At 33.6% G+C, this 72,089-nt stretch overlaps 2 protein-coding genes across 6 annotated transcripts; one reads left to right on the plus strand and one right to left on the minus strand.

The window, feature by feature from the left end:
• Positions 1-26,617: 26,617 nt before the first annotated feature.
• Positions 26,618-56,820, minus strand: LOC129311690 (uncharacterized). Of its 5 annotated transcripts, XM_054954108.1 has the most exons (22): positions 56,037-56,820; positions 55,891-55,953; positions 52,812-52,869; positions 50,540-50,808; positions 37,834-40,866; positions 37,056-37,601; positions 35,974-36,585; positions 35,294-35,882; positions 35,109-35,203; positions 34,781-34,870; positions 34,532-34,600; positions 34,056-34,142; positions 33,773-33,853; positions 33,574-33,657; positions 33,172-33,306; positions 33,050-33,100; positions 32,797-32,934; positions 32,180-32,314; positions 28,326-28,469; positions 28,183-28,239; positions 27,967-28,083; positions 26,618-27,722 (listed from the first exon to the last, which is right to left on the minus strand). In XM_054954108.1, exons 5-22 carry the CDS (start codon positions 40,864-40,866, stop codon positions 26,895-26,897), a joined length of 6,891 nt encoding a protein of 2,296 aa, XP_054810083.1. In that variant the 5' UTR covers positions 50,540-50,808; positions 52,812-52,869; positions 55,891-55,953; positions 56,037-56,820; the 3' UTR covers positions 26,618-26,894. The 5 variants fall into 5 exon arrangements, with proteins under 5 accessions (XP_054810083.1, XP_054810090.1, XP_054810098.1 ...); XM_054954115.1 differs by lacking the exon at positions 55,891-55,953 and having other exon boundaries at positions 50,540-50,615; XM_054954123.1 differs by lacking the exons at positions 50,540-50,808; positions 55,891-55,953.
• LOC129311724 (uncharacterized) lies at positions 45,317-49,527 on the plus strand. Its single transcript, XM_054954149.1, has 4 exons — positions 45,317-45,515; positions 45,648-45,729; positions 49,110-49,294; positions 49,404-49,527. Exons 1-4 carry the CDS (start codon positions 45,429-45,431, stop codon positions 49,494-49,496), a joined length of 447 nt encoding a protein of 148 aa, XP_054810124.1. The 5' UTR covers positions 45,317-45,428; the 3' UTR covers positions 49,497-49,527.
• Positions 56,821-72,089: the final 15,269 nt, after the last annotated feature.

The raw sequence follows: 72,089 nt of genomic DNA on the forward strand, positions 1-72,089 counted from the left end.
CAACCGCGATCCCTTCTTCATCCCTGAACAAAATTTTGAGGAAATGATCCAGGCTCTCGAGGCTTTGGCAAAGGCGGTCTTCATATCCGAGTTGGCGCTTCTGCGAGCTCAAGTCTCGATGTGTTATGGCATTGTCAGCTAATGCCGCAAAGAACTCTCCCTTCTGTTTGAAAATTTGAAGAACAATTGGGCAATGAAGGATGAATATTTGGCCGTCATGACTTGGACGACTGCTGCTACTGACCGGGTCTAGGAGATGGCCCCCTGTGTTGATAATCTTTGGGCATTATAGGCTAAGGTGGCAGATTTAAGGCGCTAGCTTGCAGCGGCTGAAGCAGAGTTGGTGAAGGCTGAGGCTGAGGACGATCCCGCAAAACCCGAGCTGGAAGTAGTTACCAAAGTTTTGGATGAGACCCGGACCGTCATGAATGCTAAGCTTCAAGCTATGCTTGAGTTCGAAATGGTCCTCACACGTCACCAGACCCTTTTTGCAGATCTAGACTCATAACGACGGCCAATACTTCTTTAAATATTTGCCGTTTATAGCCTGTTTGTGTGGAATTTTGTCTACGCTGGCTAACATGTACGTATTTCCTCTAAGTACTTCATCTACCTTGAACGGTCCTTCCTAATTAGGTGAAAACTTACCAAGTGTCCGGTCTTTAGAACCAGGTGGTAACACAAGTTTTCATACGATCTCGTTCGCCTGAAAATGTTTTCGTCTTATCCTCTTATCGTATATTCTTGAAACTTCTTTCTTTTGGGCTATCATATGATCGAGTGCTTGTAAGTAAATTTCATCTAATTGGATTAACTCGTTCATCATGGCTTCATTATAGTCGTCAGACGGTCTTTCTAGGCTACTCACAATGCGTAGCGAGGGAACTGCTATTTCCATAGGCAAAATAGCCTCATGCCTATATGTTAACACATACGGGCTTGTGCCTGTAGCTTCTCTTTTAGATGTCCAGTATGTCCATAGTGTCTCGGCTAGTCGTTCGAACCATTTTCGAGGATTCTCTTTAATTGTTTTCTTTAAAATTTCGAGGATGATATGATTGGAAGCTTTAGCCTGCCCATTTGCTTGAGAGTAATATGGTGAGTGTTGCACCCGAAAAAATGTGACGTGGACGGCGCACGAGCGAAGATCTCAGCCTTTGCAGCGAGAACTGGCTGAACAGGAGTCGCCACCAAGATTTTGAGGTAAATCTCGAGAAACCGATTAATGGAGGATAAGTTTGGTCTACAAAATCAGAGAATAGGTTCGGGAGTTGATTGAGCGTGGGGAAGGTGTTAAGCACCCCACAACACCCATTCATGAGAACAGTTACCTGAAGTTTGTTGTACAATATTAATATGGTTTTAAAATTATTTTAATTATCCCTTTTATATTATGTGTTTCAAAAACGATAAAAATTAAGTGAGAAATTTTTTTTATTTACGAGGGAAGACTTGACTCAGAATTCGACTCTAAAGCCTACGTACCTTGTGATGGGGATCAAAGTCTACGTAGTTCGGGCTTGAAAATTACTGGTGAAAATATTTTTTTTGAAGAGAAATTAACTAGAAATAATTCACCATTTTGCAAATAAAACGATTTTTGAAATTTTAATATGTGTGTTTTAAATTGCAAAAAGTAATTTAATTGTAATTATTTTCTCAATTTTTCAATTTTTTAAATAAAGAATGAAAAGAGTTTAATATTATTTTTCTTTTATATTTTATGATTGGAAATGTAACTACTATACCTGCAGAGCTTTATTGGTTCATACGGTAATGCAATTGTTCTAAATATCTGTGAAGATTTTGAAATCTCACACGATAAAAGAATTTAGCAATTTAATTTATTTATATTTTTAAGTGTTAGTAATTTTTGTTTAAGTATGTATATATATGATTTATAGGCTCTTAATCATTATACCTGCAAAGCCTTATTGACTTATACGATTATATGATTATTCTAAATATCTGTAGAGATTTAGAATCTCACACAATAAAGGAATTTAATTTATTTAAATACATCCTTAATTTGATTAATTTAATATATATATATATAAATTATCCTTAATTTGATTAATTTAATATATATATATATATATATGTTAAAAACTTAATCGTTATATCTGCAGAGTCTTATTGACTCATACGATAATACGATTATCTTAAAAAGTCTACGGAGATTCAAAAATCTCACATGACTAAAAGATATAATCAATAAATATTATTACCATTTAAATACATTAATTTGGTTAACTAATTTTCTAAATTATGTATTATATGATTATTTATAAAAAATTATTTATTTATTATAAAAATTGAGAATCACTGTATCTGTAAAGATTTATTATCCCACACGATGATGTGATTAATTTAAGTCTCTACGAAGATTCTTGAAATCTCACATGGGACTTAAATAAATTATTGATTTTGATTATAAAAGAGAGTTAATATTAATGATGGGCTTTTGAAACTCATATTAACATATAATTTTTACTCTCATATTGTGAAACCTTATTGATTTACAAGATACGAGATTATCCTGAATATTTGCAGAGATTCAAAGTCTCACACGATAGAAGGATTAAATAATATTTACTTTAAATATATTTTAATGCATAATTATATGACGCATATTTTTGAATATAAAAATCTTAATCGTTATACCTGCGAAGCCTTATTGACTCACACGGTAGTACAATTATCTTAAAGGTCTACGGAGTTTCAAAAACCTCACATGACCAAAAGATCTAATTAAAAAATGTGATTATAATTCAAATTTATTAATTTAATTAATTAAAATCATAAAAAACATTTATTATTTTATTTACAAAATTTGCTTATTTGTTTACCCTACAAATTGTGAATCACGATATCTGTGAGGATTTATTATCCTACACAATAATGTGAGTAATTTAAGTCTCTATGAAAATTCTTAAAATCTCACATGAGGCTTAAATATTTATTATAAAATTGATTCTCGTACCTGTGAAATCTTATTAATTTACACAGTATGAGATCATTTTAAATTTAAATGCTTGCAGAGACTCTTGAAATCTCACACTACAAATAAACCATAAACGCGCGCGCGTGCGCACACATCTTTTTCTTTTTATATATTAGCATAATGCTCAGATATGGCTTTCGAAAGGAAATAATGATAGTCGTGGTAATAGCATCCAACAATTAAAATTAACAAGATCTACATACCATCTCCACCATTAATTACCTAATTTATTTCCCATGAAAATTAAAGTGAAGTTGATCTCTTAAAATTATTTGTGAATAAACAATAGTCCCATATTAAACATATACATACTCTTAATTTTTTCAAAATAGTATGATCATTTGAATGAATAAAGTAGGCATATGAAATTTTAAAAGAAGTACAAAATTTTAAGCAAGAAAGAGCGTACTTAAGTCGTCGGGACCGAGATAAAGACACCGTAAAGGTTAAATCCCACTGCAAACCACGTCATAGGCACCACTGCTCTTCTAATTCATATTATTCATCTTCCATGTCTGACTGCTCCAGAAGTGAAAGTTCACCCGACAGTGAGCATAATTCATCTCATTATTCAAAAAGGCATAAGAAGAATAACAGACCAAAGAAGAATAAGGAAAAATATCGAAGTAAAAGCCATAGGCATAAGAGGAAGAAACATAAAGTGAAAGAGAAGCAGCAAGATGAGAGATGCAGCTGTCCTGTGCAGCTTGCCAAGTTTTTGGGGCGAGATAAAGATGATGGTGTCCGGCACAGTACTTTCTGTCAACTTATCTTCCTTCATTTTTTCAAGTTTCAGAAGAATCTTCTTACCAGATACAACACTCCTTCTCTGTCTTATCCTCCCCCAGAAATTCCTCGTCTCGATGCTCTGCTTCTCATGCTCCAGTTTCTTTTCTTCTCTGTTTGGTTTTCTGCTCCGTTTTTCTCATTCAGTTTAAGTTTCTTTTCTTTCGTCCCCCGTGCTCTTGTGCTTTCTATTCTTTTTTTTGCTTCCTTCGGTCTCTCTCTTCTCCCTCTCCTTCAAGCTCTGTTTTTCAGTTTCCTTCTCATCTCTCCTTCTCTGTTTCTCTCTTTCTCTCCGGATGCTCTCTTCTCTCTATTTTTTTCTGCATTCCCCTCTCTCCTTCGTGCTTTATTTTTCTCCATTTTCTTCTCATCTCCCATTCCTCCAGTTTTCCTCCTCTCTTCTCTTCCTCGGTTTTCCTCTCAACTCTCTCCTTCCTCCAGTTTTTTCTTCTCTTTCTCTGTGCCTCTCGTCTCCAGTGTTCCTTTTCCTCTCCGTCTTCTCCTCCAGACTCTGTGTGAGAGATCCCTTTATTGTTGAAGCTTGGGCTCTTCCCCTTGCCGTGCATGTCTTCTCTATTTCTTTCTCCTTTTCTCTGTTTCTGAACCCCAGTTTCTTCTACTTGCGTGTGTGTCTAGCATTTGCTTTTCTTTGCTTCTTCGTACGTGCATGCGTTTCTTTTTCTGCATACATCTCTGACTCCTTTTCTTTGCGTGTGTGTGCGCTGTGTTTCTCCACTTTTCTCTGCATGACTGAGCATTTTTAACATTTGATCTTTCTTGCGTCTGCTTTTGGTATTCTTCTGCATTTCCTTTTTAGCTGTGTGGCCGTGTTTGTACGGTTGTCCCTTTTTTTCTGTGTTGAAAGTGTGTGTACATGAATCGCACAAGGCTTATGATAAGCCTTTTTTGGCTTTTAATTTTTTTAAAATTAAATTCACACACACACACACACATGTATGTATTTTGTTTTAAATGAAAAGAGATTTAATGAGAGAAATTTAACTCTCAAAAGTTAACTCCCAATATTTTTGAATGATTGGGATAATTTAGAGAGACATTTTAAAAGATTTAAATAATATTTTTTTGATTTTGTTAAAATTTAATCCTAAAAAGGATTAAATTTTATTTTTGTATTTTAATGAACTAAAAGAAATAAAATCCTAACCAAAAAAAGGTTATCTAAAATAAAATTAAGCCCTATCAATTAAATTAAAAATTTTTGTTTTGAAAATATAATCCTAAAAAGGATTAAATTTTATTTTTATATTTTTATATTTTTTTGGTTATTTATTATTATTTTTATTAAATTTAAAAAAATATCCGGACAACATACAGTGTTCACAGTGAGGATGTCAATAACTTAATCCCACTTTCCTCAATAAAGGCCTTGAATTCACTTTCGATGAACATTGTCCTCTGGTTTGTTGTAATTGTTTGAGGAATCTCAAAATGAAACACGATTTGCTCCCATATGAAGTTAAGAACATCGCCCTCTTCTACTTTCTTTATAGGAATAGCCTCAACCCACTTAGTGAAATAATCTGTGGCCATCAAGATGAATGAGTGGCCCTTGGACGAGGCCGGATAGATTTTCCCTATTATACCTATGGCCCATCCTTGGAAAGGCCATAGTTTGATAATGGGATGCATATCTAATGCTGGCACTTGTTGTGTTGGCCCGTGAATCTGACACTTCTTGCACCTCCTAGCATACTTGATGCAATCTTTTATCATTAAAGGCCAATAGTATCCATGCCTACGCACTAACTATTGCATCTTTGGCCCCAATTGATGAGCCCCATAAACTCCTTCATGTACCTATCTTAAAACCTCCATATAATCAATGAAGGCTAAACACTTAAGTAATAACCTATTGGGCCTTTCTTATATAATTCATCTCCAATTAAAATAAAGTATTGAGCACGTATCCTTGTTCTGTAAGGGTAATGTTGACTGGGATTTTGAAGATAACTCTTAAAATTATCTCTCCAATCCCGAGCTAACCCTTGCGAGACCATACTGCACTGTACTATCAAACCACGCTGAATGACTGAGGGATGTTCTTTTCGCTTTACCACAATTACTTTTCTGGTGAGCTCGGGTGACGACCTTAGCCCTAATGCTATTTAAGCCAATTCATTAGCTTCCCAGTTTTGAGCTCGAGGAACGTGAATCAACATTACTATTTTGAACTCCTTTAGAATTTGAGAAGCCCCGGCATAATACATCACTAAAGCTGGGCTCGTACAATTATACTCACCAGTTAATTGTTTGATGACTAACTGAGAATCCCCCTCTATGACCACATCACGGGCCTTCATTTCTTGAAGAATCTCAAGCCCTGTGAGTAGTGCTTCATATTCCGCCTGGTTGTTTGTACACTCAAAATTTAATTGAAGAGACAGTATAGTTTTTATCCCCGTAGGAGAGGTTATCACTATGTCAACCTCAGACACCTGTTCAGTGCTAGATCCGTTGAACTTGAGCACCCAAGGCCCCGAATCTACTGAGAACACTGGTAATTCCTGTTTATCTTCAGGGAGCCCGGCTGAGGGATGATTAGCCAGGAAGTTTGCTAATGCTTGGCCCTTTACTGATTTTTAAGATAAAAATACTAAAGAAAATTTTGCTAAGGCCAAACTCCATTTTCCTATACGGCCCATCATGATTGGTTGATTAAGCATGTATTTAATCAGATCAGAATGATAAACGACATACACAACTGCATTTATTATATAATGCCTTAATTTAATACAAGTATAATATAGTGCCAAACACGCTATTTCCACAGCTGAGTATCTGGTCTCAGTGGGAGTTAAACACCTACTTAAATAATAGACCGTCTGCTTACGTCCCCCATCAACATTTTAGGCTAACATACAACCTATGGATGTGGCGGTAGAAGCTAAATACAACAGAAATGGGGTATTCTCCCTCGGGGCTACTAAGATCGAAGGTTTTATCAAGTGTTCTTTAATCTGGTCAAAGGCCGCCTGATGATGTCTGGTCTTGGTGAATTCCTTGGCATCTTTAAGTTTTAAAAGTTTAAAAAACTCCTTTGTCTTCCCTGCAAGGTTCGGGATAAAACGCCTGAGATAATTGACTTGCCCTAGGAATCTTTGAAGTTTTTTCTTGTTGCTCGGCGCCTTTGCCTCCAAGATGGCTCGTGTTTTGTTTTGGTCTACTTCAATCCCCCTTCTGTGGACCAGGAATCCAAGGAAGTTACCTGCAGTTACATCGAAAGCACACTTTAGTAGATTTAACTTAAGGCCGACTTCCCTCATTCGGAGGAAACTCATCCTCAAATGTTCAATATGATCATGTGCCTTCTTAGATTTTATCATTATGTCATCTATGTATACTTCTAGGTACTTTCCTATCATATGTGAAAGATGGCATTCATAGTCCGCTGATAGGTGGCCCCGGTATTTTTTAATCCGAAAGGCATACCTACCCATTTGAAAGTTCTAATGGAGCCCGAACACCTGAAAGTGGTCTTGTGAATGTCTTCTTTTGTGATAAATATTTGATTGTATCCAGAGAAGCAATCCATAAATGACAATAAAGCATTTCTGGCCCCAGCATCTATTAACCTGTCTGCAATAGGCATTGCATATACTTCTTTCTATGCAAACTCACAGTTTCCCGTTCTTCTTAATTACTGGGACTATGTTAGAGAGCCACTGAGCATACTTGCAGGCCCATATGAATTGGCCCGTAAGAGGCGTTTGATCTCCTCCTTTACTAATAGCTCTACCTCTACTAACATTCTTCAGGCAGGCTGTTGGTGTGGTCTATAGTTTGGCTTTATAGGAAGCCTATGTTCGACCAGCTGCCTAACCAACCCTGGCATTTCATCATAGTCCCATGCAAAGCAATCCTTGAATTCTACTAGTGTTAGCTTGATGGCATCCTTCTGTTCTTTATCTAGTAATGAGCTAATGAATGTGATCCTCAATTCTTCTGGGGATTCAAAGTTTACTTCTTCTAGTGGATCCTGGACCTCTAAGGCTATATCTTCAAATTTTAGAGGTGCAGGGTCTAGCTTGTGCAATTGTGCTATCTTTTGAGTCTCATCTTTATATACAACTCCGATCCCAAAGACCTCAGGTTTGTAGTCTTCTAGTTTCTCTTATAGATTGTGCAACCATAACTTTTAGATGGCCACGGTTACTACGGTCTTTCCTTCATTTACTTTAGTCATTGACCAGTTTTATGATGGGCTCGTACCTCTGTGAGATTAGAGGCACTATAGCGTCTAGTGCTGTTTTGCATGAAAGGATTCCTTGAGCCTTTCGGAATATGAACGGGCCTACATCAGCATCGTAATACCTCACATCCACGAAATCAATAGCTGCTGTGAATGGCTTGTCTTCAGCCCAGACCACTTTTACCTCCTCTCCTTTCCACATCAGGAGCATTTGATGTAGTGAAGAGGGTACACATTCATTGGCATGAATCCAATCTCATCCCAGGAGAGCTTGGTATTAGGCTGTGGTGCTAATCACAAAAAAGGCCGTTAGTGATGACTTGGTCCTGACATCCACCTGTAATAGTAGTACGTTGAGGACCTTAGATGTGGTCCTAGTGAACCCTACCACTGATACCTCAGTTGGCATTAGGTCATGCTCTTCTCGCCCTACCTTGATTATCATACGGGTTGACAGACCACCGAGCCATTATCAATGAGGACTTTAGTCATAGGTCTCCCATCGAAATGTGCCCTGATATATAAGGGCTTTAAGTGTTGAGTCATCTTCATGCTAGGTTTCTCTAGGACAGCCCGCTTTGGTTTCCCTTCTATTGCTTGTAAAGTAATTTGGCAGACAGGTTCTACAATCTTTTCTTTCTGTGTCTGTATGCTTATAGGCTCATACTCCTCCTCTTCACTTAGCTGCATTAGGCAATATTGATACAGGCCCGTCTGTGTTGGCCCTGAGGAGTTCTAGTCCTGTTGGTCCTGAGTATTACCAGTGGTGGACTAGAATTAAGAAGGTAGTGTTAACGAGACCATGCAGCAGAGGTTGATCGGTATCTCCCCAACATGAATGGTTCCTTTTTTTATTTTCGACCTTGCTTCCTTCATCCTGATCTTTAGTGGACTTTTTTTTGAACTTGTTAGCCTCCTGTTGAATATCAGGGCTATCCTGCACCTTAGTTTTTTGCTATTTAAGGCACCTCTGTGTAGCCCATTTTCGCTGAAGATATCGCTTTTGGGTTCTGGTTAAGGCAGCTAGGAAATTTTGTGCCTCACAACTCTCTATTTCAGAAGTAGCATATTGCTAGGCTACGTAACGAACATGCTTGATCCCTGAGTAGCTTTTGGTTTTGAAGGAAGCTCTGTGCCATTTTTTGATAGCGTTGACAGTAGTAACGGTAAATCATCGGGGCCTACATCCCAACCTATTGGTATCCCCACGAATGGTTCACCTGACCCAGGGGGTACTAAGTACTTTATGAAGAAGTCGAATTTGCCAGATGGTTCACCTAAACGGTCCCAAACCACCTTATATCCATCTGGTTCTATCATCACTAATCTTCTCGGGCCAATATCTCATCCTGAGGGTTATTTACTATTTTCCTTCCTTTTCTGCTGATTGTCTCCATTCTGGGTTTCCCCCAAACGGTCCCAAACTACTTTGGAGCCATCCTAGCTTTTCATGTTCTGTCCCTCCGGGCCTATATCGTATTTAAAGGAGTTGTTCTTACTGGACTAGCCCATAGGCTTCCCCAGGTAGTCCCATACTGTCTTAGTGTCTCTTTGAGTTACTTCACCCCTGTTCTAAACGTTCCAAGGTCTCCCATCCTTCTGTTTACCATCACCCTTCCTGAGCTGTCATTTGCTAAAGGTTATCTCTACTATGTTAACCATAGCAAATGGGGGAAACGGGTCATCGTCTATTACTATGGAGTCTTCCTTAGGGAATTTTAGAACTCCCTTGTTGATCTGGTCCTGGACGACATTCTTGAATCCCCAGCATGCTTTGGTACTGTGACTTCACGAGTAATGATACTTACAGTATTCCTTCCCTCTCTATTCTTCCTTCTAGGGAATCTTATGATCCATGGGTAGGGAGATGAAGTTTTTCTTGAGGAGGAAATTGAAAATTTTCTCTATTTTTATGGTATTGAAGGTGTACTGGACTGCATTTGGTTGTTTGGGCAATTCTCTGGCCTTCTTAACTAGAGCCGGACATGTGTAGTTACCAGCATTCTTCAGTTCGGCCACGGCTACGTCCAGGTCCCTAAAATAAGTCTCGGCTATAATCCGTCGGTGATGATCCTCTTCCTTAAGTAACTCATTATAACCCCACACTTTAGCCACAAGTTTATAGAAATCTCAAAACTCCATCCCCTAAAATTTCTTTTAGAGCTCTATATCCAATCCTGCCTAAGCCAACTTGACAAATTTAGTTTCTAGAAGTGACACGTGGCACCTACTCCTCAGACGTTTGAACCTTACCAAGTATTGGTCCACTGTCTCATTAGCCCATTATGTGAGCTTGCAGAGTTCTGCTATGCTGACTTCTGGCTCTGCTTTATAGAATTGGATGTGGAATTTCTGCTCTATCTCTATCTAGCTAATGATTGAGTTATGAGGTAGTGATGTATATCATGCAAACGCTAGGCCCGTGAGCATATTTGGAAACAACCTCAGCTTTAAGTTAGCGAAGTTCTCATAATTAGCAATTTCGCCACACTGGATTGTGAATCTCCCAATGTGCTCCAGGGTTGATTGTGTACTGTCTCCTGAGAACAATGTGAAGTTAGGAATTCTGTACCCTTGAGGGTATAGGTTGTCCCTGTCTATATACTCTAGATAAGGCTTTGAAAAGGCGGGGTAGCTGATTGGCCTTAGCCCTGGTCCGTATATATCTTGAATGGCATTCTGTAAAGCCTCTATATTCACCAGTTAGTTCTGAGGCTCAACCGCACGTTCTGGGATCATTGCCGTGCCCTCCGTGCCACTCGTGCTAGGATCCTGTAGATAATATGAGGGGTTAATCAACGGATGAGTGTGCGCAAATACTTGGTGGTTAGGGATGTCTCTTATAAGTGTACGACCCTGATGTCCAACACTTATGTTGACTCCAGCTTATTGCCCCCCGAGCGGCCCTATGTTCGAGCTTGCTTCCTGATGGGTGGTTTTCAATGATACGGCTATACTCTTCATGCCTTTATATAGAACCTGCATCATGATTTGCTGTCGTTCTTTCTCCTTGCATTCTGATGTTTCCAGGGAAATTGCAAAGAACCTCTGGTTCTCTTCTAGCTGCTTATCCATCCGGTCTTGAATTCCCCACAGCACTTCTGCCATAGGTCTGTTGGATATGATCAGTGGGTTGAGTTGGCCACCTCCTCACTTGGAGCCAGGGTTCGTGCTACTGCTATTTGTTGTCACTAACACTACGTGCTCACGATAATCAGCTGCTCCAGCATCATGCGATAAGTGTTCTGATCCTGCGTGTGTAGAGATCCCTTCTGGTCCGTGAGAACCAGCATCTATTTCATTAGTCCTTTTATCTTTCCACATCCTTGCCATCTTTGTTACATAGGTCCCACCAAGTGTGCCACAAATTGTTCGTGGTTGAATAACAAATACCAGACGTGGCAGAGACGCTGGGTCTCAAATAGATAACGAAAGGGTTCCAAGTTCCTTTACCACAGTTCGCTTGGATGTAAAAAGATAGTAGGCTTTAGTAGAACAAGTATGTAATTTTATTGAAGTGTTTGAAAGTTACAGACAAAAAACTAAAGAACTGAAAGGGCTAGTAAATGTAAATTATGTAAGTCTTGATCAAGTGTTGACTGTCCTCTCTGTTTTTTCTGCTTCCTATTTATAGTGTCTGATAGTAGAAGCCTTTCCTTTGGGACTTAGCATGTTCTACCGAAGATTCAGGGATCTCGCAAAACTTATGGCATGGTCTCTCCATCAGCCCGTTTCACTAAACTACTTGGGCGTAGATTTCGGCATCTCTTAAGATCGTGTCTTCATGCCAACGATATGATATTTGAAGTTGATGGTTTGGCATATTTATGTGTTGTGGACTTCATTGAGCTTCGGGGCCAGCCTCTTTTGTTTATATTGAGCCTGACGTTTTAATTACTCAGCCCAACTAGTCTTGTGACCTATTTGAGCGACGTTTCATATTTAGCCCAAACAATATGTTCATATAAATGTTTTTACCTGAAATAATTTAAGCAAATATGAATAGTAAAATAACATTATTATATATATCCAGAATTTCCTCATTTTAATGGATTAAAATGTAAAATGACTCATGCAGGTCTCAAACCTGTGACCTACGCATTATTAGCATGGTGCTCTTACCAACTAAGCTAATGGGCCATATTGTTTTATGTTGATTTCTTTTAATCCTTTTTATTAGCTTCCTTACATCTTTCTTCTATTCCTTAATATTTCATCTCTTTTCCACATCAATATGAAGTCTACTTTGAAGTATATGTTCAGAGACTTTTCATGGTGCTCTCTTCATTAAGCTTTTGCAAGGTTTGTGGATAGTCTGCAGTTTCATCCTTCCAAACTTCTCCTTGATAAATTAGAACTAGAGTTTTAAAGGATTAGTCTCTATGATTTAGTTTTATGATAGTTTCAGTTTTTTTGTTGTATTTTCAATCTCCGTTTGATTTGGAGTTTATGATTCAAGCAGGACTTTAGGTTTTTTAAAGCTGTTTGCTAGTTTTACAATAATGGACACCACTTACTTTGCTCCAACAAGTTAAGTTTAGTGTTTTAATCAAGACCCAAGATGACCTAGATAGTTAGACTGGTTTAACCATTACTCAAATATAAAAAGTGGGGCTCTATTTAGCTCATCAACCTGTTTTGATGATTGGCTCTTTTAGGATAATTTTAAACCAGTTGATAAGCTTGATAGACATGAAATTAACTTGAAAAATGGAATAATTGGACCATTTTTTCTTTTTACTTTAGTTTTAGTAATAAAATTTTTATTCAATTTATGAAGATGAATATCAACTTTCTTCAGAATTGCTGTAGTAAAATTTTGACTATATAATTTTCTTATTAGCATTAAATTAATTAAATTGTTAGAAAATTGAAAAATCATTGGCTAAGACAATAAATAAGGTAAATAAAAATATACACATGAAAAAAGTGTAGAAATTAAAATGTAATATGTTATGAATGAATAACTCTAAACAGGGAATAAGACATTATTGGTATTTTTAGTGTTTTATGTGTTAGTATGTGTTAGTGTGTCTATGTATATGCATATATATTTTTATTTAATTGTTATGCCATTGGTTTGATTGCCAATTTAACCAATTGAATATTCATGAGAATCATGACTTGTTGATATTTTTAGTTTGTCATCTGGTCCGACTTTTAAACATTAGTTAAGATATCTATTGCTTTGATTGGGGTGCATGTTTTAGGATTTTCTTCGGATTTATATATATACTTTTGCAATTGCTAAGTTCATTGGTGATTCTTTAGGATTTTTCATTCAATTTGATGACTAACAGTCCTTTGAATCTTTTGGATGAGGCAAAAAATTAGGATAAAAATATCATTTGATTCATTGATCCTAAAAAAGGAAATTAGCAAAGTTTTTTAAGGTTATAAGTTTGTGACAATGGCCAATAACCAATACCAATTTGAAAAATCTTTCCCTTATATATTTATCCACTTCTACTACTGACAATAAGAGTTATAAGCTCTTTTTTGGAAACCTAAGGTTATACCATTAGTCAATATTAGTTCATATCCACAATCACATCTATGTCCCTTAACGATAAAACAATCTGGTTACATTCATCCTTTAGCTTGAGACATGCCTTAATAGTTTTCACAAACATATTGGCCAGAGTGGATACATTCTAAACCTAAGGTATGACTCACACAAGCAAACTTAAATATTGAACATAAATCTTAGATACTAACGAGCATGTAGCACCCAAATTCAAAACCTACTATGCCCCAATCGAGTCATTTGATTATACCTAAAAGCATACTCATGAAGCCAACAGTTTCCTATGAGAACGCAAAAACATGTCTAAACTTGTTTTGTCTTCAATCACTATCCTTGTTGTTTTGCTTAATTACAATAAACCAAAACGCTTATAACTGATTTTTTTTAGTATTTTCACACCATAGCTGATGATTCTCTATATTTTTATATATTTTGAAGATTTTTATTGATCTTTTGAGAGTCATCTAGTTATTTTTATTTATTTGTCTTGTATTTAGTGTTTATTTTGGTATTAAGTAGCTTGTCTTATAAATATTATGTTTTGATTTTGTTTTAGAGTTTTTTTTGTTAATTTAAGTCATTTTAGATTTTGGGAAACTTTAAAAGAGCTTGGAAGAGTTGAAGAAGGAAAATATAATGAATTTAATAAAGAGATTGAATTGTTATGATTTCCCATTATAGCAGCTGCTAAAATGGGTCAGTATTATAAGACAAATTCTGAACCAGAAACAAAGCCCGCTACAACAGGCGCTGTAGTGAATTTTGCACCAGAAATGCATAGCATCAGTTTTTCTGTCTAATAAAAGAGGGAAGCTAGGGTTTTTTGAAGAAGGCTTCATTTTTTATGTTCTCTAAAGGTCCAAAGGCATTTTGGAGAGCTTGGGACAATTTTGGAGCTTCAGAGCAAGATAACTCATCACCGTTCACATTTCCATTAAGTTTTTCTTCACTTTTCTCCTTCTTTCTCCTCTGTATCTAATTTGGTCACATTATTTTGCTGTTTTGACATTGTATTTAGCTAATTTAGCTATGCGTGGCTGAACCTTGATGCTCTAGAGTCATATGAGCTCATTTGCTCTAGTTGTATCTTGATTTATCGATTACTTTATGATTAATGGATGCTTTATGTTTTAATTCTAGTTTTATTTATATTGCTTAATTATTGGCCACCATTAAGTGATAATTTGGAGGAATGGAATGAACTTGGGAAAGGAATTTCTATTTAGACTATTAAAATTGAATGCTTAGGATTAACTATAATTAATTTGCTTCTAGGATAGAAATGTACCTAAAGGATCTAAGTAGTTAAAAGGGATTTGAACTTAATGCTCTTAATATAATTTTCTTGATATAATTTTGGCAAGAAATTATTGGGTTAGAATTAAGTAGGATTTTGGGTAATCGGAAGATATTCAAGATTAATTATAGTGTCCTAACCCTTAAAACTGAAATTAAAATCAATTTAATTGGTAAGTTGAATGCAATGGAGCAAATAATGGATTAAAACTCTAGGGTGCTTTTCTAATCATTTCTTAACTTTAGAGTGCTTTAAAATCTTAGTTGCTCATTTTAAAATTATCTTTTATTCTTAATTTGAATCATTCATTACTTTAATTTGCTTGCTTAACATGAATGAAATTGAGAATTTAATGCCTATTTGTCAATTAACTTAATTCCCTATGGGATTGACCTTAATTTGTCATTACCTATAATTATGACTTGTACACTTATGGTGTCCTTTTAGTTTTTATATGCATCAGTAGCTAATTGGCTTTTTAGGAATCATAAATGTTAATGCTAATGGTTTCAATTCTACTATCTACTTATGGTAAGAGGTCAGCTCTTTGGCCTAGGCTAGCCTTTCCAAGAAAGATCCTTCCTCTTTCTATAGCCTCTTGAGCTATCAAAATCCTACTGGTTCCTCTTGTCAATTCTCACAACAAAACCCATAACAGAAGGGAGCTTATAGCAAGAATTTCTCCTTTTTTCTCTCTTTAACTCTCTCTTTCTCTAGCTACAATCTAAAACTTCTTACACATTTTATCAAACATCTTATATTCTTAATAGGACCAATAACTGCTTCTATTATGGTCATACTTTCTCTAGTAAGCGCTCAACTTTCCATCTAGGATCATAATGCTTTTGTAGATAAGTAGAGTACCTAAACAACTCCTTAAAAATGAGTTATAAACTCTCCCTCATTGAGGTTCCCTTGACAAAAAGCATACAACTCAAATTCATTCTTTGCCCTCAATGTAGAAGGAAAACAATATCTAAACAATTTCTCCCATAAATCCTCCCAAGCAAGTATAGACCAACTTTGGGATCCCCAGTCTCACAATACTTCTTAGCCCCTTTTTTTATTAAGACTATAATAATGTGCACTATCTAACTATTGGTACACCCAAACATTTAAAATATGGTCTCTGAACAGTCAATTGACCTTTTTTTTTTACCATAAATGGTTTGAAGATTACCATCAAACTTAGGTTAAATTTGTTAAATTTATCCTATAATTTTATAATGGAAGGTGAGAATGAAAGTAAATCATTATCTTCTCTTCCCTCCTAAAGGATACATGATATATAATAAGCTTGCATAAATTTCAAGACAACAATAGTATTAGAGAAACATAAGGATTTAATAATGTATATTATCAATAGAGCTAAATGAATGTATAACAACTTAAGAAGTGACCGAGCCTCAAAATATGAGGCTTTAGTACTGGTTGTAGTGAACAATAAATACCAGGTATACCAGAGACATTGAGTCTCAATTGATAACAAAAGGCTCCCAAGCTCTCTTATCAGAGTTCACTTAGATGTAAAAGATATATAAGGCTTTAGTAGAATAAATGTTTAATTTTTATTGAAATACGAGAAGTTACAAGTCTAAATCAAAAGTAAAACTAACTGATAAAACTAAAGGCTAAAAGGTGTAAAAATGCAAATCTTTGATTGAGTGTTGATTGCTTTCTTTTGTGTCTTTATCTTCTATTTATAGTATCAGAGTGGTGGTAGCTTCTTCCTTAAGACCTAACATACTTTGTCGAGGAATCAGGGATCTCACGAAACTCATGGCAAGGTCTTTATTCCATGTTCTCCATTTTGGGTAATCAGCTCGTCTCACTGAGATACTTAGGCATGATGTCCATGGATTCTAAAATTACTTGAGATCGTGTCTTCTTGCACCAACAGTTTAATGTTCGTAACTGGAGGGATTTCAGCATGTTTATTTTATCGTGGCCTTTATGGAGCTTTAGGGCTGGGCCTTTTGTTTATATTGAGCCTGACTCTTCAATTACTCACCCCAACTAGCCCTGCGACCAATCTGAGTGACGTTTCATATTTTAGCCCAAACAATGCCCCCTCGTACCAATGGCTGATAACAAAAGCTGCATAGCACATTTGAAAAAACTGAAACATTGCTTCGTCTCTAAGCGCCCTTTATTAATATAAACTTATTTCTTTTTCTGGTCACTTTTCTTATCCTTTCTATTGTTTCTTAACATTTAAGCATTTGCCGCCCTTGCTTCAATCTTTCCTTTGCTCTCAAATGGCTTCCTCTACTTTTGTTGCCACCTTTACTGCTTCTCCGTCTTCCACATTTATAGAAAGTTTTCCTAATTCTCTAACAACTATCTGGAATCCTATTGCCTTACTTGGAGGATTTATAATGGTACATATTTAATTGTTAAAACCCTTATTTCCCTTGGATTAGATCCTCATTCTAATATTTCTTTATTTTCATTATAAGAGAATTCTTCATTCCATGATTCTGTCACTTTCTGGTAAGCTTTTTACTTTTCTTGTTTAGCCCTTTTGTTTTATTAGGGAAATATACTAACTATTCTTTATTTTTCTCCAATATTTCTCCTTAGAGTTTTCAAATCTCCAATAAGAGAGACATCGGGTATTTGACCATTTCTCTTGACTTATCTGAAGTGATAGCCCCCTTTCAACCAAATCCATGGCTATTGACCTTCGTCCGCAACTTATCTTGGATTGAACGACCTCACCTTTTCTCAAGTCGTCCTGCCGAAAGCTTAGGAACTGACCCCAATCTCCTCACACTTGGGTCAACTGGATGAGGTACTTGAAGCAGACTTATGCACCCCAGTAGAAAGAGATGGGTCTCTATGACCTTATTCAACTATTCTTAGCCAATATCAACATCCCGATCAACCTTTTGATGGCCCTATTAAGTTTTTGGGCTCTAGGTTGCAATACCTTTATATTCAAGTTAATTCCCATATCCATCACATTGTGAGACATCTTCATGTACCTGGGGCTACCTATCACTAGGGAGGAGAACTTCTACACAATTCCCAAGAAGTATAACTCCTAAATCACCCTCTCAATTAAACTGGAGAGCAAGATTAAGAGTATGGGCTCCTATATGAAGATCATGGAGTTGTTTTCTAAGAAGCTTTTCGAGGAGCCCGTTACCCCTATGAAGCACTTAGTCTTTGTCTGGATTCTACTGAGCCAGTGGATCCTAGCTCTGGGGGTAGGAAGCCTATGTAGCTGCACATAAGGATTGCCCAGTCCCTCCTCTGTGACAATTAGATAGCCTTGGGGATAATGTTTTTGTGCCGCCTTTATGATGGCATGAGGGAGTCGCTGATGAAGAAGCCTTTCAATAACTTCCATGGGCTCGTTTGATTCTTAAAGCTGTAGATAATGACCTACTTCCCTCTTCTCTATCAAGAACCCTTCCTTAAAGATTCCCACGTTAACCACCCCTTCACTTGCCATCTGGGTGATCATCTGTTGACAGACTCGAAGAACTTCTTTGAGTTCTTCAGTCAGCAAAGTTAGTTCTTATGAAAGACTTTGAAGGCTTTCAACATTCTAGATTGTCGCCTTCCTACCTAGTATAAATATTTGGTAGATTAGAAGAATAAGCCTGCCCTATTACTAAGGGATGAGGTTTTCCTCTCAACCACTACTTCAAAAAAGATATGACTGTGTACACTGGCTTCTCCTCTAAGTCTCTAAAGGTCTACTTGGAGTCTTATTATCCTTAACTGGTGGTGGACCAGTTTGGATTGAGTCAATGCATCCTTCGAGGGCTGTCCCCCTATATTAGGAATTGGCCCCAGTCTCCTCCCACACACCGCCCACAGACAGTGTAAGGTAGAGCTTGTAGATAGAGATATCTGCCTTCGCTTCAACAAACAATGGCCCTAGTACTTTAGGTGCATAATAAAGAGCCATACGAGTAAGTATTATCTCTTATGTTCAATTTTCTTCCACCTTTCCTTCTTTTACCTTATAACGAAGTCTAACCTGTTTTAACTTTTTATGGGTCATGATTGGACACAATCATATGTGATGATAACATACTTGATGGGAAACATTAACACCCTTGCTGCTTTAGAGACCTAGACAGCCCTTCACTGATGATTGTTGTCCAAGGGATGGATTAGGATGACATATCCTCTCAAGTCTCAGTCTCAAAGAAGCCCGAGGCTAAGAAGACCCACTTCTTTAGCCGCTTGGACAAAGGAGATGGACCCAACAAGAGGAAGCGGGCTCCGTCTCCTTTACTTGACTCTAAGAGGAGGAAGAAGATAATGCCTCCTCATATCGATCAACCTTCTTCTACTCCTCTTTCAATTGGACCTACTCCCCAAAAGGGAAAGCGTACGCATAAGCACCAGCGGATAATAATCCTGTTGGCAGAATCTGACGATGGCAGGGTGAGTCCTCTTCAACATGGAGGGGTGAAGACCTAACTCTCAGACCCCCTAGTGGTCACTTCTACTACCACACCTGATCCCACGCCAAACCCTCAAGTGGTCACCTCCTCCGCCTCTGCCATCCCTTCAACAACCATATACTCCTCAGGGTCTGCCTCTATAGCAATCCCTGAGCCAATCCCTGTAGATCCACTTGAGGTTGCTCGAGATGTGGCCCAAGAGGTGATGGAGCATACAGAAGATTAAGGGGGTTTTGGCTAAGATCTTATAGATAATTTTTAAAATCATCTCGCCAATCTTGAGCTTACCCTTATGAGATTGCACCGCATTGTACTATCAAACCACATTAAGAGATCGAAGGATATTCTTTTCATTCCACCATAATTATTTTCCTGGTGAGTTTGGGTGATAGCCTTAGCCTTGATGCTATTTGAGCTAGTTCATTAGCCTCCTTATTCTGAGCTTGGGAAATGTGAGTTAACATTATAGTCTTGAATTCTTCTAAGATTTGAGAAGCCCCAACATAATACATTACTAGAGTCGAGCTCGTATACTTATACTCACCAATTAATTGTTTGATGACTAATTGAGAATCCCCTTCTATGACCACATCATGAGCTCTCATTTCTTAAAAGATTTTGAGCCCTATGAGTAGTGTTTCATACTTCACCTAATTGTTAGTACATTTAAAATCTAATAAAGAGATAATATCATTTTTATCCTAATAGGAGAAGTTATTACTATCCCGACCCTAGTTGCTTGTTCAGTATTAGACCTATCGAACTTAAGCACTCAGGGCCCTGGATCTATTGAGAACACAGGTAGCTCTTGCTCATCTTCGGGGAGCTCGGTTGAGGGGTGATCAACCAGAAAATCTGCTAATACTTGGCCCTTTATTGATTTTTTAGGCAAGAATATTAATAGCAATTCTGTTAAGGCCAAACTCCATTTTCCTAGACAGCCCGTCATGATTGGCCAATTAAGCATGTATTTAATTAAATTAGAATGCGAAACCACATATACAACTGCATTTATTATATAATGCCTTAATTTAGTACAAGTATAATATAGTGCTAAACACATTATTTCCACAGCTGAGTATCTAGTCTCTGTAGGAGTTAAACACATACTTAAATAATAGACCACCTGCTCACGTCTCCCATCAACATTTTTGGCTAACATATAACCTATGGATGTGGCAGTGGAAGCTAAATACAATAAAAATGGAGTGTTCTCCCTCGGGGCTGCTAAGACCTGAGGCTTTACTAAGTGTTCTTTAATCTTGTCAAAGGTCGCCTGATGATGTCTGGTCTAAGTAAATTCTTCAATATCTTTAAGTTTCAAGAGCTCAAAAAACTCTTTCATCTTTCCAGCTAGATTCAGGATAAAACGCCTGAGATAATTGACTTGACCCAAGAACCATTGAAGCTTTTTCTTGTTGCTTGGCACCTTTAATTTCAAGATAGCCCGTGCTTTATTCTGGTCTACTTCAATTCCCTTTTTGTAGATAAGGAATCTAAGGAAATTGCCTGCAGTTACACCAAAAGCACACTTAAGTGGATTTAATTTAAGGCTTACTTCCCTCATTCGAACGAAACTCATCTTCAAATGCTCAATATGATCGTGTGCCTTGTTAGATTTAATCATTATATCATCTATGTATGCTTCCAGATATTTTCCTATCATATGATAGAAGATGGCATTCATAGCTCGCTGATAGGTGGCCTTAATATTTTTCAGACTAAATAGCATGACTACCCATTCAAATGTCCTAATAGAGCTCGAACACCTAAAAGCAATTATGTGAATGTCTTTTTTCACGATAAGTATTTGATTATATCTAGAAAAGCATTTTATAAATGATAATAAAGTATTTTCAGCCCCAACATCTATCAACTTGTCTGCAATAGGCATTGTATACACGTCTTTAGGTGTGGCCGTGTTTATGTTTTGAAAGTCTATGCAAACTCATAGCTTTTCATTTTTCTTAATTACTGAGACTATATTTGAGAGCCATTAGGCATACTTGCAAGGCTATATAAATTCAGCTCATAGGAGGCGTTTGATCTCCTTCTTTACTCGTAGCTGTACCTCGATTGGCATTCTCTTAGCAGGCTATTGGTGTGATCTGTAATTTAGCTTTATAGGAAGCTTGTATTCGACCAGCTGTCCTGCCAGCCCTGACATTTCATCATAATCCCATGCAAAGAAATCCTTGAACTCCTGTAGTACTTACTTGATGGCATTCTTTTATTCTTCATTTAATAGTAAGCTAATGAAAGTGATCCTCATCTCCTCTGGGGATTGGAGGTTTACTTCTTCTAGTAGATCTTGAATCTTTAGTGTTATGTCTTCAAATTTCAGAGGTGTAGGGTCTAGCTTGTGCAGTTGCATTACCCTTTAAGTTTCATCTTCATATACAACCTTGGCCCCAAAGGTTTCGAGTCTGTAGTCTTTTAGTCTCTCTTATATATTGTATAACCATAACTTCTGAATGGCCGTGGCCACCATAGCCTTTCTTTTGTCTAACTCAATCATCAACCAATTCTATAATGGGCTTACACCTCTACGATGTTAGAGGTACTATAGTATTCGTTATTGTTTTGCACAAAAGGATTCCCTGTGCCCTTTGAAATGTAAATGGGCCCACATCAGCATCATAATACCTCACATCCACAAAGTCAGTGATTGCTATAAATGGCTTATCTTTAGCCCAAACTATTTTTATCTCTTCCCCTTTCCACATAAGAAGCATCTGATATAGTGAGGAAGGTAGTACTCGTTGGCTTGGATCCAGTTCGACCTAAGAGGGCCTGATATTATGCTGTAGCATTGATCATGAAAAAGGCCATAAAAAATGATTTAGTCTCGACATTAACCTATAATGGTAATATGCCGAGGACCTTAGAGGCGGTCCTAGTGAATCTTACAACGGACATCTTGGTTGGCATCAGGTCTCGCTCTTCGTGCCCTATCTTAAGCATCATACAGGCTAACAATATGTTCATCACCGAGCCATTGTCCACTAGGCCTCTAGTCATTAGCTTCCCATCAAAATGTGCCGTAATGTATAAAGGCTTCAAGTGCTGGGTCATCTTAATGTATGGTTTTTCCAGGATAGCCTGCTTTAGCTTTCCTTCTATAGCTTGTAAGATGACTTAGCAGACAGGCTTCGTGGCCTTCTCTTTCTATGTTTGTGTCTTTATTAGTTCATACTTCTCCTCCTCCCTTGACTCCATTAGGTAATATTGATACGGGCTCGTGTATGTCGACCCTGAGGAGTTTTGTTCATACAGGTCTTGGGTCCTACTAGTGGTAGACTGAAACTGAGAAGGAAGTGTTAATGAAACCACACAGCAAAGATTAAGAGGTATCTCCCTAACATGAATGGTCCCGTCACATTGATTTTTATTCTCACTCCCCTTGTCCTGATTCTCGGTGGACTTCCTTCTAAACTTATTAGTTCCTTGCATGTCAGGGTCTTCCTGTACCTTAGTTTTTATTGAAGATGTCATTTTTGAGTCCTGGTTAAGGTAGCTGAGAACTTCTTGTCCCTCACAACTCTCCATTTCAGAGGTGGCATACTGTTAGGTAGCATAACAAACCTGCCTGAGCCCTTAGCGACTTTTAGTTTTGAAGGAAGCTCTATTGTGCTTTTTAATGGTGTTAATGGTGATAAAGATAGGCCTTTAGGGCATACATCCTGGTCTTCGATGTCCTAGTGAACGGTTCACTTGCTCTTGGTGATGCTAAGTACTTAATAAAGAAGTTAAATTTCCCAAACGGCTCCCTCAGACGGCTCTAGACTACCTTAGATCCATCTAGCTCTATCATTACTAATCCCTCGAGCCAATATCCCATCTCAAGAGTCGTTTGTTATTCTTCTTTATTCTGCTGGTTGTCAATGTCCAGGGCTTCTCCCAAGCAGTCCCAAACTACCTTGGAATTGTTCGGGCTCTTTACGCTTTACCCTTTCAAGCTAACGTCCCATCTAGAAGACTTGTTCCTGCTGGACCAGCTCGTAGGTTTCCTCAAGTAGTCCCATACTTCCCTTAAAGCTTTCTTGAGTTACTACTTCCCTGTTCAAGACATTCCAGGGCCTCCTATCTCTTTACCTACTATCATTTCTCTTAGTTCGTCATTTGCCAGAGTTTATCTCTACTATATTGATTATGGCAAATGGTAGGAAAAGGTCCTTGTCTACGACCATGGGTTCTTCCATAGGGAACTTTAGAACTCCCTTATTGATCTAGTCCTAGATAATATTTTTAAAACCCCAACATGCCTTGGTGTTATGACTCCATGAGTGATGGTACTTATAGTATTCCTTCCCTCTCTGCTCTTCTTTTGAAGGGATTTTATGATTAGTTTGCAGGGAGATGAAGTTTTCTTTGAGGAAAAAATCAAATATTTTCTCTATTTTGGTGGTGTCAAAGTGTACTGAATTGCATTCGGTCTTTTGGAAATCTCTCCGGCTTTCCTTATCAGGGTCGAGTATGTGTAGTAGCTTGTATTTTTTAGTTTTGTCACCGCCACATCAAGGTCACCAAAATAGGTTACTGCCGTAGTCTATCAGCAATGATCCTCTTCCTTGAGTAGTTTCTCGTATCCCCATACTTTGGCTGCGAGCTCGTAGAAATCTTGAAATTCCATCCCTTAAAACTTCTTTCAGAGCTCTATATCCAATCCTACTTATGCTAGCTTGACGAATTTAGTTTCTAGAAAAGGCACATGGCACCTACTCCTCAGTCGTTTGAACCTTACTAGGTATCAGCCTGCCGTCTCTCCAACCCATTAGGTAAGCTTACAAAGTTATGCTATGCTAACCTCCAGCTCTACCTTGTAGAACTGGATATAGAGCTTTTGCTCCATTTTCATCCAGTTGATGATAGAGTTACGGGGCAGAGAAGTATACTATGTGAATGCTAGGCCCATGAGAGTGTTCAAGAACAATCTCAGCTTTAAGTTGGCAAAGTTCTCATAGTTGGCAATCTCACCATATTGGATTGTGAACCTCCTAATGTGTTCCAGCATTGATTGCATTTTGTCCCTTGAGAACAGTATGAAGTCAGGGATCCTATATCCTTGAGGGTATAGGTTGTCCCTATCTATGTACTCCTGATATGGCTTCGAGAAGGTGGAGCGGCCAATTAGCCTCAGTCTTGGTTCGTATATATCCTGGATAACGTCCTTCAGGGCCTCCATGTTCACCAGTTAGTTCTGAGGCTCGTTCTGATGCTTTAGGACCATTGCCATGCCCCTCGAGCCACTCATGCTAGGCTCCTATAAATAATACAAAAGATTATTTAAAGGATTAGTGTAAGCAAAAATTTAAGGGTTAGGGATGTCCCTTACAAGTGGGCGGCCCTAAGGGCTAGCACCTATATTGATTCCTGCTTGCTGTCCTCTATACGGCCCTAAATTTAAGCCTCCTTATAAAGGAGTGCTTTTCAATGATGCTTCTATGTTCTTCATGCCATCATGCAGAGCTTGCATCATGATTTGCTGTCGTTCCTTCTCCTTACATTCTGACATTTCCAGGGACAATGTAAAGAACCTTTGGTTCTCTTCTAGCTACTTATCCATCTAGTCTTGAATTCCCCCACAACACTTTTTCCACGGGACTGTTGGATATGATCGGTGGATTAACTTGTCTACTTCCTAGCTTTGAGTTAGGGCTTGTGCTACTGCTGCCTGTCGACATTGACACTATAGGCTCACAATGCTCAGTTGCTTCAGCATCAGGCGCTAAGTGTTCTGGTGTGTGCAGAGGTCCCTTCTAGTTCGTGAGAACCGGCACCTATTTCATCAATCCTTTTGTCTTTTCTCGTCCTTACCATCTTTATTATACAAGTCCCACTAGGTGTGCCAAAAATTGCTCGTGGTGAACAACAAATACGAGGCCTGCCAGATACTCTAAGTCTCAATTGATAACAAAAGGGTCCAAAACTCCCTTTTCACAGTTCATTCGGATGTAAAAGATACAAAAGACTTTAGTAGAATTAGTGTTTAATTTTTATTGAAATACAAGAAGTTATAAGTCTAAATCAAAAGTAAAACTAACTAATAAAACTAAAGGTAAAATTTGTGTAAAAATGAGAATTTTTGATTAAGTGTTGATTGCTTTTTTTTTTTTTTTTGTGTCTTCATCTTCTATTTATAGTGTCAGAGTGGTGGTAACCTCTCCCTTAAGACCTAGCACATTTTGTCGAGGAATCAGGGATCTCGTGAAACTCATGGAACGGTCTTTATTCCATGTTTTTCATTTTTGGTAATTAGTCCGTCTCACTAAGATACTTGGGCACGATGTCCATGAATTCTGAAATTACTTGAGATCGTGTCTTCTTGCAACAACGGTTCGATGTTTATAACTGACGGGATTTCGACATGTTTATTTTATCGTGGCTTTTATTAAGCTTCGAGGCCGACCCTTTTATTCATATTGAGCCTGACTCTTTAATTATTTAGTCCAACTAATTTTATGAAATATTTGAATTACGTTTTATATTTTAGCCCGAACAATAATTAAATAAAATCACTTGCAAAAGCGGTGGGACTTCGAGGAAGAAAAGGACGAACCAAAGAAAATAATGCTATGGAAAGAAAAGAAAAGAACAAATAAAAGGGAGCGAACAATGTAAAAGTAACCTGTTAACCTCTTTTGCGTCAACGGTCCAACATTAGAATCCTTCACGTGAACCACTTATAATGTGGCTTTGCAAAAAGTATACTTCTTTTGATGGGGACGGCGCATGAAAAAGGGAATGGAACAAAAACATATTTTATTGATGTGTGATCGGCAAAAAGAGAAAAATGAAAAGGAAAAGAAAGCATACAGTACCGTGTCAGTTTTGTTTCGGGGCGAGTTCTTCTTTCTCTTGCTTCATACGACAAGGCCATGAACAACAATGTGGAAAAATTCTTGCATAGATATCATTTATGCCCGATTAAAAAAAATTATATCAATTTAATTAAATAAAATTTTATGTGTTATTATTTTTAATGACTTTATTTTATAATAAAATATTTATTTAATTTTTTATATTTTTTCTTTATTATTATTAATGTTATAATTAATTTATATTTAACACCATTTAAATATTATATTTTTAATTTGATGAAGTATGAATAACGTGATGCAACAAATTTGTACAAGAATTTATCCAGCGGTGTTAGGGTTTAGGCTTTGATTCCCAAACCACTCAGGAAATTCACTCCAATAACAGACTCAGCTTTTGTAAGAAAAATATAGGTTAAGCTAGTGCACTAAAAACATAAATAGAATATATGAAAAATATATCAAGTAAAGAAAATAAGACAACACACAATTTTTTAACGCTAAAAGCTCTCTCAACGCGAGAGATGAAAATCATGGAACCAAATCCATATAAAACTTTACAACATAATCATTAAATCAATTCGTACAACAATGAGTTCAAGGGCTGTTAACCACATCCCTACACTTTCTGTTTTTTTTTTTTTTAAAAAACTCTATTATTACTGACTATCAACTTAGTGAAAATCACCCTAACGATAATACACAACTCAAGATATACACACATAACAACCCAGCCACTAAATTTGACTTTTCGTCCAAAAAAAAAAACTACTAATTTTGACTCCAGAATTTTTTTTGAAGGAAATTTGAATAAGTCTCCAACAGTCAGAGTTTTTGTTTAAGATGAATTCCCAACAGTAGTGTGGTTTTCATAAAATTGGATAAACAGGAAGACCACTTGATGTCCATATTTTCCAGTTGTTTCCTTGCTTTCATTTGTGTTTCAACCATGCCTGACACCTCTTTCTTCACTTCCTCAAACTCCATTATGAATCTTATGTCATCAGAAGCACTCTTCTTGTCTTGCTCTTCAAGATACAACAATTTGATCTTAAACTCCTCAATTTCCTTTTTCTTGCTATCCAGTTCAGCCTGTAACTTAGAGATATGCTCATTTAGCTCTGCTTCCTTTAGTTGAGCTTCAACCATTGAATTCTCAGTCCTGCAAATTTCAGATAAAGTGGCAGCGGCAGCTTCTTTTCGTTGTGAGTGTTGTTCAATCATAAGCTTCTCTTTTTTTTGAAGCTTGGTGAATGTCTCCATGGTGTCATAAGCTTGGTTGAAGGAAGAAAAAATACTTTGGATTTCATGATGCATAGAGTCTATTGCATCTTGAAAAAGGCTATGAGAGGGAGGTCCATCTTCAGAACAATATGAGGACAAGATGGTGAGAGCTTTCTCAAGGCCAAGTCTGTTTTCTTCTGAGGTAGCTATTTCATTTAAACCCATCTTCAATGAGGCTACCAAGTCAGCAAGGGCCTTAGCCACCTCATCATGATGTTGAAGATCAGCAATGACTTTATGAACATAAGGCATGTAGACTTCCATATCAGCACCTTCCTTTGTTATTTGGAATAATCTCATGTGATCATGTTCTTCATATTGTTCAGACTTCTTGCCAAACTTATTTTCTTCATCAGTCCAAGTCTCATCCTGGAGTAAATCAGAATAGACGAAGATCATTCTCACCAATAGAATTAATTACAAGCATGAAATATCTTGTACTATGTCTATATTTAACTCAGGTAAATTAAAAATAAATGTATAATGTATTCAACATTCATACATACATACGAGTTGATGTCATCAAACTGTACTTTCTTTCAGCATCAGTACATAAAATTTTAAAGAAGAAAAATTGTACATCCTAAAACTAATGCAGTAAACCAAGACTTACTTGTGCCGATTCAGTAGTTGCTGAAATATCTGGTAGGTCTGAATGTGAGCTCTCTAGTTCTAAGGGAGTAGTTGCAGTTTCTATTTGAGGCTTGTCATGAGCAGAGATTGAAGGGACCTAAGACCACAAAGCCAGAAAAATTAATCTCAACAAAAATCAATAAAGTAACAACAGTGCCAAAGTTAATGGAGGGAAGCGATAAAAGTACTTATTTACCCATTGAGAGATCATTTGTGTATTAGTTGATGGACTTACTTTGTGAACCAAATTAACCTAAACAAACATAAATCAACAAAAACCATCACAAAGCATTTAGTATAAACTTGACTCGTATCAGGAAGGCCCGTATAGATTCATACATGCGGAGATTTATTTTCTGGAGGAACAACGGATTTTGTTGGGACTGTGTTGTTTAAATCTGAATGCATGATTTGATCAGTTTTGCCAGCTTCATCTAATTTAGAACCTTCTCGAACACTTGGCTCCATTGTTTCCTTAGCAATCTGTTGCATAGCACATATATGGTACATAGTAAATTAGTTTGAAATCTACTTTAATGCCATCTCTTCAAAAGCTATGTTCTTTAATGTGTTTTAGCGCACAAAATTAAAAATTCTTGATTTACTTGGAGCAAATGGATAGGACAATAAGGTAAGAGAGAAATCATTAGTTGGTTTTTTATTTATGCTTGATTATAGATAACTATAATAACTCCGCTTATGTTTATAGCCGGTCTCAAGCCCGGGTAAAGGAGGAGGGTTGTGTTAGACCATCAACAGCTAATGTAAAACTTTGTTGAATCTATCATGAACATGGACAATAGACGTTATAATGTTAATACTAGGTCGTTGCCCGTAAGTAACGCGCTGCATGGCTCGAGTACAGTGATAAGTGAGTTAGAGCCGCTGCATCGGCACCTGGATGTAGTGTTAAATGAGCAAGGGCTACCACGTCATTCTGGACGCACGCGGCTAAAGAAGTTAGTCCATAAGAGCAAAATTAGATTTGATACTTGAAATCTTGGGACATTAAATTGTAAATCTGTAGAGGTTGTAGGGGTTATGATTCAAAGGAAAATCAATATCCTTTGCCTGCAAGAAACAAAATGGCGTGGAGAAGAAGCTAAGGATATTCAAGGTTTCAAACTTTGGTATACAGGAAAAGTAAGTGCACGCAATGGAGTAGGCATCATTATAGATAAGGAGTGGAAGAAGAACGATGTAGAAGTTAGCAGAATTGGAGACAGAATTATTTCTTTAAAAATGATAATTGGACGTGAGACTGTTAATATTGTTAGTGCTTATGTGCCACAAGTCGGGACAGAAGCCAGTCTTAAGAAATTATTTTGGAAGGATTTGGAGGGGTTGATTCGACACATACCACAAAGTGAAAAGATTTTTATTGGAGGAGACTTTAATGGGCATGTCGGAAGGGAAGCTAGTCAGTATGCGAGGGTGCATGGTAGTTTTGGTTTTGGAGAGCTAAACAACGAAGGACAAACTCTTCTTGATTTCTCATTGGCGTATGATTTTAAGATTGCCAACACTTGTTTCAAGAAAAGAGATGAGCATCTCATCACTTACAAAAGTGGAGCCTCAAGGTCACAGATTGATTTTCTTTTGGTTAGGAACACAGATAGAAGACTTTGTAAAAATTGTAAGGTGATCCCCGGAGATGCTGTAACGACACAACATAGGGTCCTAGTCCTTGATGTGTGTATTATGAGTAAAATCCAAAAACGTCGACAAGTAGTAGCACCAAGGATTAGATGGTGGCAATTAAAAGGTGAGAAGCAAGATATTTTCAAGCGAAATCTTTTGGATAAAGGAATTTAGGAATCTCAGGGAAATGCTAACATCATATGAGAGGATATGGCTAAAAAGATACGGGAGGTTGCAAAAGTAGTTTTGGGAGAATCAAAAGGTTCTGGTCCGAAAGATAAGGAGTCTTGGTGGTGGAATAATAGTGTACAGGACAGAATCAAGTATAAGAAGAACTGTTTTAAAGCCATACATTTGTGTAACAATGAAGAAAATTGGAAGAGGTACTGTATGGCTAAGAAAGAAACTAAGAGAGCTGTGGGTGAAGCTCGTTCTAAAGCTTTTGAAGAATTTTATAAGAGCCTTGAGACGAAGGAAGGAGAGCGAAATATTTATAAGATTGCCAAGAGTAGGGAAAGAAAATCAAGAGATCTAGAACAGGTAAGGTGTATTAAGGATGAAGAGGGAAGAATTTTAGTTACAGATGATGAAATTAAAAATAGATGAGAGACTTACTTTTCTAAACTTTTCAATGATGGAGAGGATTCCTCTAGTAACTTGGAGGATTTAGTAACTGATGAAGGAGAACAAAATTTATCATTCTATCGAATAATACATGATAAGGAGGTAAAGGAAGCTCTTAAGAAAATTGCAAATGGTAGAGCCAACGGACCTGATTGTATATCTATCGAAGCGTGGAAATGTTTAGGTGAAGAAGGGGTGAGATGGTTAACTAAGTTATTTAATGTGATTTTACGGTCCAAGAAAATGCCTGATGAGTGGAGGAGAAGTACATTAATTCCTATTTATAAAAATAAAGGAGATATTCAAAATTGTACTAATTATAGAGGGATTAAACTCATGAGCCACACAATGAAATTGTGGGAGAAAGTAATTGAGCACAGGTTGAGATTGGAGACAAGCATTTCTGAGAATCAATTTGGTTTTATGCCAGGTAGATCAACTACAGAGGCGATTTATCTACTAAGGGGATTAATGGAAAAGTATCGCTGTAAAGATAAAGATCTACACATGGTTTTTATTGATTTGGAAAAAGTTTATGACCGTATACCAAGAGAAGTGCTTTGGAAAGCGTTGGAAAAAGAGAGTACGGATTGCTTATATTAAAGCCATACAAGATATGTATGAGGGGGTAAAAACTAGTATAAGAACGCCTAGTGGTCAAACAAAAGATTTTCCTATAAAGATTGGACTACATCAGGGATCATCTATGAGTCCTTATTTGTTCAACTTGATCTTAAATGTTTTGACGGAACATATTCAAGGAGAAATTCTAAAATGTATACTCTTCGCGGATGATATAGTTCTTATAGCAGAGACAAGAGAAGAGGTTAATTGCAAACTTAAGTTATGGAGGAGGACATTAGAGTCGAAAGGTTTTCGTCTGAGTAGAAGTAAGACGGAATATTTATATTGTAAATTTGGTAAAGGACTATTCGACAATAATTTGGAAGTGAAATTGGGAGATCAAATTATACCTCAAGTGGAAAAGTTTAGATATTTGGAAGCCATTATTCAAAATGATGGCGAAATCAGTGGAGATATTTCACATAGAATTCAAGCTGGGTGGTTTAATTGGAGAAAAGCTAAAGGAGTTATTTGCGACCGTAAGGTGTCTAATAAACTTAAAGAAAAGTTTTATCGCACTGCCGGCAATGTTATATAGTAGTGAATGTTGGGCTCTAATAGGACAGCAAGAGCATAAAGTTGGAGTAGCAGAGATGAGAATGTTTCGATGGATGTGCGGACATACACGTAAAGATAAAATTCGAAATGAGCACGTACGCGAAAAAGTGAGGGTGGCACCTATTAAGGAAAAAATGGTAGAAAATCGGTTGAGATGGTTTGGGCATGTACAAAGAAGACCACAGGAGGCACCAGTGAGAAGAGTGAAACATATAACTTTGAGTCCGATTAAGAGAGGTAGAGGAAGGCCTAAGAGAACACTCTTAAAAGTTGTTGAACGCGATCTCTTAATTAATAATATTCCTAAAAGCTTGATAGATGATAGAGCACAATGGTGTCATGCAATCCATGTAGCCGACCCCACCTAGTGGGATAAAGGCTTGTTATTGTTGTTGTATGGATAACTATAATATGTGTACAATATTGTCCAAATCTGGTGAAGCATTGTTCTGTTTTGGCATTGTCAAGTCTTTTTCAACAATCTCTTGTGATGCTTCTTTTTCATTGTCAACAATAATAGAATATAAAAAGAAGTAAAAGAGTTGTTCGACCGAAAAAAAGGAAGATTGGAGGTTATTAATAAAGATATTAATAAAATCCTCTTTGAACTAGTTCTTGCTGACCAATCATGATAGTTTCATTCTCAGCTTTTTTTCCTGGCAAACTTATCCTTCATGATCATGAATATTAAAAAATCTGTCTAAATCTAAGTCATTTAATTTATATAAAAAAGGTGATAATCTTACTTGTGGAGATTCAATTTGAAAAGGACTAGAAAACGGTGAGGGTATGTTGCTAAGCTTCGAATCCATGACTTCATCTGCCAACACAGCCTCCTCTGAGTTTTGACTTTTTAGAACGCTTGTCTCCTCCACTGTTTCCTTAGTTTGTGTAATGATAATAAACAACAAATTAAGAAGTGATTAGTTTGCTGTGTCAGGCTGTCAGCATCAAAAACTCCTATTGACTCATAAAAAGAACATAATCATTACTCTTAAGCCATTTTCACTCCCACATTGCCACATGATTCAAAAATTCTCAATGAACATACAACTGAAAGCACTTGTTGAGGAAAGACCCTCATAATATCCAAATCAGATGATGGAGTTATTGCTGCTGCATAAGAAATACAACATTGATATCGCATAAAATATGAATGTGTTTCTAAAGATTTTCAAGACCCTCTTTAGATGCTTCTTCACTCTAAGCAATCTCAATTAAAAGATATAAAAAGAGATAAAAATGAGTTGAAGTCATTAATACACTTTATAAATCTTAGCTCACAATTAACATCCCCCATATGGGCATGAATATTCAAAAGATCACTGCATCAATTTGTATGTAATAAAGGTGATAATCTTACTTGTGCAGTTTCAACTTGTAAAGGACTAGCAAATGGTGCTGGCATGGCTCTGTGTTCTGAATCCTTGACTTCATTTGATATTCCTGCTTCCTCTAATTTTGGACTTCCATGAACACTTGCATCTACTTTCTCCTTACTCTATGACACAAGGAACCACCAAGAAATAGGTTAGTTTGATGTCAGCTTCAACTTCGTAGGAGTTAATGAGCATGGATTTGAGATTTTTTAGTTCATAAGGAGTTGATGAACTCACTGTGTCATGTTTCTCAGATGAAAGACCTTCTCCTATAGTTGCTTCAGCTTCCTGCATAACACCAAATGACATGTAAGTTTGATATTTCTAATACACTTTGTCAGGAAGGACCATATTCTTACATGTGGAGATTTATTTCCCCGTGGAGTTATAGATGCTGTTGGTGATGCATTGCTTGATTTTGAATTCATGATTTGATTTTCTTTGATAGCTCCATCTAATTTCGAACCTTTTTGAACACTTAGCTCCAATCTTTCCTGAGCAATATGTTGCATCGCATAGAGTAGTAAATCAGTTTACAGTTAGTCAGTGCCATCTCTTCGGAAGCAACATTCATTAATTGCTAAAGTTGTAATGTAAAACCAAGTGGCGCATTTGAGGCTCCTATAAACTCCTAGAATTAGATATTGAGTTATCACTTCTGATGTATCACAAATAGGAACTTGTTCAATTTTACCACAATATAGTTGATGAAAGCTCAATAAATACACTAAGGAAAGTACTTGTTGAGAAATGACTCTCACCATATCTAAATTAGATGAAGTTGCCGCTGTATGTGAACTAGAAAGCTGTTGTTCAACAAATTCATTTGTTGAAGCATCAGTATTCTGTGCAACCATAAAATATGTTTTTAGTCACCAAAGAATGATTTATTGATTACTCAAGATGAAACTATTTGTTGGTTTGAGTCTGTGTTATTATAGAAAAGCACAACGCATAGACCTTCGCCATATTTAGCATATCACTGTTCTGTTTGTGTGCAGTGGAGTCTTTTTCAACAATCTCCTTTGATGTTTCTTCACTCTATACAGCATCAAAATATATATGAAAAGAGATAAATCGTGTTTTGAAGTTGTTAATGACCATAATAAATCTTAGCGCACAAAATAAAAAAAAATTATTGATTTTTCAGAACCAATGAATAGGACAATAAGGTAAGAGAGAAACCATTTTAGTTGGTTTCTTAAGTCTAGTTGATTATACTAATAAAGTATAATACACGCACATCTGCCAAATTTGGTGAATCATCATCGTTCTGATTTGGCATTGTTGAGTCTTTTCTGAGATCCTCTGGCGATCCTTTTTCTTCAGTCTAAACAAAAATAGTAGATATAAAGAAGTAAAATAGTTATTCACTCAACAAATAGGAAAGTAAAAGGGCTGGAGTCATTTATAAAGATTGGAATGACCCTCACAAATGACCCTACTAATGATAGAACCTCAATTTATTTCCACTTCCACATTGCTAAATAGTTTGCAGAATCTCAATGAAAATACAAGTGAAAGTATTTGTTGAGGAATGATCCTCACAATATTTTAATCAGATGATGAATTTGTCATTGCACTATTAGAAAAGTATTTGCTGAGGAATGAGTTGCTAAATAATTAAGTTCATTAACAAGCATATCATACATTTATTGAGAGAGAAACCGTTTTGTTGGTTCATGAGACTGCTTTGTTGCAATGAAGCATAATGTTTACCTCAGAACAGTAGTTCTGCTTGTGTATCGTGGGGTCATTTTCAGTAACCTCCTTGGATGTCTGTTCACTCTAATCAATCACAAAACATATAAAGAGAGATAAAATTAATTGAAATCTAATAAACGTCATAAATCTTAGCGCAGCAGAAAAAAATTTCTAGAAATATTGACATCATTCTAAAATTTGGAAGAATCCAAGAGGACAATAATTAAGAGAGAAAAAAATTTAGAAAAAGTATAATGTACATACATTTGCTGGTTCTGGAGAACTATTGTTCTGTTCTGATATTGTCTTCTCTCTCTCAAGAGCTTCCTTTGATTCTTTTTCTTCTTCTTCTCTCTAAACAAAGATACAAAGAAAATAATGAGTTCAAGTCACTAATAAAGATAGGAAAAGTTGTTGATCCATTGATTTCTACCAAAATTAGTGGCAAGGCACATTTTTATCTATGTATTAATGATCAACTTTATATATTTTATTAAAGTTTGGTTTAAAAATTATCATTTGTTGTTTCCTTGTCCTCTTGTTTATTTTTCTTTCACCCAATTATGCCAGTTTATCGTGTTTTGGTACTGACCTTGATAGCCCAGTGAAGAATGTCATATCTGCAGGGGTAGCCTTCATCAGCAAAGTTTGTCTGATCATTTCGTAATGTCATATAAACATCATATACTGCCCAAACAAAACAATTTCATTATAGGAGAACAAATGATAGCAATTAGCAATTGTATTAACTCTCTGTGTGAGCGCTTGAATACTTACATTCACTGGAGCTGGCATTAGCTGAAGTTAAAGTAACATTGGGACACTTTTGCACAAGACGGATTTTCACATTTTGAAAATCAATTCCTTGACAGATAGTATGAAGACTTGGTAGATTTATCAGCTTCAATGCAAATAGCCTTGGAAGCACATCCTTCATGAGCTCTTTTGGCATGCCCTGCTCCCATCCAAATACTTGCCCAAGCTCAGGGGCATCTTCTATGATCAAGATCATGAGTTGTGGAAGCTTGCCACATTTGGACATAGACAATATGCATCTCAACTTCTTGCAATGCCTTACTTCAATTTTACTTAGCTCTGGGAAACATTCTCTGCTTATTTCATTCTCTTCATCCTCAATGATGCTAACTAGCTCTCCACAGTTTGATACGATGAGGCATCTCAATTTTGGCATGCTTCTTGAGGTAGATGCAGACAATATAAATTTCAATCGTTTGCATCCTTCCATTTCTAGCGTGGAGAGATTTCGAAAGCTCAGATAACTTTTAGGCCCCATGCTTTTATCCCTAAAATCAGTCACCTCTTGCTTGTCAGAAAGAGGCTTACCTTTCTCCTTGAGAGATAATGCCTGTAAATATGATCAAGATACGTTAGTACCAAAGATTCTTTTTATGCGACAACTTATATATAATGAAAAAATAAGTTGGAAACAGGTTCACCTTTTTCCTTGAGAAATCTTGTCTTTTATGTCCACCTTCCAAGAAATCTGTAAGAGTTCGTATGAGAAGTTGTGCACATCCTTCCAAACTGATACATTCTACATATAATGCTTTCACATGATAGTTTTCAGTGCAAATATGAACCATATTGGGTACATCAATAAGGTATAGATTTTTTAGAGCAGGGAGATTAAGTTCAATCTGATCACTATGATTTTGATCAGCATGACATTTTCCGAACACATATTTCAACCTTTCAGCTTTTGCAATGTCCACATATTCCAAATCCTTTAAGTCTTTCGAATAAAAAGCTGGAAATATATATTCCAAATGGTTACAACTATCAACAATAACACGTTGTAATTTGGGAAAGACAGAGCTGCCATTTATATGATCATGACCATGCCCCTCGTCAGTTACTATGTGCTCCAATGCATTGCACTCCTTGACTTCCAATCTTTCCAACAATTTTAGTGATGAGGCAATGGATAGGGTAAAGAGTGATGTTAAGTCAGAAGATCCAGTTATCTCAATCTCTCTCAAATTGCAGTGATATGAAGTTGGTGTGAAATATTCATGAGTTGTACTGGGAATAGACTTCGCCTTTGATGCCTGAATTATATAGAAGCGTGTGATAAGTTTTCAGCATTTTAAATACTTCAATAAATGAAAAGTGTCTGGATAAAAAATATAAGTGAAACAGTGAAATATAGGCAACAAAATTTCGTGCTTAAAAATTTATTAAAGTCTAGTCTGATGTGATAAACTAACTTGTAAGCTATCATCACACGGCCTATGTTTGCACAGACACACGCATGCAAAATATGAAAATCATCACACGCATACGCACGCACACAAGTATAAGACATGAGAAGCAGAAATCTTCACAAAATCACAAAATTTTTTTGGTGTTACTAGGAGTTTTCACATCCATTTATCATAGACATCAGAGTATGGAAATCTAAATTTTATCTACATTGATGTTCGGGTTTTAAATTGTGCAAATAGGATATGTTAATGTTTATATTGTTTTGAATATAAATCAATCTTAGACTAGAAAACCAAGTTGGAAAGAGGCTTACCTTTATCCTTGAGAGATCTGGTCTTTTTCGTACATCAACTGATAGATCTATAATAGTTTTTAAGGGAAGTTGGGGGCATTTTTCCAAACTAGTTCCTTGTAGAGATAATGCCTTCACATAATAGTTTTCGGAGCAAATACTAATCATATTTGGGACATCATCAAGGTACAGTTCCTTGAAAGCTGGGAGATTAAGTTCCATATGAACATTATGCTTCTGATTGGGGTGACGTTGTCCGAACACATATTTCAACTTTTCAGCCTCGCTGACTTTGATCCGCTGTAAGTTGGGAAAGATAGAGCCAGTAGAGCTGCCATTCATGTGATAATGACCATGCCACTCGTCTATCACTATCTGCTCCATTGCATTGCAGCTTATTACTTCCAATTTTTCGAGCAAATTCAATGATGAGGCAACGGATAGATTAAAGAGTGACTTTAACTCAGAAAATCCCTCTATCCTCATCTTTCTCAAATTTTTATATGGGTAGAATGGCGGTGTAAAAAGGCCATATGCTCTATTCACAACATTCTTCTCCTTTGATGCCTGTATTACAGAAATGTCAGATCTTCTTTCACAAATTTAAAAAGTATGTGTTCATATGTTACATTACAAAATTAGAAGAGCACTTTAGAAATTGAAATTGAAATTTCTCCTATTTGTTTTTCTAGAAAACTTACTTGTATTATATTTGAATTTGAAAATTTGGATGCTAAAATTATTTTACATGTACTACATTTCAGAATCATACTAACAGAAAAGAGTGTGAGATAAGTACCTGTGTATGGTCCGGTTGTATGGACTCGGACAAAGCTGGGTCATCTCTACTTAAGGCACTTGATTTTGGCAAAAAATAGCATAGATTGCCCCATGATTTCTTCACTTGGGAAGGCTGTGGGAGATAACATTCTGCATATATGTTGATGAATTTCGGTGTGTTTGCAATTTTTATTCCTTTTAGTATAGGGAGCATGATTTCTTTTTCCATTTGATACAGTCCTCCCTCCTCAGGACATTGCCCAAATATGTATTTTAGCTCATTACACTCATAGATTTTCATACTTTCTAGCTCTTTACAAGAACAAGTTGGCAATATAAATTTTAATCCATGACATTCTCTAACCTCCAGAAACTTCAATCTTGAGAAAATTGAATGATAGTTCTTTTGATTTGGATCTTGATGATCATTCACTTTTTGCAGCTCTGCCAATCCCTCATTACTTATTAGGCATTCCAGCTTAGAACATCCTCTTATGTATACATTTTCTAATTGCTTTAGACTCTGAGTTGTGGATGGATGGAAAAGACAAGTCATTGAACAATCCACTACTTCTATATACTTGAGATTAGCCAACTCTAGTTTGCCCTTGAATAATGTGCCTTCTAGTTCAACACATTGACTTAAGCCTAGCTTCTCAAGTTGCTTGAGAAAGTCATTAGGATAATCACCGCGGCATAATTCCCTGACATGCATATCATGAAGTTGCAGCTCAACTAAATTGGAGAAGATAGTTGCATCAGAATGAATGTCATTTGTACAAATTAGACACTGTATTGCAGGCCAAGATCTCAAACAAAGCCTACTTAAGTCATTCATGCCTCCGTCTTCTATATGAATCATATCAGGAATAAGATTTGTCCATCTTGTTTCATCACATTCTGTTAACTCAAGAATCTCTGCTCTTGCTGCCAAGGATTTTACTGTGCTTTCAGACAAGATCCCTTTTAACGTGGTTGAATTGAAATATCTTTTTATTGAACCATCCAATTGAAAAGAACACCAAGAGAATTCGCCTTCTATATGATATATTCCAAATTCTTGAAGAACTGTAATTTTAGAAGGCTTTGCATCAATGTTAAGATTGACATCATTTGAAAGATAATACAATACTTCTAACTTGGAGCATCTTCCAATCACTTCAAATGGATTATTCCTTTCAACTGAACAACGTACCAAGCCTAGCAATCTCAATTTCTCCAGTCGGCTGACATCAGTTGGAAGTTCGGTAATTGAACAATCAGTCAATTCAAGTGTCTGGAGTTTTTTTAGGTTTTGCAAAATAGATATATCACCTAACTTCCAATTTGTTAGAGACAGTGTTTGGATATTTTCTAGAGATTGAATTGATTTTGGTAGTGATGAGGCCAAAGTTCTCCCAGACATTATCCTTGAATACAAAAGCAAAACTCTAAGTCCCTTCATGCTATCAAAGAATGCATCTGGGACTTCCAAAGAACCATTTGCATTTACCCATACTAGAAGAACCTCAAGTTTGCTACCCTCAAAATAGTTGGAAAAGTCATTTATGATCCAAGATGAATATTTGACATTCTCCTTCAATTTTGTCTCCGAATCCATGATTACTTGAACCTTTTCATCCGCTATCTGTTGGGCCACATCACGAATCACATCATGCAGCTTCACATATCCTTCTTGAGCAGTCAACAATAAAGCAGAACTTACAAGTATGGTTTTAATTGAAAGAACTTGACTTCTTGCTATACAGTAGCTGTCAACATTTCCACAAAGTCCCGAGCCTATCGCAATTCTGCTTAAAAGCTCTACTGATATATCATAAGCTCTTGGAAATATAGAACATAAAAGGAAGAGATCTTGGGCTCTTGCATCTAGATAATTGAAGCTTAATCTCAAAGAATTATAAAACTTCTTTGCTTCTTCATCAGCATTCCCGTACCTTAAGGATGCATCTTTTTCTGTTGCTGCAAAAGCATCCTCCCATTCTTTCGGATCTTGGTTTCTTAAGGTTTTTGCTACTGCCACAACTATAATAGGTAATCTTCCACACTTGTTCACAATCTTTGATGCCGGCACCTTCACTCTATCACGACAATCATTTCCACTCTCAATAGCATGAGATAAGAAAAGATCCACCGCATCTTCCTCAGCTAATTCCTCTAGTTTAATTGTCTTTTGGCATCTCATGCTTGAACAAACTGTCCCATTACGTGTGGTTATCAAAATACAACAGCGACCATGGGTATGGATGCCATGGTGAATCCCTATGTTCTCAAGCTTGAGCTCTTTCCAGACATCATCAAGAATTATGAGTACATTTCCAGCGCTAGCAATTCTACTCCATATTTGTTCTGCATGTGTGCGTTCTTTATCATCTTTTAACCCCAAATCCAATTTCTTCGCAATCTCATCTCGAATCTTTTTTTCATCAATAGGGTTGGGAACCTCGATAAAGATAACTTTATCAAATGCCTTTGAATTCTCAACTTCCTTCCCAACTTCTTTTGCCATTGTTGTTTTTCCTGATCCTCCCATTGCTTGCAATGCGATCCTGCATTTATTTCCATCTTTCAATTCCTCCCTAAGCTGTTTAAATTTCGAGTCTCTACTTTTAAAATGCATGAACTCTTGGGAATAGAATTCCATGCCTGGATGTTTAGCTGCATGAGCAACTTGAGAGAAGTTCTCGACTTTCTCCACTATTGTTGGAATCTCCTGCGTCATGCTCTCTAATTCCATGGCCAATGAACATTGGGAAAAGCAATCAGTACAGAAACCAAACCATTTTTTTGGTCTTGTTTCTCGTCCAATAAGTTGTTTGGCTCTTCGAACCCAGTGCTCAACCATAGGGTCAATTTGAGTCTCGTTTCTTGTCTTGGCTTCTTCTATCTTTATGTCCACACTCCTCACCATGGCTGACAATTCTAATTTTTTCTGTTCATAGTCAGCGGCATAACTCTTGTAACAACACAGATATTGAAGTTCCTTCATCACTTTATCTAGCAATACTTCAGTACACTTCGTTGCAGCGCCGGCCCCGATCTCAGCTGCCATCTGTCATGCATAATGAGATTACAATTACAAAAACAACTAAATCATGATTCCTAATCCAAGAATTCAGTAGCTTACAAAAGAAATCATGGAATCAAAATCTCAAATTTCATTTAGTATAAAATAATTGCAACCTCTTTATTTTGCTTGAAAGAATTCGTTTGTATAATTTATAAGTACAAGAGACTCTCTCTTATAATATATTAGTCTTCTAAGGTAAATTGTTCATTTGAACTTGTGCTCAAACGTAAGGTTGGGTTCTAATAAGTAGGTGTAGGGTTCTGGCAAGTAGATCTAGGTTTTTAAATGATACATTATCACAAATCTTACGTCAGGGAGCCACAAAAGAAAAATATGGTTTTAAAATATAATAAGCTCTCTCTTTTAATGTGCTAGTATTTTGAAATAACTATTTAAATATCCTTGTGGAGAACTATTGAGCACACAAGAACTAATGTATCTTCTAATATCTTTGTGGAGAATTATCTTCAAATATCTTATGATTATTATTATTATTATGATTATTATTACAATGATGAACTCATCCTTTATCCACCTCATTTGAATTCTCAAGCTACCCCTTTATCGTCACTAATTATCTTTTGCTTTCTACTTGTCGCTTCCAAATTTATGACTTGCAATGGTAACTTTCATCTTCACCGTTGAAATTCTTTCTTGGAAGCGAGGATTTCATCTAAGGACTATAGATGTGACATATTTTTAAATTAAGCTCAACACAATCTGATATTTCATTACACAATCTGATATTTCATTTCAAATATTAGGCCTGGATTGAAATAGAATTCTAAAACAAAAGCACCAAAATATATCTTTCAGGCATATTGTAGCATAACAAGAAACACGACAGAATTTACAAGTAAAATAAAGCTCAATGTTGAAAATTTTCTTTTTTATGTCACCAATTAATGTCAGGTTTACAAAAAATTGAGGTTAAAAAAAGGCAGCAGCACACTTGAAATTTTGAACAATACATTTAATGTCGATTTTGATAACCGACATTAAATATCATTACCACGTTTGTTGTACCAAGAAAAGATGTGGTATCTATATATATATATATAAAAGTAGAACAACAAGCAGCATTTTGAAAATGACATGTATCCCTTATACAATTTTGATTTATTTATTTTTTAACTTTTAAACATAAATAAAACTAAAACTACCTTCCCCAAATATCTCTACATTATACCAACTCCTCATTAATTAATTTATTTATAATCTCAAAATTTCTAAATTTAAAATAATAAAAAATTATTTATACCTTTCTCATCTCGAAAAATCATTCCATCATCCAAACTTTACAACTTCTTATTTATAATTATAAATTTTAATTTTAAAATTTCCATTTCAAAACTATTGAAAATTTGAGATTTTAATTTTAAACATTTGTTGAAATTATAACTAGATTTATATTTAAATTTTAAAAATATTAGTAAAACCACAAGGAGCATCCTCTCAATGACATGTATTTTTGATGTAATTTTGCTTTATTTGATTTTTAATTCTTAAATATAAATAAAACTACCTCACCTCTCTAATATCTTTACATTATCTCAACTTCTCATTAATTTATTTATTTAAAATTTTTAATTTGTAGTATAAAAGAATAACAAATTTATGTATATCCTCCTCATTTTCAAAAAACAAATCTATCCATTATCCAAATAGACCAACTTCTTACCCATAATTTTAAATTTTAATTTTAAAAATTTTGATTTGTAAATTTATTGTGAAATTTTAATTTATATTTTAAAATTTCATGAAATTACTCATATTTTAAAATTTCATGAAATTAGTATAATTTTAATTTTGATTCTACTCATAATTTAAAGTAAATATAAAACTATCTCACCCCTAAAAATCTCTACATTATCTCAACTTGTCAAGCCACATTAGCTTTAAATTTAAAGTTGAATTTAAATTTTTAATTAACCCTAACATGTCTAATGTGGGTAGTGTAGTTATATGAGATAAAGTGGTTGCAGAATAAGGTGTTAAATGGTGTTCAATTTTTCCTAACATGAGTTCGTTGCATTGATTTTCACTTATTGTGAAAATTACAAATTTATAACTACCATTTTCATTTTATAACTCTTACAATTTGAAGGTCACGGACTACATGCCTTCCTTTTTGTAACCATCGATGGAGACCAACCATCTTCTACAAGTTCAAAGGTAAAATTTTCTATTTGAATTCTCAAAATTCTCTCTCATTTTATCAAACAAGATTTATTTTTTATTCTCGATGACTTTGATTTCCTGTGCAAGTCAAGTTTGTTTTGAGATCTCATCCTCTACCATAAAGACTAAACTAAAAATGCCAAAGTCATAATTTCTCAAACTTTATTGTGAATTTCTACCATTTTCCTTTGAAATATATATGAATATTTTCTAATTATAGTTATTATTGATGCATTTAAGGTGGAGATAAAAATGATGGAGAAAGTGCTCAGGCTTTGCATCACATGAGCATGAGTCTATCTTATTCTATGACTTTGGTTTTGTTTCATTCAACTATGAGTTTGAAGATCTAGACTTGGATCATATTATTCTTACAAACTCTGTTCATATGCTTATTTTGTTGATTTACGTGTTATTCAAGTGATTGTTAGCTTTGTATTTTGGTCATTAAGATAGAAAAACAAATAAAGAAATTTGCATATTTTGCCATAAATGAAAATAAATAAATGGATTTTTTTATATTAGAAATATGTGTTTTACTTTATTTCTCTTTTTAAATTCATCTTTAAACATTATTTGTTGTATCAATTCCTTCAAGTTCATCAAACCATCTATAATTACTTTTTTCATAACCACATTTCAATGTTTGTCGTTTCTTTTCCTTTAGCTTCAAGGTTCAATGTCAACTCATTAAACACATTTGGGATATATTGTAATTTGGTTTTTTTCTTATTGTGAAGTAATTGCATAGTTTTCAATTTTTATTAAAAAATTGTATTAAGCGACATTGAATATGAGAATGTAATAGTTTTTTTTTTTTTTATATCAACTAAAATGTCAATACACCTTTAGAGTCCATATATATTTAAAAAGTTCATAGGTAAGGAACAATTGTTCAATGTAGCCTTTTTTAGGGAGGCTACTTAATCATACCTTATAATCAACATGAACATTCTCTATCTATAGAATCTATAATAGTATTTGTTTAATATTCTCATCAATCTTTTTTATAACTATTGAATATTTGGTACACTAGATTTAGACTAAATTACTCTTTTAATGCTTCATTCCTTAATTACACTATACCTTGTCATTCATGTTGATGGCCCATTAGTTGTAGGTTCTCATGAATTAATGACACATGACTTTGATTATGAACGAACAACTACATTCCTACTCACTAATCTCTTATCTTTTACATGCAAATGTTACCTTGCTTCATGATGTCCTCCTCTTTTTGAAAGTGAATTTCTCATGTGCTTGAAAATGTGTAGTACCTAGGAATTTTTGCATATTAAATTTGAAGGTGCAAATTTTTTTCTAGGTTATTATAAAGCGACAAGCATAGATAAGCCATCCCATTTGAAGAAAATGAGCATGCATTTGCCGCTGCAAATATTTCCACCAATGCTAAAAGACAATTTAGATGGAGTCGGTGGATTGGTAATGTGTTTCTCTGTTTACATGTTTTGTGTTTCTACTAATATTTCTTTATTTCTAGGAATTTAGAATTAAAGTTTAAGACTCTTTTTTTTCACTGCCAACAAAGTTCAAGATTTAAACCTTTTTTTTATATTTCTAAAGTTCGTTGCTAGCACATGTGTAAAGAAGATTTCCTTTTATAATATATTTACAATGATTTTCTTCCTTACTTCGTGCCAATCATTTCCATGTTATGCAATGGTCATGAAAAATCTAATTTATCCATATTTTTTTAATTGCAAGCTATTTCATTAGAATATGGGGTGGCGCATTTTCATTTCAAACATCAATAAAGTTACAACACTTTCTCCAAAATAAATTATTTATATTATTGATAAGTTTTAATCAATTTATAAGTTTTAAATATTAAGAGATCCCCCCTTCTCTCTCACACACGCACACACGCACGCACACACGCAGGTTTACTAAAAAAAATTAGTAAGAGTAAAGTGACAATAAAGAACATACAGCAACAATAACATATTTCTATATAATATATATATGTATATATTAAAAGTTATTTAAACATTAGTAAAAAAATTATTTTCACATAATAACATTTTAGATTTTTTATTTTTTAATTATTATTATTTATTTAAATTATTTTTATTTTTTTCAGATTCCGTGCATCACACTGGCCACATACTAGCATGTGTGAAAAATAAAAAAAAAAAAAATTCCTTTCAATTTACCACGTCTATTTCCCTTGGAACCAACGTGGTAAAGCTAATCCACATTTCTTATGTGGATAACCGATGTAGATTGGCATTCTAAAATTCGTTGTTTGACCTCGATGCCTCCCACTTTCAGTTTTTAACTTTTCATTTCTCTCATTCTCACACTCCAAGCTTGCTCGTTCCATCACCAGTCGCTACAGCCAGATGCATCGCCGCCATTGCCATCACCATGCTCTAGCCATTGCTGTTTGCTACGGTCACCAAACTAAGTCCTCCATCCGCCATTTGCAGGTACTTGGGGGTTACATTTTGGATGATTTTTTAGGTTAGTTTTAGTCTCATTTCGATTTCTTCTTTCCTCCTCCTCCTCCTCATTGTGAGTGTATTTTCTTTCTTTCTTCCACATATTCTTCTTTGATGCAGAGTTCTTCCTTTTTCCTCTTCCATTGTTGGGGTTGTTCCAAGTGGGTTTTTGAGTTCCATTTTTTTCATCCATGGATCCCAAGTAAGTTTTATTGTTATATTTCTATTCTATTTTTGTTGATTTCTGAAAGTTATAGTAGTTGGGTGGTTGTAGATTTGAATATTTGTTAAATGTTTGCCTTCAAGTTTTCTTTTCTTTTTTTTTCAATAATTTTTGGTTGACTAAAAATTATTATGTCTCCATTGATGGGACTGTTTCTTAGTGAATTTTGATATTGTTTCATTTTCTTTATTGTTGTTGAAATTTTAGGATGTCTTGTTTTAAGGGAAAATTCTGATAAAATTTTTTAAATATTTAAATTTAAAAATAAATATTTTTTAACCAAGGAAATTGGGTTTAAAATTTTTGTGTTTAAAAATTTACTAGGTTTACCTAAATTTTGGAGTGTGCATAATTCTTAATTTAAAAATTCTTACTTAAGTTGTTAAATTTTTAAATTGCTTGAGGATTAGTTGAATTTGATTATTAAAATTTAGGGAGGCCATAATTTAAAAGGAAACTCTGCTGAGATTTTGTTATGGTTTTCATTTTGTGATTGTTGAGATTTTTGGATGTCTTACTTTATGGCAAAACTTTGCCAAAAAAAAAAATTCCTAATCTTTACAAATTGGAATACACACACACACACATTCTCTCTCTTTCTCCCTCTCTCTCTAATTAGTCATAATTCTTAAATTTTTGTGCCTAGAAATTATTTTGTGTTTCTTTCTTTCTTTTAAATTAGGAGGTCCTGTTATAAGGGAAACTGCCAATTTTTTTTTAATATTTACAAAATTTATATAATTCAGCCATGGCTTGAGAGTTTGACTTGAACTTCATTGTTGTTGAGATTTGAGTTGAACTTGATTATTGTTCAAATTTTAGGAGGTCTTATTTTAAGGGGATACTCTGCCAAAATTTTTTCTAATATTTACAAAGTTTATATTTTGGTATTTAAACAATGGATCATAATTGGATGAATGCTAGAAAAGAAGTAAATAATATGAAAATGAGGTGGAATATTTTCTTGAATTCATTAAAGTGAATGTTTCTAATAAAAATAGACTGTATTTTCATCCTTGTGTGAAATTTTTAAATGGAAGTCAACTGAATATTGCTAAAATAAAATAACATTTGCTTTGTGAGGAGACAAATTTGAGATATAGAAAATGGATATGGCATAGTGAACCAAAGGACTAAGTTCCATGTCTCAAGAAAAAGAAGTAGGTGTGAATGCTTGAGATTATAGCATAGAGAATATGATCTATGATGTTGGAATAGAATCTTTTGCATGAGCACATACTTATGAGAGCTTGCAAAGTAATGCAGAGAAGATTTTATATTTGGGTTGTCAAAAGTGTACACATTTGGTATGTGTGTTGAAATTGGTCAACTTGAAGGTAAGATGTGAGTGAACTGATATGAGTTTTACTTGATTGCTTAAATTGTTAACAGATATGATTCCTAACAGTAATTGCTTGCCAACCATCACTGTAAGGCCAAGAAAATCTTTTGCCTGATGAGTATGTAGTATTTAAAAATACACATTTGTCTTAATGACTATGTATTGTATAGAAAGGAGTATGAAGGGCTACATCAGTATTTGAAATGTGAGGTGTCACAATACAAAATAAGAAGGACATAAGGGGTGATTGTAATGAGATTGCTAAAGACTCACTTGCAAAGGTGCTATGATATCTTCTAATAATACCATAGTTTGAGTGTTTGTTTTCTAATGCCATGGAAGCAAAAAACTTGAGATGACAATTTGATGACAGAATATCCGATGATAAACTTCGACACTCAGTTGATTCTCCTTAATGGAAGATGATAGATCAGAAATTTTCTGATTTTGTTTGTAAGTCAATAAAATTTTGACTTAGACTCTATACGGATAGAATTAACTTTTTCATTAATCTCAGCAATACATATAGTGCATGGCCAATTCTTTTGATGATTTACCATTTACCTCTTCGTGTATGAAATGCAAATATATCATATTGATTTTATTATATTACTTGTGACATTCAATACATTACAAAGCAAAAAATAACAAAACATAAAAAGATGTTCTAGTTTTTTAGTTTTTTCAAACAACTTTTAATATATTTTTTTCCAAAAAAAAATAGAAAACACATTCCCAAACATTTTTTTATATAATTTTTTTCAAAATCAAAAACTGTTTTAAAATCAAGTAATCAAACGTGCCCTTAGCTAGTTGGATAATAGTTAAGTTTTTTTTTTTTATATGACTATTGACTGTGTTATATTTGAATATTACCTGACCTAATTGGGGGTATCTTTCTCATAGGCATTTTTTTTACATTCACAGAGATTCAAACTCAAAACCTCGTACTTATAATGACCATAGCCCCTTCTGTTAAGATTAATGCCCATTGGTAGAGCCATGTTTATTTTAAAACTACAATTTAATATAATTTTAACACCATTAATAATATTATATTCTATTTAACCAACAAGTGTTGATTCTAGTGATAGGGGCTATGGCCATTTAAGTATAAGGTCTCAAGTTTCTCAAATTCGAGTATATATGAATGCATAAAACCTTTTTGGGCCTCACAACCAATCAGATAGGTTGTAAAATAAATATTCTATTCAAGATCTTAAGATACTTAATTTTGTTAATTTTGTAAAATGAAGGTGGTTGCTTGCTACTCCCTCTCAAGGCGCTCTTGCTTGCTACCCATGCTTCTTGCTTACAACTTGTTTTCGTTTTCTTCGATTCTTTCTATTCTGATTGTCTGTACTTGTTATCTTCGATCACTTGTTTGTTTGTGTCTTCTAGTTCTTTTCTAGTTTTGGTGGTTTAAGATGCAGTTGCCTGATTGTGGTGCTTCTCGATGAGCTTTTTTTGGTTAAAAACACTATATTTTCTTAAGGTTTTAGATCAACAAATTCTCCATGCCTTAAAGCTCCAATGGCTAATCAATATTTATTGATAGATGCGTGATGTTGTTCGTGTCATTCAACAACATAAAAATTATTTTGTTATATATATTTTCCAAATGGGGAGGATTTGAAGTTCATTTTGGATCATGGGACATGGCTTCTTCAAGGTTTCACTTTGATAGTTCATGCTTGGAAACCTGATATGCATGCCTATCTCCAAAGTTCATTTTGATCATTTATACGTTTGGATTCGAGTATTTGGTTTACCAATCGAATACTAAGTACTATGAGTCTGTTGCTGCTTTCATTAGAAGTCACTTTGGTTCCTTCATTAAATTTTATTGGTCTAGTTTGGTTCACTTTAGAGGTCTGCTTTTCAAAGCTCTTGTCTCTGATCCTTCTTTGGGTGCTCTGTTTCATGAGCTAATTAAGTTGTTTAATGGAGATAAGGTGGAGTTTTATTTCTTTCATGATGTAACATATTTGGCCGACTTTATGTGAATTATCTTCAGCTATTTGTAAGCCCAAGTCTTTGAAGTCCAATGTTCAAGTTGCTACTGCTCTCACCATTCCTCTTTGCTACGTACGTGGAGTCTTGCATAAAGATGTGCCAGATGTTTCAAAGAGTGCCACGCATAAGAGGAAGTATTCAGCCTATGTTGATGGGTTTGAGGAGTCTCTTCAGCCTACAAAAATGGTGAAGAGTTCTTGCCATCATTACCTTGGAAAAATTTTAACGTTGATTTGAACGGGCATGTTGGGGTTCAATTTTTTAACCATGGTTTTTCTGCTTCTGTCAAGGATAGGTAAAAAAAAGCATGTCCTGCCCGTTCTGTTGTTGTTCTCCCATGCAGTTTTTATTTTTAGACGCTTCAATTGCAGTCGTAAAGCGAAGTTAGATCCATCGTCCATTTTGGAAAATGGTGTCATTCCTGTTGTCTTAACAATTTCAAGAGCACCAAGTCCAATTTAAGATCTTTCTAAGGGCCCATCATTTGGCATTATGGAAATAAAAATGAAGACGGGATTTGAACAAAATATTTATTTGGTATGATGGAATTGGAATATTTTCCAATTCCAATTGGTGGAATGGGCGTCCAAAATAAAACCACAGTTCACACATTTCATGTTCCATTTTTCATTTTTGGCCCCTCCCTCTTTTGTCTCCTATCAACCTTCCCGCGGTAACTTCCTCTATTGACAGCAATGAGTTTCTTCCTCTCAATCTTCTTCATCTTTGACTTCTCTCTCTAAATCTCTAAATCCAACACTAATGTAGAAAGGATTTTTAACGTCAATTGTTTTGGACTTTTTGCATCAATTATTAGAAAAAAGTAAAAAAGAACAAAGTAAAAAAAGTTCACTTTTCATAACGAACATGAAAAGTGAAGACCGATGTGGAAAGTTTCCACGTCGGTTACAAATAAAATCGATGTGCCACATCTATCTCTTTTTTTAAAAAAAAATATTGCAATGCAGAAAAACGTTCTTCTTATTTGAAATAAAAAATAACTCACAAAAATGTAAAAAAAAATATTTACATTTGTTCTTCAATTTATAAAGATTAAAAAAAAAATTCAACAGAATTTCTCCTTAAAATAGGACATTCCAAAATTTCAACAATCAAAAAATTTATCCAACACATGGAAATATATATTGGAAACATAATAATCCTCAAACCTTAATTATCATAATTGTACAACAAAATTCATCACAATAAATTTATTTCTTCTAAGAAAGTATAAATTTCATATTATCAAAAACTCAATAAAAAAGCTACATTGTAGAAAAGAAAAAAAAAATATAAAGAATAAAAGTAAAAATACAAAGGCAATAATTCAAATCCAACTACTATAATTTTTATAAATTAATAAAAAATAAAAATAATAATGAGACTTACTTGCAATCTATTGAAAAAGAAAATGCAACTTATAGAACATACTTAAAGTAATACCCAACAATGGAGAAGGAAGAAGGAGCAAGCACCCATTGAAAAAATGCATTTGAAGAAGATTCACCTACAATGGAAGAAGAGGGAAGAAGAAACAAAATAAATGGAGACTCAAAATCAAAGAACTCACTTGAACCCACTCACAAGAGGCGACAACGATAGATATGCTCCAAAGACAAAGATCGATGGTGATGGAGCTCAATGGACTTCGAACAGAAAAAGGTGATGGCGGATGTTGATGGATGACAAGCGGAGCTTCTCTACAACAAAAATGGGTGAAGGTTGAAGCTTTAAATGTTGGAAGAGTTCTGCAAGAGAGAACTTGATAGGGGGGAGGGAGGGAGAGAATAGAAGGGGGCTATTTGAATGGGGGGAGATGCAGAGAACTTACTTATAAAGAAAAATAACATCAATTTTTTGAAAAATTGACGTTTCAACATCAATTCTAAGAAATCTGACATTGAAAAATTTACAGTTTTCCTTTTTTTTTTTTATATTTTTTACAACTTTTTCATGTCGGTTCAATAACGGACATGAAAAATGCTTTTAACTCGGTAATTTATACAATTGATATTAAAAGTCTTCGCATTATTTATGAAATTGTCACTTGCTTTTTTTTCTTGACAATGGATTTTGCTTAACCGACATTAAAAAATGATGTAAAAAGTGTTTTTTTAGTGGTGCAGGCAGCGACAATCTTATTCGTCTTCACAGAACCCCAATCTTCTTCTCCTTTGCAAATGGCGATTGTGGCATCAAGGATGTGACTATCTAATTGACCCCCACCGACGGTGAACATAAACCACTCGATGAAAAACACAATTTCTACTTCATCTTCTGCTTCGGTGAATCCAACCCCCACTCAAATGCAAACCATTTCACAATCTCTTCTGCCTTTTGCTTCATCTTCTTTGTGATTTCTTCTTCTTTCTCACTACATCTAGCTAAAGCTTAGTAGCAGATTTCATCTTTTTCATGATTTTTGTATATGACATCTGATTTCTGCTTCTCCTTCATGATTTTTGAATATTGCATCTAATTTCTGGTTTGTGGATAGTCGATGTTTGTGGCTGATTTCTTGTTTGCTTCTGTTCTTCAATTTCATGGTTACAGGGGGTGGTCCCTTCTTTGATCTGGGCTGGAGTAGATCTTGGGCGGGAGCAAAATTTTTTGGGATAAGAGCATTTAGTTTTTTTTTATATTTTTAAGATTGATATTGAACAAAAATAATCCCTCAATTTCATAAACATACTAAACATATTTTTAAACTTCATATCCATATTCACTTCCATATCTATTTTCATGTCTATCAAAATCATTTTCAGCATATCAAATAGGGCCTAAGTAATCTAACTCTGTTTGCCGACCTTTGCTTCTTGGCCTCACTAAAGTACGCTTGTCGATGTCTCAAACGCAAGCTTCCCCTATATTGCAATGCCGATAATTGAGCACGGGTTTCACGAGGTTTATGCCAAAAAAACCTCGTCTCTTTCCATGATATCCTTGGAGAACTCTAAATATTTTTGTAGCCACTTGGAAGTCCACATATATTGCTGCTTTGTCGTCATTATTTATGTCATGAAGATGCTTGTGCTTTCTTGAGCAAAGTCATTTTCCTAAATGTTTGTGAAAATCTTCAACAACCATTACTTCATGAGGATAAGCTTTGGCTTTTTAAATCCTACGAGAGAATATATGATGATTCGATAACATGTTATCGTTTCATTGTTCAATTCGCTGCTCTTCCAATGCTATCATCAAGCTGGATTTCAAGCTAGCTCATCCAACTCTTCATGCAAGTTTCATTGAGTTTTGTCTGTATGGATAAAAGATGTTTGGCTTGGGATTTATGTGTTCGTGTCTTTTTATGTTTTTGTATCTTGTATTGTTGGGTTTGGTCTTCTTTTTATCATGTTTGTATCTTTTTTTTTTTTTTTGTTTAGGTCTTTCTTTTCTTATAGACCTGAGGAGTTACTTCTTGGGGTCTTTTTTCCCCTCTCGCTATAATCGATTTCTTGTGTTTTAATAAAGTTTGATCGTATTTCAAAAAATATTTAAAAAATAAAAAGAACATATGTTTAGATCGGACAGGGCAGATCAAGACTTAGCCTAGCACGTAGCTTAATAAGCCCAGACAACTCTACAGGGGCCAGGCATATTGGCACAGCCATAGCTAGCTATTTAATCCCGCACATGCGTGCAGAAAACATTTATTGGAGAGTTCACGATATTAATGCCATGATTCATGAAACTCTATACTGACCTTTTGCTCAAATGTTCAATGCCTTCGATCAGAGCGCTCTCCTTGCTTCGTGATTCCCCTGATCAAAGTACAACAAAGATTTAAATGTTGAGAAAAAAAATTAATGGAATACCCTAAAATTGTAATGACCTAAAAATTTTAAGTAAAAATAATCATGTTACTAATATGAAAATTGCAAATAAGTTTGAAGAATTAAGTTTTTCATTATGTTCAAATTTTATTTTTTTTTTATTAGAGATGTGTCAAATAGCTATATAAAAAATCATATTTTGTTCAATATTTTAGGATTCTTAATTTTATTGATTGAAATAATACTATATTAAAAAATATGGTATTAAAAATAATTATTCTTTACTAATTTTTTTTAAATACATATATTCAATCTAGAAAGAATAGGGTAGGATTTGAAATTTCAATCCTGTGCCCAGCTCAGTGCCCAGCTCAAAACCTGCCCCAATCAGTCCCTACTATTTTATCCACACATGCATATAGAAAACATTTATTGGGTTCTCACGATTTAATATCACAGAACTTTAAACTTTCCTCTTATCCAAATATTCAACGTCTTTGATCGGAGGGCTCTCCTTGCATCTTAATTTCCCCCTAAACTATCTCCGGCGACATCTGACAGCCTTCTCCAATATCATGGGGTTGTAGGGCCGTGGTGCTGATTGTTTAAGTTGATAGGATTCAGGTCAGCCTTTTTATTTCATTGATGTAGGCTTTATTTTTTTTTTCTTATTAAAAAAACTCATCTTTATTTTTGTATAGGATGGTTGATTTCTTAACTAAATCAGTTTTTAATTTTAGTAATGATTTCAATTTGTATCATCAATCTCTCATTACTTGATTCGGGTTTTTTTTTTTTGGGCTTTCGGTTTTGTTGTTTATCAGGCTATGTTTTCTCTAGCTTGTTCCTTTGTACACTTTCTTTTTAAAGCGAAGGTCTCCAGTATTACTCACAAAAAAAAAAACTCATGTCATCATCACTTTGACATGGAATTACAAACTTAATAATGTTAATTGACATGTAAACATTATTAATATCATTTTTATATCACATTAAAATTCCTCTAAAAATGTAGAGACCAATGTTGCAGATGGAAAAAGGTATTGGGACTTGAAACACTCAAAAAAATATATAAGAAAACCTATACCAAAACATGAGTAAAATATAAGGACTAGAAATAGTATTTTTCTTTAAGTTTTTCATAATGTAAAATTTTAAATTTTGTTAGAGATGTTCATCAATGGGGAGTTAAGTATTATTGGAAAAAATGTTTGACGATTCTAAGAGAGTAGAAGTTGAAACTTGAAACCCATTGAAGTATCACATAAGAAATTATTATGTTTCACTACTTTTAACTTGAGTTTTTTGGTCTTCTCAATTCATTTTGGAAGTTGAGAAACACGCCGAGGGCAAAGAGAGAAGAAGTGTCTGGAATTTCCCCAAACGTGCTCCAACTATTCCCAACATAGAATAACATTCAAGGCCTATGAATTTGAAAGATGATAGAGAAGCACCTCAATTAGTCCTTAACCAATCTGAAAATAATTACAACTTTCCTCAGATTTGAGAAAATTTATAATTTCTTGTTCTTTTTTTTTTCTTTTACCAACCGTTTATAATGTATAGTTCACAACTCACTTTCATTTACAAGTTTTTTTTTTCCCCAACAAATCATTATTGCAATTGATGCAATGAAATTTACAACGCTTAATTTATAAAAGATTTTGGATAACTTATGACAACCCATCCTATAATTTTACATTATACTCTCTCTAGTTCACATGATAACTCACTTTCTAGTAAGATTTGTTAGTCCTTAACATAAAGCATATTGGGGTTTATTTCGTACTATTTTTCAATTTTACTCTTATTATAAATTTTATTTTATGAATTATCATATTCTGTGTATCTCTCTCATCCTATTTTCAATGGGATAAAATTGAAAAAAAATATATCATTTTAAAACATATTTAATGAGTTAATTGTCATTTTTTAGTTTTATTTAAGTATTTGAAAGCACTTTGTAATAGGAATCAGACAGAGTACCTTATTACTCTCCAGTTTTATATATAATTTATTTTTAATCAGTAAGACTTACATATATAATTTTGTATATTTAATATATTTTTTTCTAATCAAATTAAGACATGTAAATTTTAATGTGTTAATAATACTAATAATAAGAATTTCTCATACAATGAATAATTTATAAAAAAAATACATGTGTCTTGATTTAATTAAAAACAAGTACCTTATATATAAGATTAAATATATAAGTTTGTCTCACATTAATTATCTTGCTAAAATCAAGGAAAGATAATTTAAAAACTTTTTTTTTTTTACATTTTACGCTTACTAATTGCAACGTCTTTAAAAATATTTTCTTTTCAGATATAGCTTTTTACATGATCTACTCATAGAAAATTGTGAAAGAATAAAATTAAAAAAAAAGTAATTAATTAATGATCAATTTTTAATGCAAACTAACTTAGAAAAAGGACCATCAATTCCTCCCAAAACATACTCTCTCTAATCTCTATTATAAGGCTTGCAACTGCGTTATTAGCATCAATAAATGACAATTAACTTATTAAATGTGTCTTAAAAAGAAAAAAATAATTTTACCCTATTAAAAATAGGAAGACAAAGATGCACAATATGAGAAATAAGTCCTAAAATTAAATTAACAATAGTGGTCAAATTGAAAATGATAATAAACTAACTCTTTGTATGCATTATATTGTTAAAGTGGAAAATGATAATAAACAAACTCTTTGTGTGCATTATATTGTATACCAAAAAATCCTTTTAAAAAGTGCCATATAAGAAGGCAAAGAAACTTACATTTAGGTGGGGGGAGTATATAAAAACCAGTTTGTGATGGTTTGTCACTCATCTTCTACGTTGTACTTACGTACGACCAAATTATTCAGTATTCACAACTAACTATGTTTGGATATCTTCAAAAATAGTAATTATATTTGTTATTTAAATTATTAAATAAAAATTTTAAATTTATAAATTTAAAATGTGACATTTAAAATTCAAATCTACTAATTCAAACATTACCTAAGTAAATTTGATAGGTTGTGGGAGGGCTTTCTCTCACTCAAAAAGACGTACGGGAGAGTACTATATTGAGAAAATTCATGCGAGGCTGTCAATAAATCCATAAATTCAAAAATAGAGTAGTAATCTAAAGTTACTTAACTCACCTCAAGTTTCAACGCTTTTTCTACTATGTTGGAATGCCTCCTTCTTCCCCTTCTACTTTTTTTGGTTTTTACTTTTAACGTTAAGCGAAGACGAAGAACAGCAACGGTTGATGGATAGGCGTACCAGAGTCAAGCAAATTTTTTTTTTTCGAAGAACAAGAACTAGAAGATGATCAACAGAACTGAAGGGAAAAGCCAAAACAGGAATTCAAGTAGAGCACACAAATTGTATGTTTTTTTTTTTAATAACGAAAACGACAATAGCAGTGATTAATGGAGAGATCCACCTCAAAACTCTAATCGCTGGATAATTATCTTTGAGATTTTTTTTTTTTTTTTGCCTTTTTCAAAGAAGAAGAAGAAAAATAGGAACTAGAGAGAAATCAGAGTAGAGATACAAACAGGGCACCCAGATTGTTTTTTGTTTTTTAAATTTTTCTTCTTAAAACAAGAACAACAAACAACAATGATTAATGGGACTGTAGAGATCAAAGAGACAAGAAGAATGCAAATACAAAGAATCAGGGCACATGAAGTGTTCAAGAAGAACAAGAGAATATATAAGAAGGCCCAACAAAGATTGTTAATAAATGAAGGAAAAAAAAACACACAAGGAAGGATCCGAACACAAACAAGATAGATCTGACACTGACAGAGTGCTCAAGAAGCAATACTGGATGGTGTGAATAGGAAATTGCTGGGAGGAAGCTGAAGCTGCAGTGAATAGAGAGTGGGTATTTGCTCTGAATGCTTAGCAAGAGAAGAATATAAATCTAAGTTTGGAGGCAGAACTTTTCATCTGAAACAAATATTTAATTTTCTTTTAGACCGGCAAAGATAAAATAGTTTTAGTTTTTAGAGCCAATTACGTGTTTTATATACATCAACGACAAAAACAACAACAAGCATTTATCTCACTAAGTGGGATCGGCTACATGAATTACAAGACGTCATTATATTCTATCATTTATCAAGCTTTTAGAAATATTATTAATTAAGAGATCACGTTCAATAACTTCCAAGAATGTTCTGTTAGGCCTTCTTCTACCTCTCTTAATCGGATTCAAAGTTATATGTTTCACTCTTCTCACTGGTGCCTCTCTTGGTCTTCTTTGTACATGCCCAAACCATCTCAACCGATTTTCTACTATTTTTTCCTCAATAGGTACCACCCTCACTTTTTCGCGTACGTGCTTATTTTGAATTTTATCTTTACATGTATGTCCGCACATCCATCGTAACATTCTCATCTCTGCCACTCCAAATTTATGCTCTTGTTGTCCTGTTAGAGCCCAGCATTCACTACTATATAACATTACCGGTCTGATAGTAATGCGATAAAACTTTCCTTTAAGTTTATTAGGCACATTACGGTCGCAAATAACTCCTTTAGCTTTTTTCCAATTAAACCATCCAACTTAAATTTTATGTAAAATATCTCCACTAATTTCACCATCATTTTAAATAATGATTCCTAAATATTTAAACTTTTTTATTGAATGATTACGTGTTTTATATAATTAAATAAAATCACTTGATTACAAAAGAGGTGGGACTCACACGAAGGAAAGAACGAGCGGAAGAATTTTCCACTATCTCTCGGATCCTGGTTATATATTCTACGATTATATTATCCATTCATTCATTATATTATTCCACTTTCTTCTGCTTTTGAAAAAGTTTTTTTCTTTGTCTGCCATGATGCTTTCTTTTCTTTTTCCTATTCGCCAGGCTGTATAGAGCTAAATTGTTATGCGCTGTACTTCTTTTTATTTTCTTATTTAACATTAATATTGTTCTGTTTCAAAAAAAGAATTAAATATGCAAGGTGGCCCATATATACCAGTAATACTTACAAATACCATGTTAATTTTATAAATATGTTCATATGTTACAAGATCTGATTGCCGATTGCTAGTCTAATTAATTTATACTCTCAGGAATTTTAGCCCCAAGAACGGTTTGGACTTTGGAGAGTATTTTCTTCAAGGAAAGTGTCACACGTGAGGATGAGTTCTTGACATTATCATAACAGTACTCCAACAACACCGTTATAATAATTAAAATTAATTAAATTTTTATGTAAAATTGTCACAATATGAAGGTTTAAAAAATTAGTTTAAATATTAGGATCCAAAATAAATTCTTTTTAAAAATACGTTTAAATTTAAATCATAATTTAAAATAAGTTAAATAAGATAGCGTAATGTCACGGGGCTAGTCTTTCGACCCGTGCGGCACTTAGACAACCTTCACTGGAAGTTGCTAAGTAAGCCTAACTCGTATGAAAGGAGGATGCTTGGCTAAGAAGAGGAAAGGGAAAGCTTGAAGGCAAAGGAGAGTAGAGAGAGTTTGGAAAATGAGAGAGTTTTATAGCTTTGAGAACTCAAGGATGATTTACAAATGAGGAGGGGTGAGATATTTATAGGCCTTTCCTTTGATCTAGAATGTTCCCACCTCCTTAATGGACGGTGGAGATTAAATCCATCCTACGGTTACAATTGATTCTCTAGAATTCTCTTAACAAATATCTAGATATTTAAATGGAAGGATCTAGAGACAATATTAAAATATTGAGGTTAGAGTTGTGTAGGCTTCTCTAAAATGTTCTTGCACTCCCTAACACTCTTAGGGTTAGCTGAGAGCCTTCTGGAGGGTTCTGGAGCATTCCAGACCTTGTAAAAAATGACGAAACGTGACAGTAAGCATAGAAATTAATTACAATTCTTAAATGTATTAAATGAGCATTCTGAAAATTTTTTAAAAGGTATCGTTCGCCGTGGCACGTGTGTCCTCCAACGTCACGGATGGCATAAAAGAGAAAGCCTCTCGCTGCGTTATGCACCGGCATGCTCATTGTGTGTTTTAGCTTGTTAATTGCAGTTGTGACAGAACCACGGAAAGAGGATCAAGTCTCCTTTTTTACAATCCAGATACTTTCTCAGTTTCTCTTGCTTGACATGTAAAGCCTACCAAATCCTCTTTATTTATTCCTTAATTATAATTTATTTTCACTTGAAGAAAATCTAAGTTTCCTGACACTAGCCCAACTCAAGTGACACGTCGCCAAAAGAGAAAGGATCGACGTGATGAAATGAAGTCGTGTTAACTAAAATTTTTAAAAATCAGGTTGGACGATAAAATCATAAAAGATGAATCATAAAAGTCAACACGATTCTTACAATTTAATTAATTAAATTAATAATTGAATAAATGACGTAATAATTAAATAAAAAATAATATTTAAATTAAAAAATAAGTTCAAACAGTTCAACTGTTCTGAGTGTCAAGGTTTTTTCATGAGTCCTTAAGAATCACCCTGATCAAAGCAGGCCCCCCCGGAGAAAAAGTCAGAACATGCCAAATGTGTGAACCAAATTCTTTCCTTTTCCAAACTATAAATAACCTGACCGGTCCCGGTTTGAAAACATCGGTGGCAGGTGGGAGAGAGGGCCCCGCAACTATAGAGGTCACAAATAGAGAGGAGGGGGGGGGGCCATGACAACCCTTCTTTTCCGCATACGACAAAACCATTATCAATAATCTGGTCGTCCTTGATTACCCAGTCAAGAAAAGTCACTTTATATTTTATATATCTGTATCAATAATGCGATCGAAGAGCTTGGAATATAATTAGCTTGGTCTCTTGCTCCACTTCCTCAGTTAACTTCTTAATATCTTTTTTCCAATTGATTGAGTGCTGCTGAAAAGCATCCGTACTAGAGGTGGAGAAAGAGAGGACCAATGAGGCTGCGTCTTCTTCTATCTTTTTAATTTTTTTAGTAAAACATTCAGCCCCTAAATTAAAGTATTACAGAAGTTTTGAAATATTAAATAAAAATTTTTATTTTAATTATATAATAATTTTTTATGCATATACAGTTCAATTATTTTAATAATTTAAAGATATAGTTGTCATATGATTACTTATTTTTAATGAGATAATGTTATAATTACTTTTAAAATATTAAGTTATTTAATTTTGCTTTCATTTTATATTTGATGAAATAAATTATGAAAATTATTACTGACAAACTTTGCCAAGCATTATAACAAAATTTTAAGATATATTAAATGCTATATACTTGATATTTACCATAAAAATCACTTATCTAAAAGTTAAGAGGTTGTGGTTAAGATATGTTCCTCTATAAAACAATTACTTTTTTTTTATAAAACCAAGTTTTAAAATTTATGTATAAATAATTTTTAGTATGATAAACTTAAATCTCATCAACATAAAGAATTGTGATAATTGAGCATTATTACCATATTGATATATTTATTTAATATAATTATCAACTAAAAGAATTAAATACTAAATTCAATAAATAAGTAATAGAGTTTTTTAGATTAGACAGAATTTTAGACTTCAAAGATGCATTTAAATTATTCACTGCTTGAGGGGAAGATAAAATTTTTGCCAATTTAATTATAATTTATATTGAGAATAAAATTTTTAAAAAATCTATCGTAGACATAATAATTAATTATTTTTATATCTTGAAAAATTGATGAGGAAAACTTAAACAATGAAGTTATATATATATTTTTATTATATATAAAATTAAATATAAATATATACGTTAAAATATTTATGTCATGTTAGTAACATATATAGATTTAATTTTTTTTTAATTATCATATATGTTTTATTATGATGACTCTTTAATAAAATTTTCTGACTTTGTCCTTATCTGTATATGACAACTACTACGTATATTATATTCCTCACTTTCTCAGAATTTCCATCCCAAGCAAAATCCCAAAAATTTCCACTTTATTGAAAAGAAAAAAAACAAAAAGGCAATGATATGCCTGCATGAGATGCTAAAAAAGAGGGCGGCTTGGTGATTTTTGTTACGTATGTATATTGATACGAGTTAATGTATATTATCTAAAAAATGTTGTTTGATGTTTTTTTAATGTCGATGGGTTGGGCAAATGATATATTATAATTACTTAATTAACAGTTCAAATGCTTTAGAGCTCATGTGAAGGCGTCAATAAGTATAACTAAACTAGCTCTCGTGTTTGATTTAGGAAGAATCACATGCCACTCCTAAATAAGATAATTAATTATCCAATTATCCATACGTTATAACAACATTTAAATATAGATGCTTAACTCGCAAATGAAATCAAGGAAATGATTAATTGTTTTATTTGGAACATGTACCAATGCAATTCTCCCCTTTAATTTATCATCACAATTATTTATTTGAATTTATATCTTACCCCTAATTAGTTGGTAAATGAGAATATTGAGAAAAAAAAAACAAACATGAACGCTAATTTTATCATTTGACCCAATTGAACTTCTCTCCCCTACACCATGGGTTCATGGTTTAATTGGTGGTTTTTAAGTGAAAGTGTAAAAGCTATACCATGTAAATGTCGCTTTTTTCTGATTTTATAGCTCGTTGTGATAATTCATAACACTGTTAAAATCAACTATCGACAAGGACTCCATTAATCATGCATCTTCCAAATTATCCAACATAGCCACATAAATCAAGTCCATACATAATTGTGCGTGATGCAAAATGGCTCTGAGTTTTTTTTTTTTTTTGGCCAAGAAAATGGCTCGGAGTTGAAACTGATATTTGGTGCATGCACTCAGGTACATTGTACTATCTCTGTTCCAACTTCCTATATGTTTAAAAAAACATTTACAAGCAGAGAATTTAAACAATGTAGAGGATATTGTTGATTAATGATGGAAGTATCTTTGTAAGCATATTTTGAATTTAGATATATATTCTAATTTTAGGTTACGTTTTGATAGGTAGATTTGAATTAAAAATTTGAATTTGAAATCTTATAATTGAAATTTATAGATTTTAAATTCTTTATTTGGATGATATAAAAAAATTTAAATTATAATATTAAAATTTTTTGTTTGAATCTTAAGTAAAATTTCAAATTCTATGTTCAAATTTAAAGGTACCTTGGATGCCAGTGGTCCAACCTCAACCAGACTACCGGTGCTAATCGCTATCAGACTATCGGTGCAAACAAAGATTGGATTGCTGACGCTAAGTGGGACCTAACAGTCAACCTCCCCTAGGACTTGATAACCAAGGATCATTTTACCAATTTGAAAATTGGAAATAAGTTTGAAGAATCAATGGGAAGTTAAGTATTAGTGGAAGAAGTGTTTAATGATCCTAACAGAGTAAAGTTAAAACTTTAAGACCCATTGACGTATCATATAAGAAATTACTACTCTATCCTACATTGTAAGATACTTTTGGAGAGAATCACTACTACAAAAAGGAATTTCCACTACACTAATTCATGTCACATTTAAAAAATGTGACTTAGAAAGAACACAATCCACATCACCCAAATAAAAAAAAAAGACATGAATTGTAATTTTTTTTAATTTTAAGGAATCCATGTCACCTAGAAAGGAAGGGGATGGAGATTTTAAAGAATCTAGTTCGCAGAACACATGGGCAACATGGCTTCTTCAAATGAGCCACATTACCTATTAGAAGATGGACGTGGCTCATTAAGAAGCCATGTCGCTCACATCATGGGAGATGTGGATTTCAGAATCAATGTCACCCCATGTCATGGGCAACATTGATTCTGAAATCCATATCGCCTTCTAGTGATGGGTGACATGGAATTCTTATAAATCAACATTGCCCACGTAATGTGCGATGTTTCTTAAATCCACGTCCCCTTCTAATGATGGGTGATGTGAGCTAGTCTCATTTTTAGCTCTCCGTGCTTAAATTTTCTCAGTCTCAGCTCTTATTTTAAAAAATTATGGGTCCCTCTCTATCTGCATTTTGAGTCTCTCAGTTCCATCCCTCTCAGTCTTTGTCTCCATTGACTTACTAGAAACCTAATTGCAGCTCCCTCCCTCTTTGTCTCTCAACTCTGTTTCTGTGTGTCTCACAACTCTGCTTCTATCTCTATCTCTCAACTTCCTCTCTGTCTTAACGAAACTCCAGCTTCATGACTAAGCAGCTTCACACTAGTGAGACCCACACAGCCCTTGTCCCTTAGTCTGTCATCTCTCTCGTTGCCTTCTCCTCTTCTCTTCTCTCTTGAAATAGCTCTATCTCCTCCATGCTCTAGGTATCTTTTCTTTCTTTCTTTCTTTCTTTTTATTTGCTTTGAGTTATCTCCACGCAGCTTTATAGGATTTATGTCTTTGATTTATTTCCAATTTATTTTCACACATTATGTCCTATTTTTTTGGTTATTTTCATGCAACTTCCTCTCCATGTTAGTGAAATCCCCCCAATAACTAACATCTTCAACACTCTAGCTCATCTCTATTTAGGTAATTTATTTGCATTGATTTATTTGCCCTGATAATGCTGCACCTAAGAACTTGTAATCATGGTTAGGTCCTTGTTTGCATGTATATATGTTTTATCAAATTTATCTGATGGTATTATAGATTTATAAAGAGAATAATAATATTTTAGATAATATCGTAATGAAAAAATTAATCATTTGATCCTTATAGTTTTAATCCAGCTATAACTCAATTCCTCAACTTTGATTCATTATAACTCAATCCTTAAAGTTTTGATTCAATTGTAAATTAGTTCTTAAACTTTGCCTCTTGCAATTTAGTTTTTAAAGTTTCAAACTCTTAAATATTGGTCCCTATATTTTAAAAAATAAAATTATAAAATTAAAATATTTTAAAATTTTAATATTTATAATTTTATTTTTTAAATATAAAGACCAATATTTAAGATTGAAACTTCATGGACTAAATTGCAAGAGACAAAGTTCAAAAACTGATTTACAACTGAATCAAAATTTTAGGGACTAAGTTATAACGAGTCAAAGTTGAGAAACTGAGTTACAACTGAATTAAAACTACAAAGATTAAATAATTAATTTTTCTATTATAATTATAGAATTATAGGTCCTCCTAGCATTCAACCTTCCACCAAAAATCAATAAAAACAATACTTTAGATAATATCCTTTGTTGCTTATTTTAGAATTGTGGGGTGTCAAAAATTAATAATGTTTGATGATTTATTGACTTAAGAATGCTAATGGATGATATGAGTAGCCTTAGGATTATTATTAGGATGAAAATGAGTGATCAAAAATGGATATTCATGATGATTACATTTTTCTATGAATTTGGAATGAATTTTTGAACAATTTTTAATTTAAATTATATGCCTCGTTTGATTAGAATAGTTTTATCATTAAAAACTACATATTAAAATGTACTTGTGTGCCAAATTTCATTATAATAGGAGTTGATTTAGGTAACCGAAACTAACATGCGGTTTTTCTAAAAATCATAGCTATTTTGTTGAAATTTTAGCTTTTGCTAATGAATAATGTTTTCTTAATTTGGGATTACTAATATATATTCCAAGTGTGAACCCAGTGCAGAGAGGGAAACATCAAAGAAACAAGCTTCCATGCATGGCAAAGTTTCTTTATATATATTTATATATATATATATATATATATTATAGACAAAGTTTCTGTCTATGATGAATATACTATTCCCCCCTCACTGGGCAAATAGCCAAATAGCACCTGAAACACATATAGAAATCTAACAGAGAGAGCTTATGGGGAACTTTTGAGTTATAAATATGGTTATAGGGGACTTGGTAGTCCTTTTCCATTTCTTTTTCCCCTATCACTAAAGGTTTGGAATGCCCAAGTACTTATCAGGATTCTCTATGCTACAGAATGGGAGGGTTACAAATTTACTCCCTCCCTCTCTATATAAAAAAAAATTTAAATTTTTTGTCTTTAAATATAAAGAGTTATTAAACATATTTTTTAATGAATAAACTATTATACCTTTATTCAATTGAAATGAGAAAAAAAATAAATACTCTCATTAATTTATTTTAAAAAAAGAGATTACTTTTTTATTTAAAATAATTAAGGATAAAATTAAAATGTTGTTATATTTTTATTAGATAATTAATTTTTATTGACTTGTATGATTTAGTTAAAAATATCGTATATATGGAGATGGAAGAAATAGGTTTATATGGCTATTGTGGGTCGGATATGAACATTATTGAACTCAATTGGAGGCAGCCTTTTCAAAAGCTTTTTTGCATCTACACGAGCTCAAATTTAAAATTTTGTATGTAAGCAGTCATAACTGCTTCAAGTAAAACTAAAATCTACAAGTAATTTGGATTAAAATTAATTGCCTGTAGTTAATTACACTAGTAAGTATGGCCAAAAAAAGAAACAAAGGCTTGGGTATATGCATAATACAATATTGTTTCGACGTCATTGACTTTTTTTTGCCGCTTTGAATTTCAATTGAAGTTGATGAATTCACAATAAACATTAGAATAATATTAAGTTTATATTTAATTTTTTTTCAATATAAAACGGTGTATATATAAAATTTATATTCATACTTTATTTTTCGATCATATCAAAGATTTTTTATGCATTTTCATCTAATAACAAACTTTGATTTAATTTGTTTTTCCGTAAGAGGATTAGGGAGTAAAATTTTCTCCGTTTTATATCTCTTCTCTTCTCATAATAAAAGTTGATGAGTTTCTTTTAATTAATTTCTCCCTTTTTTTAAATTGAAATCGTCATATTAAAGGTAAAATATTATAATATATATTTAATATTTCATTCTTTCAAAAATAGGATATTTCCAAAAAAAATTGTTTTATAAAAAAAATTAGGATTTTTAAAATTTTAAATCATGTCATGTCATGATAATGGAAGTAAGTGAATTTAAGCCAACTAGGTTAGATTAGGGGATAAGGCAGGGCATGACATCATAAAGGTTAAAAGTTTAATTTTCTTAAAGGTAAGCAAGAAAAAAAGTAGGTGAAATTGTGATTTGAATTGATGAATTGATATATTTATCATGCTCATTGCTCAATCATTTCAGTCTATTTAAATTAGTAATATATTTAATGCATGAATTATACAAATATCATTTTTAAACAAATATATTTTTATGAATTCAAGATCAATGAATACTTTTTCGTAAAATTACAAACTAAAATAAATATAATATATATAATATATATATAAGTTGTAATATTCGTATATCTATATACATTAATAAACTTAAATGAATAATATAAAAAAAAATAAGGATTTAGTAAGTTCATATAAATGTTTTTACCTGAAACAATTGGAGCAAAATGATTAGTAAAAGAATAATATCATATATATATAATATATATATCTATATCTCTCTCTCTCTCTCCAGAGTTTCCTCATTTTAAAGAATTAAAAAATAAAATGACTCATGCAGGTCTCAAACCCCCTTACCAACTAAGTAATAGGCCATATTGTTTCATGTTACTTTCTTTTAATCTTTTTTATTAGCTTCCTTATATCTTTCTTCTTCCAAGTTATTCCTTAATTTTTCATCTCTTTTCCAAATCAATATGAAGTCTACTTCGAATATATGTTAGAGACTTTTCATGGTGCTCTCTTCATTAAGCTTTTGCAGGTTTGTGGATAGTCCGCGGTTTCCTCCTCCAAACTTCAATCCTTGATAAATTAGACCTAGAGTTTTAAAGGATCAGTCTCTATGATTTAGTTTATGATAGTAGCGTTTCTTCTTGTATTTTTCAATCTCCTTTAGATTTGGAGTTTATGATTTGAGCAGGACTTTGAGTTTTTCAAAGCTGTTTGCTAGTTTTACAATGATGGACACTACTTACTATGCTCCAAACAAGTTAAGATTAGTGTTTAATTAAGACCCAAACTGACTTAGATAGTTAGATTGATTTAATCATTATGCAAATACAAAAGTAACTTGGTTTTAACTTATCAACCCATTATGGAGAGTGGCTCTTTTGGATCATTTGAAGTAGTGATGGGTTTGAAAGATCTGAAATTAACTTGAAAAACAGGATAGTTGGACCATTTTTTCTTTCTACTTTAGTTTTAGTAATAAAATTTTTATTCAATTTATAAGGATGAATATGAACTTTCTTCTGAATTGCTGTAGTAAAATTTTGATTATATAATTTTCTTATTAGCATTAAATGAATTAAATTGTTAGAAAATTAAAAACTCACAAATGAAAAGAGTGAAGAAATTAAAATGTAAATGTTATGAATGAATAACTCTGAACTAGGAATAAGACGTTGTTGGTATTTTTAATGTTTGGTGTGTTTATGTGTCTGTGTGCATGCATATTATATTTTATGTAATTGTTATGTCATTGGTTCAATTGCCAATATAACCAATTGAATATTCATGAGAATCACGATTTGTTGATATTTTCGGTTTGTCATTTGGTCTGGTTTTTAAACCTTAGTTAAGATATCCATTGCTTCAATTTGGGGTGCATGTTTTAGGATTTTCTCTGGATTATATATATACTTTTGCAACTGCTAAGTTCATTGGTGATTCTTTGGGATTTTTCATTCAATTTGATGACTAACAGTCCTTTTGAATCTTTTGGATGAGGCAAAAAATTGAAAAAAAATATCATTTGATTTGTTGGTCCTGAAAAAGGAAATTAGTAAAGTTTTTAAGTTTATAAGTTTGTATTAATGAAGATCCTCCTCGTGGAGCAGCCAGTGTCTTATTTCTTTTGCTTCTCTTGCTTTTCTACTTCCTCTCTTCTTCAATATGAAATATTGCTTTGCCTTTGCTTAAATTAATGTTTAAAAAATCAAACTTAATCATTTAGTTCAACCAGTTGAATTATAAATCGATCACTAGTCCGTTCAATTGGTGGCAAAAAACACAAAGTAGTGAACGTTCAAAAATTGATTTAACTGGTTAGTGTGAATTGAAAAAAACTGACCAGTTGACAGATTCAACTGGTTCACACACAATTGAAAAAAAAAAAAACAAAGAAAGAAAAATCACCTACACGCATCCAAACCACATCCTTCTTTATTTTGTTGTTCTCCAAAAAAAATCTGAATCTATCTTTACCCTGTTTTCCATTTGCTCTCTCTTCTGTTCTTCAATTATTCTTCAATCTTTATTTTGCTTCAGCTTGTTCTTTTCATCCACGTCGTTAGTTTGCAACTTTGCATCAGCTTCTCTTGCGGTTGTTGTTCGTGGTTCTTTGCATCAGGTTCCCGCGGCCACCGGCGAAGAAAATAAAGGAAACAGAGGAGAAAGAACAATGTTAAAATGAAGAGGACGAAAGAGGGAAAAACAGAAATGCTGCCTAAATCCTTGCGTGTGATTAGCTTTTTTTTTTTTTTTTTTTTTAACGTTGACTGTGACAAGGATTGTCAATTTTCAGAACTTTTGGAAGGAGGGAAACTCTTTTTTATGTTATATAATTACATTTTTTTAGTAATGTTAATTTCTAATTAATTTTATTTTTGGGAACTAATTAAAAATGCATTTATATTTTATTTTTATTTATAATAAGTAATATATAATTATATATATATATAATATATTATAAATGATTGTATCACAATTCAATTACAGTTGAATCAATAAATGTAAATTAGTATTTTAATTAGTTCAGTTGATTGATATAATTTTTCAAACTTTAGTTTCAACTACCAACGTCTAGGTCACAATTGTTGTTTGCATTATTCAACTTATTACATTTAACATCTTCGATGACAATTTGTGGCTTTTAGGAAATATTCAGAGCATTCTATTAGAGTTCATATGATTGGAAGAATCTAACATATGAAGTGAAAGATCCTCGCGTTGTTCATCGTTCGTGCAGTTTATTAGGTCAACAGTAGTATTGCCCTTTCAGACTTGACTTTGCTCTGCTGACACAATGCACCTCCGCAGTTTCATGCATTTTGACAAAAATCTAAACTATTTAAATAAATTTGAACAGTTCAAATTAATATTTTAATTTTTATTTATTAAATCAAAAAATTTAATAAGTATGATCACCAATTTGAACAATTTTAATATAAATTGTCCAAATTTAATGTTAAATTTTTTTATAATTTTTATAAAACTGCAGATATACTTTAAAAAAACAGATTTAATATTAAAATTTTTATAATTCTAATTTTTAATTTTAAATTCAAACCATTCATATTAACCTAAACTATCCAGCCTGGTAATTAAAATATTAAACTTAAATTGTCTAGATTATTTAATAGATTTATTAAAAAATTATAACTATTGACTATTTATATTAAACTTAAAAGTTCAGACTGATGATTAAAATTATTAAAAATTTTATGAATTTTTATTTTACTAAATATAAAATTAAAATTAACATTAAAACATTAAATTTAGACCATCTAAATTTTATCTAGACAGTTCAATTTTTTGTCAAAATGAAATGAAGGTGCAAAGCCAAGTTCGTTCTTTTCATGCGTGTTTTGACAAAGGCTCTACTAATTCCTTTATATGGATTCTATCTAGGAAAAATAGCACCCAAGAATTACTGTATAATATTTATATTCCAAAAGGATCAAATAATTTAATAATATTATCGCAGCCCTTTGATCCTTCAGATATATTAATTTCATAAGTGAAAAGACTGAAATACCCTCATAGTTAAAAAAATAAAAAAAAGAAACCCCCATTGTCACTGGAAGCAACATCGTTGAAGCCCTTGTTACCGACAGGGTCACCGGCGATATTTTATTTTAGAATTAAAGTTTTTAGGTGGTTACGAATGAGTTTGATCTCATGACCCTTGGTACTTAAAAAAGCTTAGTGGCCACTGGCCACTAAGCCTTTTAATATATATATATATATATATATATTGTGGCAAAAAAAATATAAGTAGTAAACTAAGCACAAAACTTTTTTATGTAATAACCTAATGTATGTTATTAATTTTTGAATAGAACCTGTTATTGTACGAATGTTACTTGTTAATTTGACACGGATAATTAAAAATTTTACTAAGACACTAGTTGTCACTATGCATGCTTATGTTAATTTGTCAACATAAGAGGCACTGACATGAGGATATGTATAGGATACAATACACTATGATACATGTGGATATGACAATTTTCAAAGTTTTAGGATACATGTATGATAATATATATAATATATAATTCACCATTTTATAATATAAGTATAGGTATCTGTTTTTAAAAGGAAAAAGACAAATTTTAGTTTCTATAAATTTAACATGTTTTTTGTATAAGTCTTTTGTAATTTTTTTCATTATTTTAGATCCTTTTAATCTATCCTCTATACAATATTAGTCAATCTATTTTTAAATATGTGCTCAAAAGGATGATAAGGTAGCACTAATAGTAAATTTTTTAACCTATCACTGATGTCATTAATGTTGAAGTAAAAAAAAAAAAAAGCATCTAGGTCTTAAATGGCAAAGGCAACATGCGCAATAACCCCGTTTAGTTAAAGGAAATTGGCATGTTAGTCTAAGGAAAAAGCTTGACCCCACTTACTCGGACGATAGGATACACTGTCAAACATCATCCTCCGAGGTATTGGTGACATGTCAAAATATTTAACAATATTAATACCACCTCATCACCTTTTGAGCATATTTAAAAGTAAAATATTAATATTATTAAACGGATGAATTAGAGGGACCTAAAATAACAATAAAAAATTACAAAATCATATACCAAAATATGTTAAAATTATAGAGACTGAATATTGTGTTGTCCTTTTTTTATATAAGTATTTCTACTGTAATATAAAGATATTTGTAATAATCAACCGGAATATTAAGTTTTTTTTAGTTTTTATGTAACATGTAAATAACTTATTTTAAAAAAATAGTAATGCAAATATAAGAATATACAATATGTATATTAAAGTATAACAAATGTAGCGCATCATATATGTATATGATACAAATGGTTTACTTTTTGGAAGTATCGGTGTTTTATAAAATCACCACAGGAAGAGAACACTTGTCAATTACTATATCAATGGCTCTCATGGCATCAAACAATGTTATTATGTGCTTTATGATGAGGAAGTAGTTCATGGATTTTGCAGAGTTTATTTCAAAGAACTTCACCATCTACCATGATGACACACTGTACCTCTAAGCTTTCATGCAGTGCTGCATATACTTAACGTTTCTATATTTCATGTTTTCTATGTCTTAGGAAATGTCTCAAGATTTTGGTTTCATGATGATGCTGCTGCTTTTGAATTCCTTACCAATGTTGCTTCTGAGTTTTTGCTGCTAATATCAAGATGTTAAATAAATTTAGCAACCGAAGGCTATACTTATACCCTGCACTGGCCTAGTTGATTTGTTATCCACATGTTTATGAGTTGCATTTTGAAGCTGTTGCATATTCGTGAACCATGTTTTAAGTCATTGCCGTTTGTGTTCATTTCACTTAATGGTTTTTTATTTGATTATATTAGATTTAAATATTTTGTTTGTTATTTTTTCAGTTTGGTTTCTCTTTGGTCCACTTTTGTTGGATGGCCATTATATAATCCATATGCTTTGCATATTGGGCTCATTATATTATGACTATTAGCCCAATTTTTTATATTGGGCCATTTGTTTCTTTAACCTTCCTGTCGCTTGCTTGTGTGTGTGTGTGTGCGTGTTGGCCCAAAGAAATCTGCTTCGTTTCTTTAGGTTTTGGGTGTAATCGTTTTATATTAATAATATTGGTTCTTTTCTCAATAATATATAACTCCATCCCAAAAAAAATAAAAATAACAACATAAAACTATTAAACATACCAACAAACTGAGAGTTAATTACATTGGCTCAAGGTCAATAATAAGACTTTTACCATTTGGATGTTCCTCACAATGTAGGAGCAAGTGTGTTAAAAGCTAAACGTTAAAAAGAAAAAAGAAAAATAAAAATAAAAAAAAACTCTCATAGAATAAAAATAAACAAAATTCTCATAATCGTGAGATAACACAACAGAAGGAAGAGAAAACTTATTTTGTTTTAATTCTCAAAAACATTGATCGGCAATTCAAGTCTTAAATATTTGAATTAATCACAATAATTGCTTCTTGTGGGACATTTGTTGTTGGTGTTGTTGGATTATACTCCCTCTAGTCTGTAATGTAGGGTACTTCAAACATACATCACGTATGTTAAGAAACTTTAATTGTGACAAAGCAAGTGAGTCCATGGTGCCAAACTGTAGAAATAAAATTAACATAATCT

The sequence above is a fragment of the Prosopis cineraria genome, unplaced genomic scaffold (assembly GCF_029017545.1).
Source record: "Prosopis cineraria cultivar Desert tree isolate PC_DT_omini unplaced genomic scaffold, ASM2901754v1 PC1, whole genome shotgun sequence".
NCBI lineage: Eukaryota > Viridiplantae > Streptophyta > Magnoliopsida > Fabales > Fabaceae > Prosopis > Prosopis cineraria.

Coding starts and splice junctions, on each gene's coding strand:
- LOC129311690 (XM_054954123.1), bottom strand. CDS start 40,866: ATGGCAGCTGAGATCGGGGCCGGCGCTGCAACGAAGTGTACTGAAGTA. Junction 34,143..34,531: donor AGCAGAACTACTGTTCTGAG/GTAAACATTATG, acceptor ATTTTTGTTTAG/ACTGAAGAAAAAGGATCGCC. Junction 33,101..33,171: donor GGGGAAATAAATCTCCACAT/GTAAGAATATGG, acceptor GGTGTTATGCAG/GAAGCTGAAGCAACTATAGG.
- LOC129311724 (XM_054954149.1), top strand. CDS start 45,429: ATGCATCGCCGCCATTGCCATCACCATGCTCTAGCCATTGCTGTTTGC. Junction 45,516..45,647: donor CCTCCATCCGCCATTTGCAG/GTACTTGGGGGT, acceptor TCTTTGATGCAG/AGTTCTTCCTTTTTCCTCTT. Junction 49,295..49,403: donor CTCTTCAGCCTACAAAAATG/GTGAAGAGTTCT, acceptor TGTCAAGGATAG/GTAAAAAAAAGCATGTCCTG.